Source organism: Somniosus microcephalus, chromosome 1 (genome assembly GCF_052327205.1).
Source record: "Somniosus microcephalus isolate GS21.2 chromosome 1, FLI_Smic_1.0, whole genome shotgun sequence".
Classification (NCBI taxonomy): Eukaryota; Metazoa; Chordata; class Chondrichthyes; order Squaliformes; family Somniosidae; genus Somniosus; species Somniosus microcephalus.
Window position 1 is genome coordinate 214,250,122 of NC_140987.1, and position 72,089 is coordinate 214,322,210.

Sequence of the window (72,089 nt, forward strand, 5' to 3'; positions counted from 1 at the left end):
GCTTATTCTCAACATCTCTTCGTACATTTGGTCTGAGCAAATCCAGATGAGATCTCAACCTTCGGTTAAAGAACATCATGGCCGGGGTCTGGTTGGTGACTGCATGTGTCGCATTTCTGTAGGCTAACAGGAAATTGTCCACCTTATGCTGCAGTGGAATGTCGTCATCGCACATGGCCCTTACTGCTTTTTTAAAGGTTTGTACAAACCTCTCAGCCAATCCATTTGTGGCTGGATGATACGGGGCGGATGTGTAATGCCTTACCCCATTCCTTTCCATAAATCTTCGAAACTCTTCGGACACAAACTGTGGTCCGTTATCAGAGCAAATCTGCTCTGGCAAGCCGTTCCTGGCAAATATGGTCCATAGGACTGCAATAGTTTTCTCCGTGGTGGTGGAGGACATTTTGATCACCTCAGGCCATTTCGAGTGCGCATCCACGGCTATTAAAAACATTGAGTCCATGAATGGACCAGCAAAATCAATATGCACCCGTTGCCATGGAGATGAGGGCCATTCCCATGGGTGTAGAGGGGCATGTGGTGGTGCATTTTGGACCTTCTGGCATCCTGAGCAGCTCTTTGTCAGGTCCTCGATTTGTTGATCGATCCCCGGCCACCACACATAAGCCCTTGCAAGGCTTTTCATTTTCACCCCTCCCAGATGGCCTTCGTGAAGCTCATTGAGCACTCTCTCCCTTAACTTGGGTGGAATTACCACTCGGGATCCACACATCAAGGTCCCCTGGCATACTGACAGCTGTTCTCTTCTGGATGAGAATGCTGGCAACAGTGAGTCGCCATGTGTTGGCCATCCCTTCACCGTCAAGTCATATACCGAGACAGTGTCGGGTCATTTCGGGTCTCCTTCTCTATATCAGCGTTAGTTACTGGCAAGCGTTCAATTATAGTTGAATAAAATATTTCGACAGGGTCCACTGCTGGTGCTTCCGCCGCAGTAGGCAGTGGCAGGCGTGATAACACATCAGCGTTTCCATGCTGTTTCATGCCCTTATACTCGATTTCATATTGGTTCGCCCCTAGAAAAAGGGACCATCTTTGTAGCCGTTGCGCAGTCATCACCGGAACGCCCTTCTTTGGATTAAAGATGGAGACAACTGGTTGGTGGTCAGTCAGCAAGGTGAACTTCTGCCCGTGCAGATAGTGGTTGAACTTTTTCACTCCCCATACTAGGCTGAGGGCCTCCCTGTCAATCTGGGCGTAGTTACGCTCGGCTGAGGTTAGTGACCGAGACGCAAAGGCTACTGGCCTCTCCAAGCCGTCCGGGAATTTGTGCGACAGCACCGCTCCAATGCCATAGGGTGATGCATCACACGCCAACCGAATTGGTAGTGCTGGGTTGAAATGAGCCAACACCTCTTTTGATGTGATCAATTCTTTGCACTTCTGGAAAGCTCGTTTACATTCGTCATTCCACTTCCATGGTACCCCCGTTTGCAGTAGGGTGTTCAGTGGGTGTAGTACTGTAGACAAATTCGGCAAGAACTTATGGTACAGGTAGACTATCCTTTATCCGAAAACCTCGGGACCAGCCGTGTTTCGGTTTTAGGAAAATTTCGGATTTCGGAAGGTGCGCGAAAACACTTCGGTTTTCAGAGGTAATTCGGTTTTCGGGAGTGCGGATAAAGGATACACTATCCCTTATCCGAAAATAACGACTATAAATACTGTAGTTACAGGGATAAATACTGTAGTACAGTTTATTTGTAAGGAAAACATTCAGTAAAACTTCAAACATGTACAGGTACAAACTAAGCTAAATACCTGTACATAAACATGCAATAAAGGTACATTACATCTGGCTTGAGGATCTTGGAGAAGATGGTACATCAGTGTTGTCATCATTGTCATCAGGTTGGAGTTGGACATCTGAAGATGGGCCAGGAACAGGATTCTCAAGTGATGAAGCAGCATTACATCTGGCTTGAGGATCTTGGAGAAGAGGGTACATCAGTGTTGCCATCATTGTCATCAGGTTGGAGTTGGACATCTGAAGATGGGCCAGGAACAGGATTCTCAAGTGATGAAGCATGACTACGACAGACGGCCTTTTTAAAGACTTCTTCCAGTGTCATCTGTCTCATTAACATTGGTTTCTGTCTAGGCAGTCTCTCTTTAATTGAGTAAACTTGCATAATCTCTTGCTCACTGATAAATGCACGTTTTTCAAGGCCAGCAATTAACTGATCACACATTGTCACCATATCGTCTATGGGGATTTTTTCACCTGTGTTCACAATGTCATCATCATCATCATCACTACTGTCCTCATGCTTGTCTTTATTTAACACCATTTCAGCAATTTCCCCATCACTCAATGAATTCACAACAGGTGCATCATTGTCAATGTTCAGCACTTCTTCGATGTCAGCTTCCTCTAACGTATTTACACTTTTGGATGATAAACCTTTGGCGTAAGTGAGGAGGTTTGATATCATCATCTTCTCCTGACTGACAGGAAATCCTTCAAACTCGTCATCTGCAGGTCCATCTTCATGAAACATCGTTGAAGGCCAAAGTCTGTGCCAAGCATTTGTTAATGTTGGTTTGTCAACATCGTTCCAAGCATTAGCAACTGCATAAATGGCATCCTTAACATTGAATTCTTTCAGGAAGCTTTGGATTCCTTCGCCTCTGTTGATTGCATCAAGCATAGAGTTCAAAAAAACGTCTTTATACTTGCTCTTCATGGAGCGTAAAATTCCTTGGTCACAAGGCTGTATTAAAGATGTCACATTAGGGGGAAAGTTAATGCCGAAAACATAACTTTTCACAAGAAGTTCAGGAGGGGGATGTGCGGAGCAGTTGTCCAGGAACAATAAAATTTTGCAGTTTTCTTCCAGTCCAACTTGCCTGCAATGACCTCGTGTCGCTGGTACGAAGTGGTTATTGAACCAGTGAGAAAATATTCCTCTGGTTACCCATGCTTTCCTGCTCGCATAATAATGCACAGGTAAATTGCATACACCTTTCAAACATCTCGGATGTTGACTTTTTCCAATCACTACCAACTTTAACTTGTGTGTGCCTGCAGCATTGGCACACCCAAGAACAGTCAACCTGTCCTTAGCATCCTTAAAACCTGCTGGTGCACTCTCATCAGCCGTTGCTAATGTTTTTCTAGGAACGTAGCGCCAGAACAGAGCTGTTTCATCAGCATTGTAAATTTGTTCAGGACCGAGGTTTTCATCCGATATTATTTTTGCAAACTCATCTATGTAATTTTCAGCTGCTTCATGATCAGCAGAAGCTTTTTCACCACAGATTTTCAGACATCTTATACCATGACGCTTCTTAAATTTATGCAGCCAACCTTCTGAATATTCACACTCAACTTCAATGTTCAGTTCTTCATGGTATATTCTAGCTTGCTTCATGACCATCAAACCAGTCAGTGGCACACGTTCACCTCTGCGTTGTCGAATCCACTCAATCAGCACATGGTCAAGATCTTCATTTTTTGCCCTATGCAATGTTTTCCTAATTTTCATTAGTTTATGGTCATCACTGTCAGTGTAAAATTTCAACAACTTGTCTTTCTGTTTCTTTAAGTCATATACGGTGGTACTTCCCACACCATATTCTTCAGTAAGATGTCGCACAGACACACCACGATCAAGCTTCTGCAATAACTCCACTTTCTGCGATATCGATAATGAGTGATGCTTCCTTCTCTGCTTCTCACTGTTACCCATTGGGGTATCTGCAGCTCTTTTTAGCATTTTCACAAATTGTTAAAAGCCAGCAAATATCTAAGAGAGCTGCAAATATCTAAGAGAGCAGCAAATATCTAAGAGAGCAGCAAATAGCAGCAAATATCTAAGAGAGCAGCAAATAGCAGCAAATATCTAAGAGAGCAGCAAATATCACACAGAGCAGCATAACACCTGCGTGGGTCAAGCATCGGCAGCGTCGGGTCATGCTTTGCGCCACTTTCGGCTTTCAGAGGTTTTCTGGTTTCGGATGTGCAGATAAAGGCTGGTACACTATCTCTTATCCGAAATGGGGTGGGGTTCGGCGGGGGGGTCGGTCAGGGGTCGGGTTCGGCCGGGGGGGGTCGGGGGTGGGGGTCGACGGGGGTCGTGGTCGTGCGCATTTCGGTTTTCAGAAGTCATGCTTTGCTCCACTTTCGGCTTTCAGAGGTTTTCTGGTTTCGGATGTGCGGATAAAGGCTGGTACACTTACGCTGAGCGATTTCGGTTTTCAGAAGTGCGGAAAAATGCTACACTATCCCTTATCCGGCTAGGCCTGTAAGTTGTGCGCCACTCTGGTCATGTCGTGCGCACGACTTACGCTGACCGAAAAAACCTTCGGTTTTTAGAGGGTTTCGGTTTTCGGAAGTCCGGATAAAGGGTAGTCTACCTGTCGTAGTTCACCAGCCCGAGGAACGACCTCAGTTGTGACACATTTTCCGGTGCTGGAGCCTTGACTACTGCCTCAATCTTTTCAGGGGACTTATGTAACCCCTCTTCATCAATAACGTGGCCACAATACGAGATCTGCTTCTGGAAAAACTCGCATTTTTGGCGATTAGCTCGGAGCCCATATTCCTTAAATCTAGTGAGCACCTGCTCCAGGTTGGCGAGGTGATCACTGTCATTTTCGCCCGTGACCAGGATGTCGTCCAAATAACACTGGGTCCCTGGAATCCCTTGCAGGACTTGATCCATTGCCCTTTGCCAAATACCCGAACACCAGCCGGTTGTATTGGTAGAGACCTTTATGAGTGTTGATCGTGAGGTACTGTTTCGAGGCTTCTTCTACCTCCATTTGCAGGTACGCCTGGGCCAGATCAATCTTAGTGAAGCGTTTCCCTCCAGATAGCGAGGCGAAAATATCTTCAATCCGCGGAAGCGGATATTGTACAGTGTGAAGGACTGGGTTCACCTTAAAGTCCCCACAGATGCGAACCTTCTTTGGTTCCCCAGGCGTATTACTCAATGACCTCTTCATTACAGGAACGATGGGTGTAGCCCACTCACTCCAGTCCACTTTGGACAGTACTCCTGAACGTTCCAAACCTTCCAGCTCTGCTTCGACGGCTGGGCGGATCGCATAAGGTACCGGTCTGGCCTTAAAAAACTTTGGGCTTGCATTTTCCTCTATTTTGATCGTCGCTGTTATGTCTTTTCGTGTTCCGAGTCCCTCCTGGAACACTTCTTGTGCGTCAGTTAGCATTTTTGACAGTCGTCCAGGTGTGACGTCATCATCCTTTTTGGCATCTACAGTCAGTGCTTGTATGGAATGCCAATCTAGCTGTATCTTCCGGATCCATTCACATCCTAGCAGTGGTGGTCCTCCATCTGGCAATACATATAGGTCCATTTTTGGTGTTTCCTTGCCGTTATATATAACGTTCACCCTTATTTTTCCTTTGGGGTAGACTTTTTGCCACGTGTACATCTTCAAGACAATCTCTGTATCTCTCAAGGGTATATGTGAGAATAGCCGCTTGTAGTCCCTTCGGTTTATGACTGTTAGGGCTGATCCTGTGTCCAATTCCATTTTCACTTGGACTCCGGCTATCTTGAGCGTGACCCAGATAGTTTGGTGATCCTCCGTTTTATCACATTATGTAGTTTCAGACAACCCAGCTCCTTGCTTCCAGAGTCTATATCACTTTTCTGTTCGTCTGCACTACTCTCCGTCACTTTATGTACCTTCTTGTACTTCTCCTGTGGGGATTTCTTGCTGCTGGTTTTCTTTTCCGACCTGCAGACTCTTGCTATGTGTCCTACTTTTCCACACTGTCTGCACACTTGGTCCTTGAACCAGCAATCCTTATGGTCGTGTGTTGTTCTGCCGCAGCGATAGCACTTCACTGTTCCGTATGACATTTCATTTGTGCCATATTCTTGCGGTCTCCGTTGTATCTCTGCCGCGCCCCGTGCTGCTGCTTCGTGTGATACTGCCATGCTGAAAGCCTTGTCCAGCGTAAGATCCTTTTCTGATAGAAGCCGTTTCTGGGTTCCTTCACTTTGAAGCCCTCACACAAACTTGTCCCTTAAAGTATCTGCTAGTCCCGTTCCAAACTGGCAGTGCTTCGATAGCTTGCGCAGTTCCGTTAAAAACTCAGCATTACTTTCATCTTTATGCTGGTTTCTTTTGTGAAACTTAAATCTTTCCGCTATCAGCAGCGGTGTGGGGTCTAAGTGGTCCTGTAGGATTGACACTATGTTTTCAAAATCCTTTTCTGCTGGCTTCTCTGGGGTTACTAGGTTTCGCAGTAAGCCATACGTTTTTGCACCCATTGAATTCAACAATACCAGCGCTTTCCTCTCATCTGGCACTTCATTCGCCTTGCAGTACACTTCTATGCGTTCGACATATGTCGTCCAATCTTCGACTTCATTGTCGAACGCTGTGACACTGCCACTCTTCGGCATCCCTGGGTGTGGTTAGACTGGCTCAAAATGGCGTCTCCCGCGCTCTCCCTTCTTCTCCACTGCGGCTCAAAATGGCGTCTCCCACACTTTCCTTTCTTCCCCGCTGACGCTGCTCGGCCCTTGAACACCGGCTGCGCTCTGCGCGTTTTCCTGCGCGCCTCTCTCTCTCGTTGATGCCGCTCGTTCCCGAACACCGGCTGCGCCCTGTGCACGCTACCCTCTCTCTTCTCCCGTCGACGCTGCTCGGTCCTGAACACCGGCTGCGCCCTGTGCGCTCTACCCTCTCTCTTCTCCCGTCGACGCTGCTCGGCCTTTTTCTGTGCCGTCGGTCGGCTCTAGCCGCCGCTGTCCAGGAAGGGTCTGCGCCGTACCTGTTGCCAGCCCGTTTCGCTGGATCACCGTGACTGGAGAACCAAGCCCAGCTCTCAACAGCCTCCCCTGCGATGCTCAAGTCTCCGCTGGATGGTCGACGCCCGTGCTTCTGGACTCGGCCTTCTTCTTTCACTGTTCTCCAGGAGCGAATCCCTGGGAGGTGATGCAGAGTTGCAGGTAGGTTTGAATCTTCTCGTCGCCAATGTTAGATCCGTGTATCTTGATGTTGTGTGTCCTTCAATAATTAGGCAAGAGACTGCAGGGAACAATCAAAAGGTGTTTACTGGATGAGGGTTACTCTAAAACTAACTGTACAGATCCCTACTCAGGGTTTATATACAGGTGTGGTCACTGCCGGTACTACAGTATACAGGAGCTGTAAAACGTAGTTCTCCCCTTAAAGGTACATATACTACAGTAAATCTGTTGGATTCTCTGCCCCAGAGAGCTGTGGAGGCTGGGTCATTAAATACATTTAAAGTGGAGATAGACAAATTTTTGCAAGATAAGGGAGTGAAGGGTTATGGGGAGCGGGCTGGGAAGTGGCTTTGAGCCCAAGATCAGCCATGATCTTATTGAATGGCGGAGCAGGCTCGAGGGGCCAAGTGACCCATTCCTGCTCCTATTTCTTATGTTCTTATGTAGGTGAACCAGGAAGCAATGTTTAAGTGACACCAAGGTTAGATTTTAAGAAAGGCTGTATGAGGAAAGGTAGATTGAGCAGGTAAGGAGTTCCAGTTTTGAGGTCTTGGAAAAGAATATTTCTGAATGAAAGAAACTGCGCTGAGTCTTGATTTCAACACAACAAGGCTTTACAATGTAGGAAAAGTATATAAGGCAACTTATTTGCTATTTACACAATGGAACATAAAGATAGTGGTTACTGTCCATAGCGAACGTTAAATCCATTTAAGTTATTTACTGGATTCAAGGATGTATCTATTTAATTTTAGATAGAATATATTAGACACAAAGAAATCAGCTGTATATAAATCATTTAGATCAATAGTTAATATTCTTGGGTTGGCAGGACTGTCGTATGAGGAGAGATTGGGTCGACTAGGCCTGTATTCACTAGAGTTTAGAAGAATGAGAGGGGATCTCATTGAAATATATAAAATTCTGACCGGGCTAGACAGACTGGATGCAGGGAGGATGTTTCCCCTGGCTGGGGGATCTAGAACGAGGGGTCACAGTCTCAGGATATGGGGTAGGACATTTAGGACTGCGATGAGGAGAAATTTCTTCACTCAGAGGGTGGTGAACCTGTGGAATTTTCTACCACAGAAGGCTGTGGAGGCCAAGTCACTGAATATATTTAAGAAAGAGATAGATAGATTTCTAGCTACAAAAGGCATCAAGAGGTATGGGGAGAGATCGGGAATATGGTATTGAGATTGAGGATCAGCCATGATCATACTGAATGGCGGAGCAGGCTCGAAGGGCCGAATGGCCTACTCCTGCTCCTATTTTTCTATGTTTCCAGAATAGAAATACATAGAACCTTATAGCACAGAAACAGGCTATTCGTCCCAACTGGTCTGTGCAGGTGTTAATGCTCCAGGAGCCTCCTCCCACCCTACTTCATTGAACAATATTAACATATTCTTCTACAAAAGCAAAATACTGCAGATGCTGGAAATCTGAAATAAAGCCAGAAAATGCTGGAAATACTCAGCAGGTCAGGCAGCATCTGTGGAGAGAGAAACAGAGTTAACGTTTCAGGTCGATGACCCTTCGTCAGAACTGAGTATTCTTCTATCCCTTTCTCCCTCGTGTGTTTATCTAGTTTCCCCTTAAATGCATCTGTGCTATTCACCTCAACTACTCCTTGTGGTAGCATTAGATTAATTGGTATCATATTGATTAAAGAGAACTACAACTTTTCAAACATCTATACATCATATAGTCGGTAAATAATGATTATTTAAAAACTATAATTCATTGAGATATTTACCTACTTGTAGAGATGATTAGATTCATGGATATTACATCCATCAGTTATTTCGCACACGCGCGCCCATTTAACCGGCCGGTACCCGGAACTGTCGGCTTGTTGCTGTGCGCGGCTGCGGATGTGTTTGTTTGTGACACTGGGAGCTGGCGCTTGGAGTGAGTTTAAATCCGCCCATGGCGAATCGGTTAAACGGAATCAGCGAGCGGAGGAGAGATTGGGGCTCGGGGTGTGTGGGGGTTAGGGGTGTGTTGGGGGTTAGAGATCTGTGGGGTTAGGGGTGTGTGGGGGTTAGAGATCTGTGGGGTTAGGGGTGTGTGGGGTTAGAGATCTGTGGGGTTAGGGGTGTGTGGTGGTTAGATCTGTGGGGTTAGGGGTGTGGTGGGGTTAGAGATCTGTGGGGTTAGGGGTGTGTGGGGGTTAGAGATCTGTGGGGTTAGGGGTGTTGTGGGGTTAGGGGTGTGTGGGGTTAGAGAGCTATGGGGTTAGGGGTGTGGGGTTAGAGAGCTGTGGGGTTAGAGAGCTATGGGGCTAGGGGTGTGTGGGGTTAGAGAGCTGTGGGGTTAGGGGTGTGGGGGTTAGAGAGCTGTGGGGTTGGGGTGTGGGGGGGGGGTTAGAGATCTGGGGTTAGGGGTGTGTGGGGTTTAGAGATCTGTGGGGTTAGGGGTGTGTGGGGGTTAGAGATCTGTGGGGTTAGGGGTGTGTGGGGGTCAGAGATCTGTGGGGTTAGGGGTGTGTGGGGGTTAGAGATCTGTGGGGTTAGGGGTGTGTGGGGGTCAGAGATCTGTGGGGTTAGGGGTGTGTGGGGGTCAGAGATCTGTGGGGTTAGGGGTGTGTGGGGGTTAGAGATCTGTGGGGTTAGGGGTGTGTGGGGGTTAGAGATCTGTGGGGTTAGGGGTGTGTGGGGTTAGAGAGCTATGGGGTTAGGGGTGTGTGGGGTTAGAGAGCTGTGGGGTTAGGGGTGTGAGGTTAGAGAGCTATGGGGCTAGGGGTGTGTGGGGTTAGAGATCTGGGGTTAGGGGTGTGTGGGGGTTAGAGATCTGTGAGGTTAGGGGTTAAGGGTGTGTGGGGGTTAGAGATCTGTGGTGTTAGGGGTGTGTTGGGGGTTAGAGATCTGTGGGGTTAGGGGTGTGTTGGGGGTTAGAGATCTGTGGGGTTAGGGGTGTGTGGGGTTAGAGATCTGGGGTTAGGGGTGTGGGGTTAGAGAGCTGTGGGGTTAGGGGTGTGTGGGGGTTAGAGAGCTGTGGGGTTAGGGGTGTGTGGGGGTTCGAGATCTGTGGGGTTAGAGGTTAGGGGTGTGGGAGTTAGAGATATGTGGGGTTAGGGGTGTGTTGGGGGTTAGAGCTCTGGGGTTAGGGGTGTGTGGGGTTAGAGATCTGGGGTTAGGGGTGTGTGGGGGTTAGAGATCTGTGGGGTTAGGGGTGTGTGGGGGTTAGAGATCTGTGGGGTTAGGGTTGTGTGGGGTTAGAGATCTGTGGGGTTAGGGGTGTGTGGTGGTTAGATCTGTGGGGTTAGTGGTGTGGTGGGGTTAGGGGTGTGTGGGGTTAGAGAGCTATGGGGTTAGGGGTGTGGGGTTAGAGAGCTGTGGGGTTAGGGGTGTGGGGTGGGGTTAGAGATCTGGGGTTAGGGGTGTGGGGGTTAGAGATCTGTGGGGTTAGGGGTGTGTGGGGGTTAGAGATCTGTGGGGTTAGGGGTGTGTGGGGGTCAGAGATCTGTGGGGTTAGGGGTGTGTGGGGGTCAGAGATCTGTGGGGTTAGGGGTGTGTGGGGGTTAGAGAGCTGTGGGGTTAGGGGTGTGGGGGGGTTAGAGATCTGGGGTTAGGGGTGTGTGGGTTTTAGAGATCTGTGGGGTTAGGGGTGTGGGGTTAGAGAGCTGTGGGGTTGGGTGTGTGGGGTTAGGGGTGTGTGGGGTTAGAGATCTGTGGGGTTAGTGATCTGGGGTTAGGGGTGTGGTGGTTAAAAATGTGGGGGGTTAGAGATCTGTGGGGTTAGGGTTGTGGGGGTTAGGGGTGTGTGGGGGCTAGCGGTGTGTGGGGGCTAGGGGTGTGTGGGGGCTGGGTGTGGGGGGGCTAGGGGTGTGGGGGCTAGGGGTGTGTGGGTTAGGGGCGTGTGGGTTAGGGGTGTGTGGGGGTTAGGGGTTTGTGGGGGCTAGGGGTGTGGGGGTTAGGGGGGTGGGGGGGGTGGGGTGTGGGGGCTAGGGGTGTGTGGGGGCTAGGGGGGTGTGGGGGGCTAGGGGTGTGTGGGGGCTAGGGGTGTGTGGGGGCTAGGGGTGTGGGGGGTGTGGGGGTTAGGGTGTATGGGGACTAAGGGGGTGTGGGGTTAGGGGTGTGGGGCTCGAGGTTTGTGGTGTTAGGGTGTGTGTGTGTGGGGCTAGGGGGTGTGGGGCTAGGAGCAAGGACTGTGGGATTAAGGGCAGGGGCTATGGGGCTAGAGAACTGTGGGGTTAGGGATTAGTGGGGTTAAGGTTAGGGGCTGTGAGGTTAGGAGTAGAGGTTGTGGATCTTGGGGGCTGTGTTGCATTGGGGTAATTTCAGAGAGGTTGGAGTGGACATGTCAACTCTTATTCATTTGCAGTGAACAGCATATGACCAATTTGGTGCATAACCACATCTGCTTTTATTTCTCGCGTTGCCAAATTTCCGCACCAATTTTGTCTCCTCGTCTTCTGTACTGAAACATAGAAAAATAGGAGCAGGAGTAGGCCATTCGGCCCTTCGAGCCTGCTCCACCATTCAGTATGATCATGGCTGATCCTCAATCTCAATACCATATTCCCGCTCTCTCCCCATACCCATTGATGCCTTTTGTGTCTAGAAATCTATCTATCTCCTTCTTAAATATATTCAGTGACTTGGCCTCCACAGCCTTCTGTGGTAGAGAATTCCACAAGTTCACCACCCTCTGAGTGAAGAAATTTCTCCTCATCTCAGTCCTAAATGTCCCACCCTGTATCCGGAGACTGTGACCCCTCGTTCTAGACCCCCCAGCCAGGGGAAACATTCTCCCTGCATCCAGTCTGTCTAGCCTGGTCAGAATTTTATACGTTTCAATGAGATCCCCTCTCATTCTTCTAATCTCTAGTGAATATAGGCCTAGTCGACCGAATCTCTCCTCATACGACAGTCCTGCCATCCCAGGAATCAGTCTGGTGAACCTTCGCTGCACTCCCTCTGTGGCAAGTATATCCTTTCTTCGGTAAGGAGACCAAAACTGCACACACTACTCCAGGTGTGGTCTCACCTGCCCTGTACAACTGTTGTAAGACATCCTTGCTCTTGTACTCAAATCCTCTTGCAATGACGGCCAACATACCATTTGCCTTCTTAACTGCTTGCTGCACCTGCATGTTTGCTTTCAGTGACTGGTGTACAAGGACACCTAGGTCCCTTTGTACATCAGCATTTCCCAATCTATCACCATTTAAATAATACTCTTACCTTTCTGTTTTTCCTACCGAAGTGGATAACTTCACATTTATCCACGTTATAATGCATCTGCCATGTATTTGCCCAGTCACTCAACTTGTCTAAATCGCCTTGAAGCCTCTTTGCATCCTCCTCACAACTCACAATCCCACCTAGTTTCGTGTCGTCAGCAAACTTGGAAATATTACATTTGGTTCACTCATCCAAAATCATTGATATATATTGTGAATAGTTGGGGCCCAAGCACTGATCCCTGCGGTACCCCACTAGTCACCGCCTGCCACCTCAAAAAAGACCCATTTATTCCTACTCTCTGTTTCCTGTCTGTTAACCAATTTTCAATCCATGCCAGTATATTATCCCCAATCCCATTTGTTTTAATTTTGCACACTAACCTCTTATGTGGGACTTTATCAAAGGCCCTCTGAAAATCCAAATGCACCACATCCACTAGTTCTCCCTTATCTATTCTACTAGTTACATCCTCAAAAAAAACTCCAGTAGGTTTGTCAAACACGATTTCCCTTTCATAAATCCATGTTGACTTTGTCTAATCCTGTTGATATTTTCTAAGTGTCCTGTTATCACATCCTTTATAATAGACTCTAGCATTTTCCCCACTACTGATGTTAGTCTGTAGTTCCCTGTTTTCTCTCCCTCCTTTTTTAAATATAGTGGGGTTACATTTGCCACCCTCCAATCTGCAGGAACTGTTCCATAATCTATAGAATTTTGGAAGATGGCAACCAATACATCCACTATTTCCATGGCTACCTCTTTTAGTACTCTGGAATGCAGATTATCAGGCCCTGGGGATTTATCAGCTTTCAGTCCCATTAATTTCTCCAGCATTATTTTTTTACTAATACTAATTTCCTTTAATTCCTCCTTCTCACTAGACCCTTGGTTCCCTAGCATTTCTGGGAAGTTAGTAGTGTCCTCTTCCGTGAAGACAGAACCAAAGTATTTGTTTAATTGCTCTGCCATTTCCTTGTTCCCCATTATAAATTCTCCCATTTCTGACTGTAAGGGACCTACATTTGTCTTCACTAATCTTTTTCTTTTTACATACTTGTAGAAGCTTTTACAATCCGCTTTTATGTTCCTTGCAGGTTTACTCTCATACTCTATTTTTCCCCTCTTAATCAATCTCTTGGTCCTTTTTTGCTGAATTCTAAATTGCTCCCAATCCTCAGGCTTGCTGGCAACTTTATATGACTCCTCTTTGGATCTAATACTATCCTTAATTTCTTTTGTTAGCCATGGTAAGCCGCTTTTCCTTTTGTGTTTTTGCGCCAGAAAGGAATGTATAACGGTTGCAATTCATGCATTCGTTCCTTAAATGTTAGCCATTGCCTATCCACCATCATGCCTTTTAATGAAGCTCCCCAATCTATCATAGCTAACTTACTCCTCATACCTTCGTAGTTTCCTTTGTTTAGATTTTGTTTTGTTTTGGATTGGACTTCTTCACTTTCCATTTTAATGAAGAATTCTATCATGTTATGGTCACTCTTCCCTAAAGGACCCCGCACAACAAGATTATTAATTAACCCCTTCTCATTGCACAATACCCAATCTAGGATAGCCTGTTCCCTAGTTGGCTCCTCAACATACTGGTCTAAAAAACCATCTTGTACACACTCCAGGAATTCATCCTCCACAGTATTATTGCTAATTTGGTTTGGCCAGTCTATATGTAGATTAAAGTCACCCATGATTGCTGTAGTATCCTTGTTACATGCATCTCTAATTTCCTGTTTGATGCCATCCCCTACATTACCACTACTGTTTGGAGGCCTATAGACAACTCCCACCAATGTTTTCTGCCCCTTGGTGCTTCTTAGCTCCACCCAGACTGATTCTACATCTTGATTTTCTGAGCCAATATTGCTCTGATTTCATCCTTTACTAACAACACCACCCCACCTCCTTTTCCTTTTTGCCTGTCCTTCCTAAATATCGAATATCCTTGGATATTCAGCTCCCAGCCTTGGTCACCCTGCAGCCATATCTCCGTAATCGCAATTATATCGTATGCGTATGGGGGTTCCATTTATGTACAGAATCCCCATAAGCATAATAGGAATCCCCTTAAAAAACACACTTTCACAGCACTTAAATAAAAATAAATCATCACATGTTCAAAATTAATTAAAATACAATTTAATTAAACATTTAAAACAAAAATTTAATTTTTTGAAAAATAAATTTAAACATTTTTAAAGGGCCAAAAATAACAAATGAAGTTTAAAGGTTTTTGAATGTTTAAATCATTAAAAAAATATATTATTTTAATATTTATTTAAACCCTTATGCTGGTAAAAGAAGGTCCTAAGGGTTTCTTGGGCATTCGCTGGGCAGTAATTGGGCACATAGCCCAGCTCTCCGCCAGCCAATGTCCATTCCCTGTGGATTCGTACGATCTGTGAAGCTGAAACTTGACAGATTGCAAGTTCCGGGTTTTCACGCATGCGGAAACCCGGAACTTGCGGGGCACTGTGGGTACGCAGTCATAGGCCTCGGAAAATCCGGCCCTATATTTTTTGAGTGGCTGTATGGGAAATGGAAGTGCACTTTTGAGGCCTGGTGGGGTAGAGGGAGCATGATGGTTATTATTTTTGGACAATACAGAAAAAATGCAATGTTTAGCAATCATTTTATCATTTTTATTTTAAAGGTAACTATTACCAAACAAACACCCCCCCAAAAATGTATGATGAACCAGAAAAAACCAAACGGTGGGAAGGAGGCTATGAACGGACTTGGTATGTGTTCTAGTTTTATTTAAGGTTGAGAATTTCCGTGCTATTTTGAATATTGCCACGTGTTCTTTCTTCCCCACCTTAGCAGGCAGACAGGGGTTCAATTTAATGTCTCATCTGAAAGATGGCACCTTTAACAACAACATTTATATAGCACATTTAAAACATCCCAAGCGCTTTACAGGAGCATTATCAACAAAATTTGACACCGAGCCACACAAATAGATATTGGGGCAGGTGACCAAAAGCTTGCACTACAACAGTGACTACACTCTGTCATCGACAGTGCTATCAAGTGGCACTTACTCACCAATAACCTGCTCACTGATGCCCAGTTTGGGTTCCACCAAGACCACTCGGCTCCCGACCTCATTACAGCCTTGGTCCAAACACGGACAAAGGAGCTGAATTCCAGAGGTGAGGTGAGAGTGACTGCCCTTGACATCAAGGCAGCATTTGACCGAGTCTGGCATCAAGGCGCCCGAGTAAAACTGAAGTCAATGGGAATCGGGGAAAATGCTCCACTGGCTGGAGTCATACCTAGCACAAAGGAAGATGGTTGTGGTGGTTGAAGGTCAACCATCACAGCCCCAGGACATCGCTGCAGGAGTTCCTCAGGGCAGTGTCCTAGGTTCCAACCATCTTCAGCTGCTTCATCAATGACCTTCCCTCCAACATAAGGTCAGAAATGGGGATGTTTGCTGATGACTGCACAGTGTTCAGCGCCATTCACAAATCCACAGATAATGAAGCAGTCCATGCCCGCTGGACGACGTTCAGGCTTGGGCTGATAAGTGGCAGGTAACATTCGCGCCACAGAAGTGCCAGGCAATGACTATCTCCAACAAGCGAGAGTCTAACCACCTCCCCTTGACATTCAATGGCATTACCATCGCCGAATCCCCCACCATCAACATCCTGGGGGCCACCATTAACCAGAAACCTAACTGGACCAGCCACATAGATACTGTGGCAACAAGAGCAGGTCAGAGGCTAGGTATTCTGCGGCGAGTGTCTCACCTCCTGACTCCCCAAAGCCTTTCCACCATCTACAAGGCACAAGTAAAGAGTGTGATGGAATACTCTCCACTTGCCTGGATGAGTGCAGCACCAACAACACTCAAGAAGCTCGACACCATCCAGGACAAAGCAGCCCGCTTGATTGGCACCCCATCCACCACCTTAAACATTCACTCCCTCCACCACCGACGTACCATGGCTGCAGTGTGTACCATCTACAAGATGCACTGCAGCACCTCGCCAAGGCTTCTTCGGCAGCACCTCCCAAAAAACCCGCGACCGCTTCCACCTAGAAGGACAAGGGCAGCAAGCGCACGGGAACACCACCACCTCCAAGTCACACACCATCCTGACTTAGAAGTATATCGCTGATCCTTCGTTGTAAAAATCCTGGAATTCCCTACCTAACAGCACTGTGGGAATACCATCACCACATGGACTGCAGCGGTTCAAGAAGGCGGCTCACCACCACCTTCTCGAGGGCAATTAGGGATGGGCAATAAATGCTGGCCTTGCCAGCGACGCCCAGATCCCATAAACGAATTAAAAAAACACTCCAAAAGTACTTAATTGGCTGTAAAGCGCTTTGAGAAATCCGGTGGTCGTGAAAGGCGCTATATGAATGCAAGTCTTTTCTTTCTTTTAAAGCTTGGTCAAAGAGATAGGTTTTAAGGAGCGTCTTAAAGGAGGATAGAGAGGCGGAGAGGTTTAGGGAGGGAATTCCAGAGCTGAGGGCCTCGGCAGCTAAATCATGGCCGCCAGTGGTGGAGTGATTTAAAATTGGGGATGCGTATGAGGCCAGAATTGGAGGAGCGCTGATATCTCCGGGTTGTAGGGCTGGAGGAGGTTACAGAAATAGGGAGGGGCGAGGCCACGGAGCGATTTGAAAACAAGAATGAGAATTTTTAAATCAAGGCGTTGCTTAACCGGGAGCCAATGTAGGCCAGCGAGCACAGAGGTGATGGGTGAATGGGACTTGGTGAGTTAGGATACGGGCAGCAGAGTTTTGGATGAGTTTATGGAGGGTGGAAGAGGGGAGGCTGGCCAGGTGTGTGTTGGAATAGCCAAGTCTAGAGGTAACAAAGGCATGGATGAGAGTTTCAGCAGCAGATGAGCTGAGGCAGGGGTAGAGTTGGGTGATGTTAAGGCTCATTTCTGTGTCAAATACGACATCAAGGTTGCGAACAGTCTGGTTCAGCCTCAGACAGTTGCCAGTGAGAGGGATGGAGTCAGTGGCTAGGGAACGGAGTTAGTGGCGGGGACCGAAGACAATGGCTTCGGTCTTCCCAATATTTAGTTGGAGGAAATTTCTGCTCATCCAGCACTGGATTTCTGACAAGCATTTTGACAAATCGGTGACAGTGGAGGAGTCGAGAGAGGTGGTGGTAAGGTCGAGCTGGGTGTCGTCAGCGTACATATGGAAACTAACGTGTTTTTGGATGATGTCGCTGAGGGTCAGCATGTAGATGAGAAATAGGAGGAGGCCAAGGATAGATGCTTGAGGGACACCAGAGGTAACAGTGCAGGAGCGGGAAGAGAAGTAATTGCAGGTGATTCTCTGGCTACGACTGAATAGATAAGAATGGAACCAGGCGAGTGCAGTCCCACCCAGCTGGACAACGGAGGAGAGGTTTTGGAGGAGGATGGTGTGGTTAACTGCAGACAGGTCAAGAAGGACAAGGAGGGATAGTTTACCACAGTCACAAAGGATGTCATTTGTAACTTTGATAAGAGCCGTTTCGGTACTGTGGCTGGGGCAGAAACCTGATTGGAGGGATTCAAACATGGGGTTCCGGGAAAGATGGGCACAGATTTGGGAGGCGACAGCACACCAAGGACTTTGGAGAGGAAAAAACGCTACTCCCTCAGTATTGTACTGTCAGCATGTATTCTATAAATGAGTCTATAGCGGGACATATTTACACAACCTTCTGACTCAGAAGCAAGAGTGCTACCAACTGAAAAAATTAATAACATTCAACTTATGACATTTACAGTATTTGCTTTATCAGTTAGGTAATCTTTCAACACCTCATTTTAAATCATTATAGCCAGCTTAGATGATCCTAAATACAGCATTTGAATGCCCTATGTAACAAAGTAAAGCTTTATCTTTGCTTAGAATGTTTTGATTCAATATTAGAAATTCCTCCCAACCGCCTGTTACTTTTATTTGCAGGGAAGTCCTCAAAGAAGATGAGTCAGGTTCTCTTAAAGCTACTGTTGATGATCTTCTCTTCAAAGAAAAAAGAAAAAGGTAACATAGAGTCCAAGTTAATATATTTTTATTCATTGAGCTACAATAGCATGAGAATGCATTTTGTGTACTGTGAAATTGAGGGTAGCCCATCTGCTTGACTTCAACAAGACTTTAAATTAACACCACTATAGTGAATGGGACAAGTAAATGTTGTAACAAATCAATGATGATGACAATGTGACCAGCCCAGTAGACCAGTGAATGTATTTCAATTCTAACAACAAAGTACTGAAAAAAGTTGGTGGAACTCAAAGTGGAAAGGCTTTGATGGAATGTATCAGGGCAGTTCAAGAGGAAACAGAAGAGGCTTTGACCACAATCTTTCAAATATTGTAAGCTATGGAAGTTCTGCTAAAAGTAACTATAGACCAATCAGTCTCATGGGTACTCTCCTAGAGGCCATAATATGGGCTAAAATTAATACTCACCTAGGAAGATGTGGATTAATTAAGGACAGCCAACATGGATTTGTAAAAGTTAATTCATGTCTGGAAAATATAAGAGATTTTTTTAGGAAATAATGGAGTGTATTAAGAGGGAAATGCAGTAAATATTATTTATATGGATTTCCAAAAGGCATTTGATAAGACACTGCATAGGAGGCTTATAGAGAAAATTAAGCCAAATGTTATTAGAGAGTGGCAGCATGGATAGGAAATTGGTTAAAGGACAGAAAACACAGAGTGGTTAATGGAGGGGTGTAAACAGGGTCAGTATTGGGCCCATTACTCTTCTCAATATATGTAAGTGATCTGGATTTGGGTATGTGGGAGATGGTATCAAACACAGGGAATGTTGTTAACTGTGAACAGAATTGTCAGTGACTTCAGGGGGACGTGGAAAGGTTAGTAGATTGGGGAAATAGATGTTAAATTAACTTTAGTACAGAAAAAGTGAGATGAATAGGGAGGGGACGTATGCACTAAATGGTAAAACTTTAAAAGAACTAGAGGAACAGAGAGAGTTGGGATTCAGATAACAAATGTTTTAATGTGGCAGGGGATTTTGATAACGCTGTGGGGGGTAAAAAGCATAGAGGATCCTAGATTTTTTAATTGGAGTTGAGAGTACAAAAGCAAATGGGTAATGCTAAACCTATAAAAAATCATTGGTTAGGCTGCAGTTAGTATATTGTGTCCAGTTTTGGATACCTTACTTTAGGAAATAAGTCAAGGTCATGGAGAGTTGCAGGAGAGTACCACTAAGACGAAATGAGATATTTGATGTGATCACTTTTTTTTCAAATTTTCTCCCCATCACTTGTGAAGGTAGTGACTTGTGATGGGGTATCATTCACGGGTGCCAAAAGCACTTTGGTACCTTGCTCGAGTGGAATCAAGTGCACATTCACTGTATTACAATCCTCTAGCTCAGGGACATTGAAACCAATTATAATGCCTGACCATCAGCCTGGCTAAGACCTGCTAACTCAGCACAGACCAGTTACCAAACCTGGGACCTTCCTGGTCTGTGAGGAACCATAGAAATCTATAGCACAAAAGCCAGCCATTCAGTTCATCATATTGCTGGCTCTTTGCTGGAGTAATTCAAAACAAATCAAAAGAACATAAGAAATAGGAGCGGGAGTAGGCCATTTGGCCCTTCGAGCCTGCTCCACCATTCAATAAGATCATGGCTGATCTTCTACCTCATCTCCACTTTCCTGCACTATCCCCATATCCCATGATTCCCTTAATATCCAAAAATCTATCGATCTCAGCCTTGAATATACTCAATGACTGAGCCTCCACAGCCCACTGGGGTAGAGAATTCCAAAGATTCACCACCTCTGAGTGAAGAAATTTCTCCTCATCTCAGTCCTAAATGGCCGACCCCTTATTCTGAGATTATGACCCCTGGTTCTAGACTCCCCAGCCAGGGGAAACATCCTCCCTGCATCTACCCTGTCAAGCCCTGTAAGAATTTTGTATGTTTCAATGAGATCACCTCTCATTCTTCTAAACTTTAGAGAATATAGGCCTAGTCTACTCAATCTCTCCTCATAGGACAATCCCCCCATCCCAGAAACTAGTCTGGTGAACCTTCATTGCACTCTCTCTATGGCAAGTATATCCTTCCTTAGGTAAGGAGACCAAAACTGTACACAATACTCCAGGTGTGGTCTCAACAGGGCCCTATAATAATTGCAGTAAGATGTCTTTACTCTTATACTCAAATCCTCTTGTAATAAAGGCCAAAATACCATTTGCTTTCCTAATTGCTTGCTGTACCTGCATGTTAACTTTCAGTGATTCGTGTACAACGACACCCAGGTCCCTCTGAACACCAACATTTCCCAATCTCCCACCATTTAAAAAATACTCTGCTTTTCTATTTTTCCTGCCAAAGTGGATAACTTCACATTTCTCCACATTATATTCCATTTGCCATGTTCTTGCCCACTCACTTAGCTTATCTATATCCCCTTGAAGCCTCTTTGCATCCTTCTCACAACTTCCATTCCCACCTAGCTTTGTATCATCAGCAAACTTGGATATGTTACATTTGGTCCCCTCATCCAAATCATTGATGTAGATTGTGAATAGCTGAGGCTCAAGCACTGATCCTTGTGGTACCCCACTAGTTACAGCCCGCCAACCCGAAAATTACCTGTTTATTCCTACTCTCTGTTTTCGCTCTGTTAACCAATCCTCAATCCCTGCTAGTATATTACCCCCAATCCCATGAGCCCTAATTTTGTTTAATAACCTCTTGTGTGGCACCTTATCTATTCTAGTTACAACCTCACCATCACCTTGCTCTCTCACTATAGCCCTGTATCTTTATCTGCTTCAAATTTCCATGTTTCCCTCAAAAGATGTAATGACCTCTGCATCAACTCTCTGTGGCAAAGTATTTGTGCTCCAATAACCCTCTGTAAAAAAAATCTTCTAATCTCTCTCCTTACTCTGTTGGTGACAATTTTAAATTGGGATGAGATGCTTTAATTATGAGAAGAAAATGAGGTTCTTTTCATTGGAACAAAGAAGGTTAATAGGAGATCTGGTAGAATTGTTCAAAATTATGAAAGGTTTTGATAGTGATTAGAGAAAAAGCTATTTCCTTTGGTTGCTGAGTCCAAAACTAGAGGACATGAAATTAAGTTAATCAAAAAACAAAGGGAGAAGTCAGGAGAATTTTTGTGCAGAGGGTTGTTAGAACATGGATTGGCCGACCAGAAACAGTGGTGGAAGCAGAATTTATAATAGCTTTTAAAAAGGTGTTAGAGAAATATTTGAAAAAGAAAAAAATTAAAAGAATCTGGAGAAATTCCCATGCCCTATGTGGATGGCTCTTTCCGAGTTTGACATGCACAATGGCGTCATTCGGTGCTGTGAACTTCTAAGCTCCCAAGATCCCCCTCCTCACTGATTCTCCAACCAGAGGAACTAGTCTTTTTCTGTTCACCCTACCTATTAAACCCTTCATTTAAAATGGGTCTATTAGTCAGTGTGGCACTCGAGGAGCCTGACTTCACTTTGGTGTAGTTTCCCTTCAAATAATTCTGCTGCTGCTTTCTTCCCTGTAGAGTCTTTGAGCAGCGTGGACAAGTTAGACTTGGAATGGTAAGTGTTTTATGTGTGATCTCTAACTTGTTGCAGACATCAAAAAACAATGATTAACTAGATTGTCCTTTTTTTTCTCAAAAATTGAAGTTTATTAAACTAGATGTAGTTTGTGTATTGTACAAATGTTAAGGTATTCTGCAGGGTGGTCTCCCTTATTACCTTGATTTTCCGATTTATAGATGCGGCATTTGTATGTGATAATAGACATGTCAAGATCAATGGAAGATCAAGATTTGAAACCGAACCGACATACCTCAACATTAAAGGTAAAATAAAAGAGTTATGTTTGCCAGCTTGCCGGACTTCTGAATTTTTAAATCTGTATATCATATTAGTCACTTCTTATTATAATAACACCCTGGAGGATCTCCCAACATAGTAACTTTTAATTTAAGTATGAAAGGTTCTCTGATTTGTAATTGAAAATACATGTTACAAAGAATACTACTTTTGACCTTTCTATTTGCCTGACTCTTCCTACACTCACCACCAACCCCCCCCTTTTTGTATTATTTATCCTGTTGAATTAATTGGATTATTGATTTGTTTTACCATGTTTCCATTTTAGCAATGGGAAAGATTTTGTTAGGCTAAGAATAGGGGGAAGAGACTAAGTTAATGGCCTTGATTTTCTGCTTCCACGCTGGCCACCCCACAGATGTCCGTTCATTATACTGAATGAGAGGAAAATTGCAGGCTGGCCAGTGCAGAAGTGGAATTTGTGTAGTAGTTGGAAACAAGTAAATGTTTGCCAGACATAGTGTGTGTCTTTTTTGGGGGCGGGGTGGGGGGGTGGGGGGCGGAAGGAATGGAATCATAATTAAAGGCATTGCAATTTCCGCTTTTCAAAAACTTTCTTAATTTCCTCACTCGTGCTGGGGTATAATTCCATGGTTGTTGGTAGCCAGTGTTTGAGGTCAGACCATGAGAGTAAGCAGGATTGTTGGGGTGTAAGGAGGGCATTGCAGCTGAGCTCGAATTGTCTGGTTCTGCTGACATTTTCCAACACGGGTAATTGTTTAGCGATGAGGAATAAAAACTCTGGATAATTAACTCTCCTTCCTCCCACCAAACCCGTTATGCTGGATCAGCTGTAGCACCTCCAGCACTGTCTTGCCCGAGATCAATTAACTCAGCATAGACTTGGGGCCAAACCTGGGATCGCCTGTTTTGTATGGCCGAGTACTACATCAGAGAGTGCATTTATTTACTAGGGGATCTGCAGTTTCTTCTTTCCTGAAATTCTTTGCTCGGATGTGAAAGAAAGGAGGTGAAATACAGACATCTCACCCTTCTGGAGCTAAGAGGCCAGAATTGTGGAGGGCTGAATTTAGAGTGCATCTTCAAGTGTTAGCCTCACTGTTTCCTAGTTCCTTCCCTGCTTTTCTGCAGGTATTAACTCCTGCTCAGGTATAGTTCTACAAGACGAGGGTAAGTACCCCCTGGTACCTTGCTCAATTGGCCATTTGTAGGGGGGAGTGTTGTCAAGCTATTTCACAATAGAAGAGCATCACAACTGAGCCTGGTCCTGGCTTCATCTGACAATCTACACAAATGCACTGGATAAAACAGACTAGGAAAGGAACTGGAGATTTCTGGTCTGTACAGCTCTGGTACATACCATTAAGGGAGCTTGGCCTAGTTAAATTGTGCCATTTGGTGTGGAATCAGCCCATTTAAATCTAGAGCCAAAGTCCAGATGTCCTTCCCTGTCAGCATACCAGTGTGGATACCTCCATCAGAAGCTTGCAGCAAGGCTGTGTAACACTGCTGTTGACGGATATTACTTTTTTTCAGCCTGCATTTTGTGCATAGTTTGCTTTATATTACAGTTTAGCAAGCAAACAACTTCTTAAATCAGTGCTTTTTTTTCCTTTTTTGCAGTTACTGGAATACTTTGTAGAAGAATATTTTGACCAAAATCCTATTAGTCAGGTATGAACACAAGAATTTGTGGGTCAGGACGAGTCTACTCTTTCTAGTTTCTCTCCTATCTCCCCTCATTCCCTCTCCAAGCTCATCTTGTTCATGCAACCCAACTCCTGCTTCCTTGACCCTATTCAAACTAAAATGCTGAGCACCCAACTTCCTTTCCTGGTCCCCATGCTAGCTGATATTGTAACTGGTTCCTTCTCCTCACGTACTGTCCCCTCTCCCTTTCAAAACTGCCGTCATCACATTCCTCCTCAAAAAATCCACACTCCAGCCCATCTATCCTTGCAAACTACTGCTCAACTCCAACCTGCCTTTCCTTTTCAAAGTCCTTGAATGTATTGTTGCCTCCCAAATTTGTGCTCATCTTTCCTGCAACAGTAGGCCATTCAGCCCCTCAAGCCCATGCTATTAGCTCATGGCTGACTGTACCTGAACTCCATTTACCTGCCTTTGCTCCATATCCCTCGATAACCTTGTGTAACAAAAATCTATCAATCTCGGTCTTGAAAATAGTAATTGACCAATATTCACAGCCTTTTGAGGGAGAGAGTTCAAGATTTCCAGTACCCTTTGTGTGAATAAGTACTTCCTAATTTCACTCCTAAAATGCCTGGTTCTAATTTTAATAAGAACATAAGAACATAAGAAATAGGAGCAGGAGTAGGCCAATCGGCCCCTCGAGCCTGCTCCGCCATTCAATAAGATCATGGCTGATCTGATCCTAACCGCCAATCCACTATCACAGAACCATCTCCTGAATCTAACAGAATTAGACACACGAAATAGGAGCAGGATCAGGCTACACGGCCCCTGGGCCCGCTCCGCTACCCACAGGGCCATGACCGATCCGAACCTAGACTCCTGTCCAAATTCCTGCCCGCTCCCCGTAACCCTTAATTCCCTTTACTTCTAGGAAACTGTCTATTTCTGTTTTAAATTTATGTAATGATGTAGCTTCTACAGCTTTTTGGGGCAGCATATTCCATGGACCTACCACCCTCTGAGTGAAGTAGTTCCTCCTCATCTCAGTTTTGAAAGAGCAGCCCCTTATTCTAAGACTATGTCCCCTAGTTCTAGTTTCACCCATCATCGGGAACATCTTCCCCGCATCCACCCGATCCAACCCCTTCACAATCTTATATGTTTCAATAAGATCGCCTCTCATTCTTCTGAACTCCAGTGAGTAGAGTCCCAATCTACTCAACCTCTCCTCATATGTCCATCCCCTCATCCCCGGGATTAACCGAGTGAACCTTCTTTGTACTGACTCGAGAGCAAGTATGTCCTTTCTTAAGTATGGACACCAAAACTGTACGCAGTATTCCAGGTGCAGTCTCACCAATACCTTGTACAACTGAAGCAATACCTCCCTATTTTTATATTCTATCCCCCTAGCAATGAAAGCCAACATTCCATTGGCCTTCTTAATCACTTGCTGCACCTGCATACTAACCTTTTGAGTTTCGTGCACCAGGACCCCCAGATCTCTTTGTACTTCAGTACTTTCCAGTTTCTTGCCTTTAAGATAATAACTTGCTCTACGATTTTTCCTGCCAAAGTGCATAACCTCACACTTTCAAGTATTGTATTCCATCTGCCAAATCTCTGCCCACTTACTTAGCCTGTCGATGTCCCCTTGCAGGTTTTTTATGTCCTCCTCACTCACTACTTTCCCTCCCATCTTAGTATCATCTGCAAACTTTGATATGTTACACTCGGTCCCCTCCTCCAAATCGTTAATATAGATTGTAAAGAGTTGGGGACCCAGCACTGACCCCTGCGGAACACCACTAGTTACTGATTGCCAGTCTGAGAATGAACCATTTATCCCAACTCTCTGCCTTCTGTTAGATAGCCAATCCTCTATCCATGCCAGAATATTACCCCCAATCCCGTGATTTTTTATCTTAAGCAATAATCTTTTGTGTGGCACCTTGTCAAATGCCTTTTGGAAGTCTAAATACACTACGTCCACTGGTTGCCCTTTATTCACCCTATACGTTACTTCCTCAAAGAACTCCAGCAAATTTGTCAAACATGACTTCCCCTTCATAAAACCATGCTGACTTTGTCCTATTAAATTGTGATTATCCAAATGTCCTGTTACTGTCTCCTTAATAATGGACTCCAAAATTTTACCTACCACAGATGTTAGGCTAACTGGTCTATAGTTTCCAGCCTTCTGTCTACTGCCCTTTTTAAACAAGGGTGTTACATTAGCAGTTTTCCAGTCTGCCGGGACCTTTGCTGAGTCCAGGGAGTTTTGGAAAATTATTACCAATGCATCCACAATCCCTACCGCCACTTCCCTCAAGACCCTAGGATGTAAGCCATCAGGTCCAGTTGATTTATCCGCCTTGAGTCCCATTATTTTACCGAGTACCACTTCCTTAGTGATTTTGATCGTGTTTAGCTCCTTCCCCCCCTTTAGCCCCCTGTTTGTCCAGTGTTGGGATATTCTTAGTGTCTTCTACTGTAAAGACTGATGTAAAATATTCATTCAGTGTTTTTGCCATCTCCATATTTCCCACCATTAATTTCCCGGTCTCATCCTCTAAGGGACCAACATTTACTTTAGCCACCCTTTTTCTTTTTACATAGAAACATAGAAACATAGAAGATAGGAGCAGGAGTAGGCCATTCGGCCCTTCGAGCCTGCTCCGCCATTCAACGAGATCATGGCTGATCTCTATATAACTTTTATATAACTATAAAAACTCTTACTATCTGTTTTTATATTTTTTGCTAATTTACTTTCATAATCTTATCTTCCCTTAATCAATCTTTTTGTTATTTTTTGCTGTCTTTTAAAGTTTTCCCAATCCTCTATCCTCCCACTAGATTTGGCTACCTTATATGCCCTTGTTTTTAGTCGAATACTATCCTTAATTTCTTTACTTAGCCACGGATGGCTGTCTTTTCTTTTACACCCTTTTCTTCTCAGTGGAATATATATTTTTTGGAAGTTGTAAAATAACTCCTTAAATGTACACCACTGATCATGTATCATCTTACCCTTTAATCTATTTTCCCAATCCACTCTACTCAATTTCGCTCTCATACCTTCATAGTCTCCTTTATTCAAGCTTAGCACGCTTGTTTGAGATCCAACCTTCTCACCCTCTAATTGAATATGGAATTCAACCATGTTATGGTCACTCATTCCAAGGGGATCCTTTACTAGGACATTTTTAATTAATCCTGTCTCGTTACACAGGACCAGATCTAAGGTTGCTTGCCCCCTGGTCGGTTCAGTTACATACTGCTCAAGAAACCTATCCCTAATACACTCAATGAACTCATCCTCAAGGCAGCCCTGCCCAATTTGATTTGTCCAATTAATATGATAGTTAAAATCCCCCATAATTATAGATGTTCCCTTATTACAAGCCTCAACTATTTCCTGATTGATACTCCGTCCAACAGAGTTGCCACTGTTCGGAGGCCTATAGACTACGCCCACTAGTGTTTTTTTCCTCTTATTATTCCTTACCTCCACCCAAACTGTTTCATTATCCTGATCTTTTGACCCAATATCATTTCTCTGTATTACAGTGATTCCTTCCTTTATTAACATAGCCACCCCACCTCCCCTTCCTTCCTGCCTGTCCTTCCTGATCGTTAAATAACCTGGTATGTTTAATTCCCAGGCATTGTCACCCTGCAGCCATGTTTCTGCAATGGCCACAAGATCATACCCATATGTAGTTATTTGTGCCATTAACTCGTCTATTTTGTTACGAATGCTACGTGCATTCAGATAGAGAACTTTCAAATATGTTTTGTGACACTTAGTTCCTGCTTTTGCCCTTTTTATTACTTTACCTTTTACTCCATACTTCTGCCCCTTCCTGACACGCTCTGGTTTTTAATTTCCCCACTGCTACCTAAGTCTATGACCTTCTCTGTTGTCATTTTTATTATTTGCTCTCTAGGAACCTTCCCCCCCCCCCCCCCACTAGTTAGTTTAAAGCCCTCTCTACAGCCCTAGTTATATGATCCGCCAGGACTCTAGTCCCAGCACTGGCCAAGTGAAGCCCGTCCCAACGGAACAGCTCCCTCCTGCCCCAGTACTGGTGCCAGTGCCCCAGGAAGCAAAACCCATTTCTCCCACACCAATCTTTTTAAGTTTGTGCCCCCTTGTTCTGGATTCCCCCAGCAGAGGAAATAGTTTTGCTGTATCTACCCTATTGAATTCCTTTACCATTTTAAAGACTTTGATTAGATCACTCCTCAACCTTCTGAACTCAAGGGAATACAACCCAAGTTTATGCAATCTGACCTAATTTAACCCTTTTAACCCTGGTATAATTCTGGTGAATCTGCACATCAAGCCAATGTGTTTAGTTCATGTGACAAATTCTGTACCCTTGCCACTGATTCTATCCCCTCCCTTGCCACTGTCTCAGGCTGAACCAGTCTGTTTGCAATCTTGGTTTCCTCTCCATCAATTCCAATGTTCTCATGGTCAGCCCCCCATCTTCTATTCTGCATAAGCGTCAGCTCATCCAAAACTCTGCTGCCTGCACCAAGTTACACTCGCCCATCACCCCATGTTCACTGACTTACATTGGCTCCCGGACCCTGAATGCCTTAAAATTAAAACTTTCATCCTCCTGTTTAAATCCCTTCACGGGCTCGCGCATATCTATTTTTGTAACCCCCAGCCTTACAACCCTCCGAGCACTCTGCATTCCTCCAAGTCTGGCCTCTTGTGCATTACCCATTCCCTTTGCCCTACCATTGCCAGCCATGTCTTCAGCTGTCGAGAGAGACCCTATGCTCTGGAATTCCTTCCCTAAATCTCTGTCTCTCCACCTCCCTCTCCTTTTGGGATCCTCCTTAAAACCCACCTATTTGACCAAGGTTTTCGTTACCCCATCTCATATCTCCTTTGGCTTGGTGCCCATTTTTATGATTGCATTCCTGTGAAGCACCTTGGGTTTATTTTTCTATGTTAAAGACGCTATATAAATGCAATTGTGTTCCAATTAATTGACCTATGTCGGTGCTGACTCTAAATTTTGGATATCAATTCTAATCCCAGTTTTCTGCTTTTTCCCTGTACTCATTAATATTTTTCTTCAGGTGGTTATCTAATTCCCTCTTAATTGTGATGATTGACTCCGCTTCAATAGGCACTTGTAGTAACACATTCCATAATTTAATAACCTTTAGTGTGGAAAAAAAAAACTTTTTTTCCTTTATGCTAATTGTGCTAATTTAATTGTATAACCTCTATTACCGATGCACTAACCAATGGAAATAATCTTTCACTATATACCCTTTCAAACCCTTTCAAAATTTTGAATGAGTCGGTTTAACCTTGGTTCATTCTCGCCTCGAAGTCAGAAGATCGTGGGTTCAAGGCCCACTCTTGAGAGTTAAGCACATATCTAGACTGACACTTCAGTGCAGTATTGAGGGAGTGTTGCACTGTCGGAGGTCTTTTGGTGAGACTTTAAACGGAGTTTCTGTCGGCTCTCTCAGGTGTACGTAAAAGACCCCAAGGCACTACTCCAAGAGCAGTAGGGGATTGCTACTGGTATCTTGGGCAATATTTATCCCTCAACCCACATCACTAAAAACAGATTATTTGGTCATTTATCTCATTGCTGTTTGTGGGACCTTGCTGTGCATAAATTGGCTGCTGCATTTCCCTACATTACAACAGTGACTACACTTCAAAAGTACTTCGTCGGCTGTGAAATGCTTTTGGGATGTCCTGAAGTCACGAAAGGCAATATGTAAACGCAAGTTTTTTATTTCTATTAGATCTCCTTGATCCTCTTGGCTCCAGTGAATGCAGTCCTAGTTTTTCATGGCTCTCATCATAACTATATTCTCTTATTCCTGTTCCCATCCTAATGAATGTACATTGGACCATTACTGTAATTTTCTATTGTGGGTTCTAACAGACTGGATGCAGGGAGGATGTTTCCCCTGGCTGGGTGGTCTAGAACGAGGGGTCACAGTCTCAGGATACGGGGTAGGACATTTAGGACTGAGATGAGGAGAAATTTCTTCACTCAGAGGGTGGTGAACCTGTGGAATTCTCTACCATAGAACGCTGTGGAGGCTAAGTCACTGAATATATTTAAAAAGGAGATAGATTTCTAGACACAAGGCATCAAGGGGTATGGGGAGAGAGCAGGAATATGGTATTGAGATAGAGGATCAGCCATGATCATATTGAATGGTGGAGCAGGCTCGAAGGGCCGAATGGCCCACTCCTGCTCCTATTTTTCTATGTTTCTATGAAACACAATTTATGTAATCATAGGTATCACTCTTAATTTCATTTCAAGTTATGAATCAGACTGAGTTAGTTAAATCAACCTCATTAGTGGAATTAATTGTATTGCAGGGAGTCATTAAGTATTTTCTCCTTATGCCAGACATTATGGGTCCCTGCAGTGGTTTATTCCCCATGAGCCTTTGGACAAGGTACTTGATGTTTCATTTAAATGTGAGGCACAGTCCAAGCTTGATAACCAGACCTTATGTGGATTAAGTACTCCAGTAATTTTTTCATGGCAACAAAATATTGCCCATTACTAATTGCAATATTTTGTTTTTATTTTTAGATTGGTATCATTACTACAAAAAACAAAAGGGCAGAAAAACTTACTGAACTTGCAGGTAATGCAGTTTATTCTGTAGCATAGCATTCAGTAGCAAATAGTTGCCAAATTAGGCTAAGAAACTTACTGAGGAGTGTAAGGAGCTGGAACCTAGATCTCCCTGTTCTACTCGAGTACATTTCCATATCCCTGTCTCCTTTGTGAATACAACTTGAAACATCTCTCTTGAATATTATTAATGGATTGCGTAGCGTTCAAGTGAACTCATAACTGTACATTGAGTTTCAGAAAGATCTATAAATATACAATTCAGTCATCCCTGTTTGGTGAATCCGTGATTCTTAAAGTATGATGTTTTCCAATAACTAGATGGAGGCTGTAAATTAACAATCAACAGGTGTTTACTGGAGGAGTGTAGTCGAAAGACTAACAGTACAGAGGCATGCTCAAGGCTTATATACAGGTGTGGTCACTGCCGGTACTACAGTATACAGGAGCTGTAAAAGTAGTTCTCTCTTAAAGGTACATACACTACAATTCCTCCCCTTTTAGATTAACAGTACCCATAACATTCAAATAACAGTTAACACTTTAACATGCACATTAAACTGAAATAGTCCATTTATAGATTCAGTCTTTGGGGCGGCTTCCTGATCCTTTCTGGATAGCGCCTTTCCTGAGGTTCTTCTTGGTGCGGAGGCGATTCTGGCCCCCTTTCGTCGGTTAGTTCATCAGGTTCCGCTGCTACTGTTTCTGAGGTAGATGCTACCGGTATGTCGGGTTCATCCCCAGGTACGCGAGACATGGGGTTGACTCGTTCCTGTGACGATAGGATCTGGTCGACGTGGCATCTCACAATGTTCTCCCCGACATCCACTGTGTACATTAATGGCCCTTGCCGTGTGCATATCGTTCCGGGTTGCCATTTCTCTGTTCGGTAGTCGCGGGCCAAGACTGGTTGTCCTACATTGAAGCTCCTTGTCGGCTTTTCATTGATGTGCTGGAATTGCTTATCCTCAACATTTCTTCGCACATTTGGTCTGAGCAAATCCAGACGAGATCTCAACCTTCGGTTAAAGAACATCATGGCCGGGGTCTGGTTGGTAACTGCATGTGTCGCATTTCTGTAGGCTAACAGGAAATTGTCCACCTTATGCTGTAGTGGAATTTCATCATCGCATATGGCCCTTATCGCCTTTTTAAAGGTTTGTACGAACCTCTCAGCCAATCCATTTGTGGCTGGATGATATGGGGCGGATGTGTAATGCCGTACCCCATTCCTTCTCATAAATTTCCGAAACTCTTCGGACACAAACTGTGGTCCGTTATCAGAGCAAATCTGCTCTGGCAAGCCGTTCCTGGCAAATATGGTCCGTAGGACTGCAATCGTTTTCTCTGTAGTGGTTGAGGACATTTTGATCACCTCAGGCCATTTCGAGTGTGCATCCACTGCTATTAAGAACATTGAGTCCATGAATGGACCAGCAAAATCAATATGCACCCGTTGCCATGGAGAGGAGGGCCACTCCCATGTGTGTAGAGGGGCATGTGGTGGTGCATTTTGGACCTTCTGGCATCCTGAGCAGCTCTTTGTTAGGTCCTCGATTTGTTGATCGATCCCCGGCCACCACACATAAGCCCTAGCAAGGCTTTTCATTTTCACCCCTCCCAGATGGCCTTCGTGAAGCTCATTGAGCACTCTCTCCCTTAACTTGGGTGGAATTACCACTCGGGATCCACACATCACTGTCCCCTGGCATACTGACAGCTGTTCTCTTCTTGATGAGAATGCTGGCAACAGTGAGTCGCCATGTGTTGGCCATCCCCTCACCATCAATTCATATACCCGAGACAGTGTCGGATCATTGCGGGTCTCCTTCTCTATATCCGCGTTAGTTACTGGCAATCGTTCAATTATCGACGAATAAAATATTTCGATAGGGTCCACTGCTGGTGCTTCCTCCACAGTAGGCAGTGGCAGGCGAGATAGCCCATCAGCGTTTCCATGCTGTTTCGTGCCCTTATACTCTATTTCATATTGGTTCGCCCCTAGAAAAAGGGACCATCTTTGTAGCCGTTGTGCAGTCATCACCGGAACGCCCTTCTTTGGATTAAAGATGGAGACAAGTGGTTGGTGGTCAGTCAGCAAGGTGAACTTCTGCCCATGCAGATAGTGGTTGAATTTTTTTACTCCCCATACTAGGCTTTGGGCCTCCTTGTCGATCTGGGCGTAGTTGCGCTCGGCTGAGGTTAGTGACCGAGACGCAAAGGCTACTGGCCTCTATTTGTGCGACAGCACCGCTCCAATACCATAGGGTGATGCATCACATGCCAACCGAATTGGTAGTGCTGGGTTGAAATGGGCCAACACCTCTTTTGATGTGTTCAATTCTTTGCACTTCTGGAAAGCTCGTTTACATTCGTCATTCCACTTCCATGGTACCCCCGTTTGCAGTAGGGTGTTCAGTGGGTGTAATACTGTAGACAAATTTGGTAAGAACTTATGGTAGTAGTTCACCAGCCCGAGGAATGACCTCAGTTGTGACACATTTTCCGGTGCTGGAGCCTTGACTACTGCCTCAATCTTTTCAGGGGACTTATGTAACCCCTCTTCATCAATAACGTGGCCACAATACGAGATCTGCTTCTGGAAAAACTCGCACTTGTGGCGATTAGCTTGTAGCCCATATTCCTTTAATCTAGTGAGCACCTGCTCCAGGTTGGCGAGGTGATCACTGTCATTTTCGCCCGTGACCAGGATGTCGTCCAAATAACACTGGGTCCCTGGAATCCCTTGCAGGACTTGATCCATTGCCCTTTGCCAAATAGCCGGAGCCGATGCTACCCCGAACACCAGCCGGTTGTATTGGTAGAGACCTTTATGAGTGTTGATTGTGAGGTATTGTTTCGAGGCTTCTTCTACCTCCATTTGCAAGTACGCCTGGGCCAGATCAATTTTGGTGAAGCGTTTACCTCCAGATAGCGAGGCGAAAATATCCTCAATCCGTGGAAGTGGATATTGTACCGTGTGAAGGACTGGGTTCACTGTCACCTTAAAATCCCCACAGGTGCGGACCTTCTTTGGTTCCCCAGGCGTATTACTCAACGACCTCTTCATTACAGGAATGATGGGTGTAGCCCACTCGCTCCAGTCTACTTTGGACAGTACTCCTGAACGTTCCAACCCTTCCAGCTCTGCTTCGATGGCTGGTCGGATCGCATAAGGCACCAGTCTGGCCTTAAAAAAAAAAAAAAAAAAAAAAAAAAAAAAAAAAACTTTGGGCTTGCATTTTCCTCTATTTTAATCGTCGCTGTTATGCCTTTTAGTGTTCCGAGTCCCTCCTGGAACACTTCTTGTGCGTCAGTTAGCATTTTTGACAGTCGTCCAGGTGTGACGTCGTCATCCTTTTTGGCCTCAACCTTCAGTGCCTGTATGGAATACCAATCTAATTGTATCTTCCGGATCCATTCACGTCCTAGTAGTGGTGGTCCTCCATCTGGCAATACATATAGGTCCATTTTGGGTATTTCCTGGCCTTTGTATATCACATTCACCCTTATTTTTCCTTTGGGGTAGACTTTTTGCCCCGTGTACGTCTTCAAGACAATCTCTGTAGCTTTCAAGGGTATATGTGAAAATAGCCGCTTGTAGTCCCTTTGGTTTATGACTGTTAGGGCTGATCCTGTGTCCAATTCCATTTTCACTTGGACTCCGTCTATCTTGAGCGTGACCCAGATAGTCTGGTGATCCTCCATTTTGATTACCTTATGTAGTTTCAGATAACCCAGCTCCTTGCTTCCGGAGTCTGTATCACTTTTCTGTTCGTCTGGACTACTGTCCATCACCTTATGTACCTTTTTGTACTTCTCCTGTGGAGATTTCTTGCTGCTGGTTTTCTTCCCTGACCTGCAGACTCTTGCTATGTGTCCTGCTTTTCCACACTGTCTGCACACTTGGTCCTTGAACCAACAATCCTTCTGGTCGTGTGTTGTTCTGCCGCAGCGATAACACTTCCCTGCTCCATATGACATTTCATTGGTGCCATATTCTTGCGGTCTCCGTTGTATCTCTGCAGCGCCCCGTGCGGCTGCTTCATGTGATACTGCCATGCTGAAAGCCTTGTCCAGCGTAAGATCCTTTTCTGATAGAAGCCGTTTCTGGGTTCCTTCACTTTGAAGCCCACACACAAACTTGTCCCTTAACGTATCTGCAAGTCCCACTCCAAACTGGCAGTGTTTCGATAGCTTGCGCAGTTCCGTTAAGTACTCAGCATTGCTTTCGTCTTTGTGTTGGTTCCTTTTATGGAACTTAAATTGTTCTGCTATCAGCAGCGGTGTGGGGTTTAAGTGGTCCTGTAGGATTTCCACTATGCTTTCGAAATTCTTATCCACTGGCTTCTCTGGGGTTATTAGGTTTCGCAGTAAGCCATAAGTTTTTGCACCCATGGAATTCAACAAAACCAGTGCTTTCCTAGCATCTGGCACTTCATTCGCCTTGCAGTTCACCTCAGTGCGTTCCACATATGTCGCCCAATCTTCGACTTCATTGTCGAACACAGTGATACTGCCACTCTTCGGCATCCCTGGGTGTGATTAAACTGTCTAAAATGGCGTCTCCCGCGCTCTCCCTTCTTCTCCGCTGGCACAAAATGGCGTCTCCCGCACTTTCCTTTCTTCCCGCGATCGCCCTTCTTCTCCGCTGCGGCTTCTAAAATGGCGTCTCCCGCGCTCTCCCTTCTTCTCAATGGCGTCTCCCGCGCTTCCTTTCTTTCCCCCGCGGACGCTGTTCAGCCCTTGAGCCCTGGCTGTGCTCTGCGCGTTCTCCTGTGCGCCTCTCTCGTTGCCACCGCTCGGTCCTGAACCCGGCTGCTGCTTTACCCTCTCTCTCTTTTTGTTTTCCGTCGACGCCGCTCGGTTTTCAACCCCCGGCTGCGCCCTGTGCGCTTCACCCTCTCTCTTACCCCGTCGACGCTGCTCGGCCTTTTCTGTGCCGTCGGTCGGCTCCAGCCGCCGCTGTCCGGGAAGGGTCTGCGCTGTACCTGTTGCCAGTCTGTTGCTGGATCGTCGTGGCTGGAGAACCAAGCCCAGCTCTCAACAGCCTCCCCTGCGATGTTCACTCTCTGCTGGATGACTGGGCGGTTGCTCGTGGTCGACGCCCGTGCTTCTGGCCTCGACTTTCTTCCACCGTCCTCCCGGAGCGAATCCTTGAAAGGAAATGCAGAGTTGCAGGTAGATTCGAATCGACCTTGTCGCCACTGTTGAATCAGTGATTCTTAAAGTATGATGTTTTCCATTAACTAGACGGAGGCTGTAAATTAACAATCAACAGGTGTTTACTGGAGGAGGGTAGTCTAAAGACTAACAGTACAGAGGCATGCTCAAGGCTTATATACAGGTGTGGTCACTGCCGGTACTACAGTATACAGGAGCTGTAAAAGTAGTGCTCTCTTAAAGGTACATACACTACACTGTTGATATTCCCAGACTCATTTTGCTTCCAACTGTCTCTTTAAATTTGATTGATAAAGTGTAGCGCATTTGTGTACAGTCAAAGTTATTAGGACAAATTAGATAAAGTGGTATCGAAACCTTTGTTATTCCATACACAGTTGACACCTGTTTTATTTTTTTAAATCGAGCAGGTTATCTTCCAGGGGCTTCTTCCATCATCTTCCTGTTTTGACCCAGAAGAAATTTGCTTTAAGTCCAGTGTATCTTTTTGGACCAAGTGGATCCACTAATATGAGAAGCTAATGATAACAATTAGTATCAAATGCAGTATACAGATTCCAGTACAGTGTCCGCTGTGGCTCAGTTTGTAGCACACTCGCCTCTGAATCAGAAGGTTGTGGGTTCAAGTCCCACTCCAGGGACTTGAGCACATAAAGCTAGGCTGACACGCCAGTGCAGTGCTGAGGGAGTGCGGCACTGTCGGAGGTGCTGTCTTTCGGATGAGACGTTAAACCGAGGCCCCATCTGCTTTCTCAGGTGGACGTAAAAGATCCCATGGCACTATTTTGAAGAAGAGCAGGGGAGTTATCCCCGGTGTCCCTCAACCAACATAACAAAAACAGATTATCTGGCCATTACCACATTGTGCAAATTGGCTGCCGCGTTCCCCACATTACAGCAGTGACTCCACTTCAAAAGTACTTTGAGACTGTAAAGCGCTTTGAGATGTCCGGTGGTCGTGAAAGGCGCTATATAAATGCAAGTGTTTCTTGTATAACTTAATTTCTTTCAGGCATACGGGTTTTCCAATTAAGACCTACCATGTGAGGTAGACATCCTTTATTCCTCATTTTTTTACCCTACCCAATTTACTCCCCTTATTTTTTTGAAGGCACTTGACTTATTCTATGGTTGGTTCAGTGGAAACCAGTAATCCTCTGATACCTCTCCCAGGTGGGTTTTCTTTTTGTGTGAGCCCAGATAGTAAGCGCTGCTAAACTGTTTGACTGCAGGAGCACTAAAGCATTCTCACCTGACACCCATATCATCATCACACTTTTCAGCAGTGGGTCACTAGATGACAATCAGGAACAGGAACCCTGGCTCATTTATTTCCCCCCCTCCCTCCCTAGCACTGAGGCCAATTGTAATTTCCAAATTAAGACTGGTTTTGTCATTGTTTGTGTGTTAGGAAATCCAAAGAAGCATAAAGAAGCTTTAAAGAAAGCCGTAGGTGCGCCATGCAGTGGAGAGCCTTCACTTTACAATTCACTCACCTTGGCCATGGAGACTCTGAAGTAAGTATTTTCAGATCTTTTTAAAACAAATTTTACCTTTCCACTACCACCGCCACCCCCCCCCCCCCACCTCATTTCTCTGTTTTGTTCAAGTTTGCATGCTGCTCTTTCACCTGAGAGAATTTGAGCTGTATTTTTACTCAAACTGGAATTTGTTTAGATTTTGCACTAGATTAGAATAGATGACATAACCTCAGTTTTGATTTTTCTCCCCAAAAGGCACATGCCAGGACACACCAGTCGTGAAGTACTTGTCATTTTTAGCAGTCTTACAACATGTGACCCATCTAACATTTATGACCTTATTAAGGTAAATGGTTCATGTATTTTCTTCATAAGTGGTGAAAGTAACCCATGTGCAGCTGGCCTGGTGGTGCACTGGTTTGTGTGTGTTTTTTTTATTCGTTCCTGGGATGTGGGCGTCGCTGACAAGGCCAGCATTTATTGCCCATCCCTAGTTGCCCTTGAGAAGGTGGTGGTGAGCCACCTTCTTGAACCGCTGCAGTCCATGTGGTGAAAGTACTCCCATACTGCTGTTAGGGAGGGAGTTCCAGGATTTTGACCCAGCAACGATGAAGGAACAGTGATATATTTCCAAGTCGGGATGGTGTGTGACTTGGAGGGGAACTTGGGGGTGATGGTGTTCCCATGCACCTGCTGCTCTTAACCTTCTAGGTGGTAGAGGTCGCAGGTTTGGGAGGTGCTGTTGAAGAAGTCGTGGCGAGTTGCTGCAGTGCATCTTGTAGATGGTACACATTGCAGTCAAAGTGCGCCAGTGGTGGAGGGAGTGAATATTTAAGGTGGTGGATGGGGTGCCAACCAAGCGGGCTCCTTTGTCCTGGATGGTGTCGAGCTTCTTGAGTGTTGTTGGAGCTGCACTCATCCAGGCAAGTGGAGAGTATTCCATCACACTCCTGACTTGTGCCTTGTAGATGAGGAGTCAGGAGGGGGGAGACACATGCTGCAGAATACCCAGCCTCCGACCTGCTCTTGTAGCCACAGTATTTATGTGGCTGGTCCAGTTAAGCTTCTGGTCAATGGTGACTCCCCCCCAGGATATTGTTGTTTTGGAGATTCGGCGATGGTAATACCGTTGAATGTCAAGCGGTGGTGGTTAGACTCTTGTTGGAGATAGTCATTTCCTGGCACTTGTGCGGCACGAATGTTACTTGCCACTTATCAGCCCAAGCCTGAATGTCATCCAGGTCTTGCATGCGGGCATGGACTGCTTCATTATCTGAGGAGTTGCGAATGGAACTGGACATTGTGCAATCATCAGCAAACATCCCCACTTCTGACCTTATGATGGAGGGAAGGTCACTGTGTGCGTGTGCGCGTACTAGTAATTATGCCTTGGAATTACAGAACGTGGGTTCCTGCTTTAGAAAGGGCAGGGGAATGGGACTGTGAATAGCCCTTTTACAGAGCTGGCACAGGCGCAACTGTAAAATTTCTCTCATTCTATGGTTTCTTCAACAAGTGGAATTCCCAAGAGACCTGGTTGTCTGTGCTGAGTTACTGATCTCAGCTGGGGTGATGGAAGAGGTGCTACATTTGGCTTTAGTGCCATGGATCAGGGAGGAGAAAATTGAGCAGGGTTTCCACTCCTGATTGCTATCTGGCCTACCTCTGCTGGAAGTTGCACATGTGGATGGCAAGGGAGAACAGTGTTGGCTCAACGGTGATGTTCACTGTGGTTGAATAATCTGCTGACGCCTGTTGCCTTCACACGTGAAGAAGGGCCACTATGGTGAGGTACTGGAGGGTGGTTAGTAACTCAGCAGAAAGTCAAGGCCTTCAGGAGAAGAAAGAAAAAGAATTTGCAGTAAAATGGAGAAGGAAAAATATTGTAATGCGAGACATAATTGTACTAAAATTTGTTAAATGTTGATTGCAGTGTTTTAAGATTTTTGTTACAGTAATGCTAATCCATCATGTTTTACTTCATGAAGTGCTTGAAGACCGCTAAAATCAGAGTGTCTGTGATTGGTCTATCGGCGGAAGTTCGAGTTTGCACTGTTCTCACTCGTGAGACTGGCGGTAGGTAATCTGAACTAACCAACTCATCTTGTCAGAGTTAGAAAAGAAAATGAAAAATATTTTTTAATGTGCTTGCTTTAAATCCCATCCAAGGTCTCAGTGGTTAAGACAATGGGGTCGATTTTCCTGAAGCTGTCGGGAAGAAGGCAGGACTACAATTTTCGGGTTTTAGACCCGCCTACTTCGACGTCCGGCCAATCCGCGTGATTTTCCCTTGATTGACCTTGTTGAGCCCGCCCAGCAGGCCAATTAAGGGCCACCCGGCAACAGGTGACATCACAGACTGCAATTTCATCTGTCAAGAGTTCTTGACAGATGAAATATCAGTGTTTCACGGCTGTTTGAAGCTGTGAAACACTGACAGTCTGAGTTCTAACCTGAGTCCTTCTGCACAGACTCAGTTAGAACTCTCAGCAGCACTCAAAGCTGTAGGCTGTCACTTTTCACAGATCGCAGCCATTCAGCTTTAAGTGCCGGCTGAGTGATTGGCTCCCGACAGCTACAGGAAGAAAGGCTGTTAATGTAAGTACAGGTAAGTAAAAGTTCTTTACACACTTTAGACACACCAAACACACTTACCTTTGCACTCAAGCACCCATCACTCACCTGAGCACCGACATCGCGACCCCTCCAACTCCTTCAACCCGACGGCCCGCCTGCTCTAACCTGGCGTGGTTTGGAGCCGTCGGGAATCCCACACGAAGCCCCTCAAAATAGGGATTAGACTAAAAACTGCCTGTTAACTACCTGTTAACAGGCAGTTAATTGGCACTAATCCCTTCCCGCCTGGTTTCGGCGGGTCCCAGTGCGGGGCGGGTACCCGCTGCCCCTGAAACTTGCATGGGGCGGGGTTTTGGGTGGGATGGTGTCAGGACCCCCAAATTCGGGATTTCCCCCCCCGCCCCCACTCGCCTGAAACCCCGCCTGACGGCTCCAGGAAAATCGTCCCCAATGAGTGGCTGAACCATATAGAGGAAGAAATTCCCAGATTTAATCTTTAGTCTGGGCTGAGTTACCTAATCGCAGCCAGGGCAGTAGGAAGGGCACTACAATTGATTTCCATGCTCTTGATTTAAGGAGATGAAATTTGGGATGGGTTCCTGCTTCTCGTTGCAATCCAGAATCCTCTGTTGAAAATGTGTGTGTGAATTTTGGGTAGGTGGAGAATTGGGCTCAGCTACGATGCCCCACATGCTCAAATAGTCTGCCAAAACTCACTGTCTGGGCTCGGGTATGAATAACGCCACTTGGGCAGGGTACCGTAAGGTGACTGATACCTGTGTTATATATCCCAGCAAAAATTCAATGCTTTTAGAGAGGGGAAGGGAAACATTGGTGGAAAAATAATAATGTGTTTGTTTTATTAATTGTCTCTATATGTGGGGGAGAAGTTAGTTATGCTGCATTTAGTCTGTCACTTGCCATGAATGAATGAATGGTTTTAACTTTATTTTACCACATACCAAAAATGACTTCTTGGGAGTGGAATCTTGTTGAAAATTAGTTTATGTAATGATTTTTACTTCCATGCGAAAGGAAGGAAATTACTCATTTTTCTAATATTCTGGTTTACTTTTGTGACTGCTTAACTTTAAATATTTAAGTACTTAACATACCCATCACTGAGCATCTGGCTATCTTAAAACTATTAAGTCAGTTTTGCACTATAAATGCTTTTTTCATCTGTTTAGTCATATATATTTTCTTCCCCATACCCAACCAGATCAGTAGACTGATAATATCATTGTGATACTTCTCATTGTGGAATTCTTCGATATCTGGAGTCAGTGTTGCCATTGTTAAATTAATTTATCAAACCTGAGATACAGCAGCCTACACATGTACTATGTAAATGCTGGGTCATGATTTCACACCTGCAACCCAATTCCAGCCATGTCACTATGGCTGGAATTGCCAAGCAGAGGTTGGGTGAGAGATTGAAGTCAATCTTGTGAACCTTTTGCTGGCTAATTCTTAGTGGCATTGACAAAATCATGGGAACAGGTCATCTGTCCTTTTGGTAGCACTTCGTGCCTAAAGAGACCAGGAAAGCAAAGAAGCAGGAGGGAGTTTCTCCCTCAAATTAAAAATGAAACAATCTAGTTTAAGAAATATTAACATCTTAAAATTATTTCTGTGGTCCCTTCCTAGGTATGTACCACGTTATTTTAGATGAGAGCCATTTTAAAGATCTACTTAATTATCATGTTAGTCCTCCACCTGCCAACTCCAATTCAGAGTGTTCTCTCATTCGTATGGGTAAGTACATTCTTAGTCAATTTAGTATGTAATATTCTTTGTATCTTTGAACATGCATGTTGTTTTTCCATGTGATAACTGTAAAAGTTATTTTCTCAATTTAATTCTGACTATTTTAGAGCAGTGTTAGATCAAGGAGTGCAGTATTCGCTGAATGGACAAATGTTTTTCATCATTAACACTTTAACACTAATGCAAAGTTTATTGTGTAAAAGAAGAAAGATTTGCATTTATATAGCGCCTTTCACGACCTCAGGCCATCCCAAAGCGCTTTACAGCCAATGAAGTACTTGTGAAGTGCAGTCACTGTTGTAATGTAGGAGACATGGCAGCCAACTTGCGCACAGCAAGCTCCCACAATCAGCAATGTGATAATGACCAGATAATCTGTTTTAGTGATGTTGATTGAGGGATAAACATTGGCCATCACACTGGGGATAACTCCCCTGCTCTTCTTTGAAATAGTGCCCTGGGATCTTTTACATCCACCTGAGAGAGCAGAGGGGGCCCTCAGTTTAACATCTCATCCGACAGTGCTGCACTCCCTCAGTAATGCACTGGAGTGTCAGCCTAGATTTCTGTGCTCAAGTCTCTGGAGTGGGACTTGAACCCCCAACTTTCTGACTCAGAGGTGAAGGTGCTTCCAACTGAGCCACGGCTGACATTGTGAGGTCATGGAAGGCAGTAGCAGACAGCATCTTGGCACACTGCTGAAGTTTCATTCTGTGAGAGGAAAAACATTCTGAGGATAGTTGTTGTCTGCTGTAGAGGCTTGAGAACAAATTGTTTTCAAGTCCTTTTGTTCTAGGAATAGTGAGTCGTGACAGGAAAACATAGAGGGGCAGCAAGTAGTGTACCCGAAGGATGGGAGATGAATGGCACTGTGGTTCTCAATGTTTACAGGGTAATTAAGTTACTTCAGATGCATGTTTCTCATGGATCTTGGATAATTTTACTCCCTAACTCTATTGAAAGCTTTTCTCTCTCCCTTTTTCCTGTTTTCTCTTGAAAACATTGACATCTTCCTAGTGTACAATTCAGCAGGCAGGTACCCTCTGATACCTCACCCAAGTGGCAGTTATTCACATGAGTCGAGAAAGTAAATATTGGCAGGGAATTAAACCATGTGGGGCACCATAGCCAAGTATGATTCTGCCCTCACCTGATGTCCACACATGCACACTTCCAGCAGGGGTCATTGGATAACGGTCAGAAGTGGAAGCTCTTCTCAATTTTACTCCCTAGCCCAGGGATGATGAAGCCAATTATAGTGCCCCCATTATCACCCCAGCTAAATTAGCTAAATCAACTAAGATCAGGCATCAAACCTGAGCCCTTTATAGTCTGCGTGCCTCAGCTATTCACTAGATAAACAATCTGAACAAAAGGAGGCGTTCCCAGATAATCAAGTTAGTGAAACATAACCCAGCAGAAGGCCCAAATGTTTGTCTAGCTGAAACCTGTCATTCCTAAGTGAAATCTATTTACAACTTCAGCAGTCCTGATATCCTGTGCAAGTTCATTAACAACACAATTCCCTGGATTCAGGCTGTGGAAAAAGTAAATGTTATGGGAAAGTGGATGGGATGTAATATCTGAATAGTGCTATCGGATGTTGGTCCACACACCCAGTGTGTGCCTAAGCAACTGCCTTGTACTGTCACCAGGTTTTGACTTGGGGAGAGAGAACCTATATTTTTTCAGCACTGACAATGCTCCCTATTTGCTTTTTCATTTAATTTTGCAGATATTCCATCAAGGTGCATCTCATTTACATTGGTATCAGCATTAATGATTAGGCAGGTTTCTTGATAAAAGGTGTTTAGCTTTGTAACATTGTTTATTGTGTTAAGAAATGAAATGTTTTTGATATGAAATAGAAATACTCATTATTTTCTTTTATTGTAAGGTTTCCCCCAGCATACAATGGTATCCTTATCAGATCAGGATGCAAAACCATGTTTCAGCATGGCGTAAGTATGATAAATGATGGGCAGCAGTATGAAACAATATTTGAATTTATATTTAATACATACTATTAGTTGGTAGTTAGCTTACCAAAGTCAATCCAGTTGTGCAGAAAGTTAAGACTTTTTTTACAATAAAAGAAATTGATGCTGCAGATGTAACTGTATAATGGTGTTTTAGGAAGTAGAACGTTCTATTTTGAGGATTTTGTTTACCAATTGGCTCAGATTAATTTTCTATAATTGATGCCCATATTAGTTATAGTTGCTCTTGTTTTATTTTTTTTTTTTAAAAGGGCATATATTTTGCGCAAGTTTCCTCCCTTTTTCAGTCATTTTATTTCCTACTTTGCCTACTTGGCCTAGCAACTCTGCAGCTGAGGCACTGGGCAAACTACTCTCAAGATGTTGCTAATGCCCCCTGAAACCAGATGTTAGGGACCACCAGGTCAAATTTTCTCACGCCTTCCCCTTTCTGGGAGATGCTGCTGCCTCCTCTTGGTGCCTCTCTTCCCCAGTGGTTTAGATTGGGAACTGAGCAGGGTGGAACTTGAATCTGTACCCATCCTTTCTCTGTGCTGGTATTGGTATGTTTCTTTTAAGGTTTTTAAAATTTACAAAACTTTATGCTGTAAACTGAGTACAATTATATTACTAGTTATTTTAATTTAAATTTTCTGTATTAACTTGTGTTTTCAGGCATTTAGATAGCAGTAGTGGGCCAGTTTTAACACTTGATGGATATTATTGTCCCCAGTGCAGAGCTAAATATGCTGAACTGCCCGTGGAATGCAAAGTCTGTGGTGAGTACTTGCACTTACAAACTTAGAGTCATGGTTGAAAAGATCCATTTTTAGGAGACATTTGAAGGCAGAGAGGTAAATAGCAAGGTAATGTGGTTTTGGGAGAGAATTGTGGACAGCAGTGGCTTTGCTTTAGATTGTGGAGCAGAGGGAATGGGCAACAGTCAGTAATCTGGAGTCAAAGGTGCAGAAGGTGGAGGTAGAAACTAAGGCTGAAGTAGAAAACTCAGATAGAGGGGTAGAGTGGAGAGATGGTGCTTGGTGTTGTGAGTATACATGCAGAAGCAAATCCAGTGCTAGTGGATGATATTGAGGTGGTATTAAGTAAATGGCGAATAGGAAAGGACTAAGCATAGAACTCTGTGGCACTCTGGAGGTGACCATGTTGGGATGGGAAGAGAAACTGTTTGTCTGAGATTATGCATTAACTGCGCTGGGCCAGACAGGAATGAAAACTTGCGGAAAGCAGTGCCATGGAGATGGATACTGGAGGAGTGCCAGAAGAGAAATGTGGTCAATGTTGACAAAGGTGTCTGAGAAGTTGAGGAGGGACAGTGAGTCATGGTCAAGTGCTGTTGTGATTTTGATAAGGTTGGTCTTGGTGCTGAGGGTAGGTTTGGATAGTGGATTGGAGGGATTTGAACAGGGAGCAATGAATAAAGAATCACAATACAAAGCACCAAATTCATGGACTATGCATAAAAGCCCTAAGCTAAGTTACAAACTAACTGTTTCAGTTTGGCATTACCTTTTGAATTTGCCTGGTATTTTGTGGGCCAGATAGCCAGGGTTCATGGGCTGCAGTTTGGGCACCTTTGCAATAATTCACAGATTGGACATAGATTACAGAAAAGTCAGTTCTATATTCATCTGTATCCTATTATATTCTAGGAGGTATCCAGTGCAGATGACTACCCCAGTGCATCTGTAAATGTATCCTGATGTATAATAATACTATATATTGTTTGCTTTTTTTTGGAGCTGTGTGTGCTTATATGTTACCTTATCTTTTTTGTACAATGATATTTTGAAAACAAATTGAAGTTTGCACATAAATGATGGGGGGGGGATTGTTTTTGAACATTTGTTTACCATTATTAATAATCTTTCTATACTTAAGCTGGTGTTGGTCTGTACAAATGACACGTTAAGAGTGCCTGATGGCAGCACCCTATCCATAACTTAACTGGATGTTGTTTCCCGTTTACATTAGGTCTTACATTAGTGTCTGCACCTCACTTGGCGAGGTCTTACCACCATTTGTTCCCATTGGATGCATTCAAAGAGACTTCCTTGGAGGAGATTCAAGGAGAAAGGTATGTAAAGGACACTGCACAGGTGAAAAAAGATCAGAATGTTTTGGTTCAATAAAAACTGAAAAGTGGTCCTTGTAATATTGTTTCCCTCTTCAGATCAGTCCTCATTTACCAGAGAAAATGTTCTTGAAAGGATTTTTATTTAACTACAGTAATAGGCTAATAGTGCCAGGGTGACTTTGTTGATAGCTCAGCTCAGTAGTGCTCTCACCTCTGAGTTAGAGGGTTGTGGGGTCAATCCCCATTGGAGATTTGAGTACATAGTCCAGGCTGACACTTCAATGTATTACTGAGGGACTGCTGCATTGTCAGAAGTGCCTGTCTTTAATGAGGCGTTAAACTGAGGCCCTGTCTTCCTGTTAAGGTAAACGTAGAAGATCCCATGGCACTATTCAAAGAAGCGCAGGGTGCTGGTGCCTGAGCGAACATTAATCCCTCAAACAATGCACCAAAAACACGTTATTTAGTCATTCATTTGTTGTTTGTTTGTGGACAAACTGGCTTTGTGCAAAATAGCTGCCATATAAAAGTAGTCCATTGGTTGTAAAGCTCATTGGGACAACCTAGGGACATGATGAGGCGAGGCGGCTATAAAAGGAGCAGCGAGGCGAGGCCCGACCACAGCGGCTGGACCTGGGAGAGGAGCAGCGAGGCGAGACGGCTATAAAAGGAGCAGCGAGGCGAGGCCCGACCACAGCGGCTGGACCTGGGAGTGGAGCAGCGAGGCGAGGCGGCTATAAAAGGAGCAGCGAGGTGAGGCGGCTATAAAAGGAGCAGCGAGGCGTACCAACTCAGCAGCGGGGGAGAGAGGTAAAAAGTAATCAAGGTGTGACGTCACCAGGAATTGGGTAAGTGACTGGTTGGTGAGTATTTCTCTCTTTTTTAAACTTTAACTCTGGTTTATAGTTTCTAAGGTCTCTCTGGTGTAGTGGGGACTGTTGGTAAACCATTTAACTGTAGTGTAATTAGTGAGATTGATTGATTTAATTTAAATTCAATTAATTAAAGGGTAAGTCATGGCAGGACAGCCCGGCCACGTGGTATGCTCCTCCTGCGATATGTGGGAACTCAGGGACACTTCCTGTGTCCCTGACAACTACATGTGCAGGAAGTGCATCCAGCTGCAGCTACTGACAGACCGCATTGCGGCACTGGAGCTGTGATTGGATGCATACTGGAGCGTTCGCGATGCTCAGGACATCGTGAATAGCACATTTACAGAGTTGGACACACCGCAGGTAGAGGTTGGACAGGAAGAAAGGGAATGGGTGACCAACAGGCAGAGTACTAGGCGCAGGCAGGTAGTGCAGGGGTCCCCTGTGGCCATCCCCCTCTCAAACAGATACACCACTTTGAGTACTGTTGGGGGGGGTGACTTATCGGAGGAAGGCAGCAGCAGCCAACTTCCTGGCACCAGGGGTGGCTCTGCTGCACAGAACGGGAGGAAAAAGAGGGGTAGAGCTATAGTGATAGGGGATTCTATTGTAAGGGGAATAGATAGGCGTTTCTGCGGCCGCAAACGAGACTCCAGGATGCTGTGTTGCTGGAACCGATGTCCTAGGAGGAGTGTTTGCTAGTGCTCTGGGGGAGGGTTTAAACTAAAATGGCAGGGGGTTGGGAACCTGAGCAGGGAGACAGAGGAAAGGGAAACAAGGATAAAAGCAAAAGATAGGAGGGAGAAAAGCAAAAGTGGCAGTCAGAGAAATCAACGGTTTAAATCAAACGTGGCCACAGTAAATAATAATTTTAATAGGCCTAAGAGCGTTAAAAAAACAAGCCTGAAGGCTTTGTGTCTTAATGCGAGGAGCATTCGTAATAAGGTGGATGAATTGGCTGCGCAAATAGAGGTAAACAAATATGATTTGGTTGGGATTATGGAAACGTGGCTCAAGGATGGCCAAGACTGGGAACTCAACATCCAGGCGTATTCGATATTCAGGAAAGATAGGCAAAAAGGAAAGGGAGGTGGGGTAGCATTACTGGTTAAAGAAGGGATTAACACAATTGTAATGAAGGATATTAGCTCTGATGATGTGGAATCTGTATGGGTAGAATTGAGAAATACTAAGGGGAAGAAAACGTTAGTGGGAGTGGTATATAGACCTCCAAACAGTAATGCGGAGGTTGGGGATGGCATTAAAAGGGAAATTAAAGAAGCGTGCAATAAGGGCACAGCAGTCATCATGGGTGACTTTAATCTACATATAGATTGGGCTAACCAAATTAGGAACAATACTGTGGAGGAGGAATTCCTGGAGTGTTTACGGGATGGTTTCCTGGACCAATATGTCGAGGAACCAACCAGAGATCAGGCCATCTTAGACTGGGTATTATGTAACGAGAAAGGATTAATTAGCAATCTTGTTGTACGAGACCCCCTGGGTTGGAGCGATCATAATATGATCGAATTCTTCATTAAGATGGAGAATGAAGTAGTTGATTCAGAGACTAGGGTCCTCAATTTAAATAAAGGAAACTATGATGGTCTGAGGAGCGAGTTGGGTAGGATTGATTGGGGAATGTCACTCAAAGGGTTGACGGTGGATAGGCAATGGCAAACATTCAAAGACCGAATGGATGAACTACAGAATTTGTTCATCCCAGTTTGGCATAAAAATAAAACAAAAAAGGTGACTCAACCGTGGCTAACAAGGGAAATTAGGGATAGCATAAGATCCAAGGAGAGGACATCTAAATTGGCCAGAAAAAGCAATAATCCTGAGGATTGGGAGCAGTTTAGGATTCAACAAAGGAGGACAAAGGGATTAATTAAGAAAGGGAAAATAGAATATGAAAGTAAGCTTGCAGGGAACATAAAAACTGACTGTAAAAGCTTTTACAGATATGTGAAGAGAAAAAGATTGGTAAAGTCAAGCGTAGGTCCCTTGCAGTCAGAATCGGGGGAATTTATAATGGGGAACAAAGAAATGGCAGACCAACTAAATACATATTTTGGTTCTGTCTTCACAAAGGAGGACACAAATAACCTCCCAGAGATGTCGGGGAACATAGGGTCGGATGAAAGGGTGGAACTGAAAGAAATCAGTATTTGTAGGGAAATGGTGTTAGGAAAATGGATGGGACTGAAGGCCGATAAATCCCCAGGGCCTGATAATCTACATCCCAGGGTACTTAAGGAAGTGGCCCTAGAAATAGTAGATGCATTGCTGGTCATCTTCCAGAACTCGATAGACTCTGGAACAGTACCCATGGATTGGAAGGTAGCTAATGTTACCCCTCTATTCAAAAAAGGTGGTAGAGAAAAAGCGGGGAATTATAGACTGGTAAGCCTGACATCGGTAGTGGGGAAAATGCTAGAGTCCATTATAAAAGATGTAATAGCAGAGCACTTGGAAAGCAGTGACCGGATCAGACAAAGTCAACATGGATTTACAAAAGGTAAATCATGCATGACTAATCTACTGGAATTTTTTGAGGCTGTAACTGGTAAAATAGATAAGGGAGAACCAGTGGATGTGGTGTATTTGGACTTTCAGAAGGCTTTCGATAAGGTCCCGCATAAGAGATTAGCGTGCAAAATTAAGGCACATGGGATTGGGGGCAAGGTATTGATTTGGATAGAGAACTGGTTGGCGGACAGAAAGCAAAGAGTTGGAATAAACAGGTTGTTTTCCGAGTGGCAGGCAGTGACTCGTGGGGTACCGCAAGGATCGGTCCTAGGACCCCAGCTGTTCACAATATATATTAATGACCTGGACGAGGGAATTGGATGTAATATCTCCAAATTTGCAGACGACACAAAGCTGGGTGGGAGGGTATGCTGTGAGGAGGATGTCGCGAAACTCCAGTACGATTTGGACAGGTTGGGTGATTGGGCAGAAACATGGCAAATGCACTATAATGTGGATAAATGTGAGGTTATCCACTTTGGTGGCAAAAACAGGAAGGCAGATTATTATTTGAATGGCAATAGATTGGGAGAAGGGGAAGTGCAAAGAGACCTGGGTGTTCGTGTGCACCAGTCGCTGAAGGTAAGCATGCAGGTGCAGCAGGCGGTTAAGAAGGCAAATGGTATGTTGGCCTTTGTAGCAAGAGGGTTCGAGTACAGGAACAAGGATGTCTTGCTGCAGTTGTACAGGGCCTTGGTGAGACCGCACCTTGAGTATTGTGTGCAGTTTTCGTCACCTTATCTGAGGAAGGACGTTCTTGCCATGGAAGGAGTGCAGCGAAGATTCACCAGGCTGATACCTGGGATGGCAGGAATGACATATGAGGAGAGATTGTGTCGATTGGGCTTATACTCACTGGAGTTTAGAAGATTGAGAGGGGATCTCATCGAAACCTATAAAATTCTGTCAGGCCTGGACAGACTAGATGCAGGAAGGATGTTTCTGATGGCCGGGGAGTCCAGAACCAGGGGTTATAGTCTAAGGATAAGGGGTAAGCCATTTTGGACTGAAATGAGGAGGAATTTCTTCACCCAGAGAGTGGTGAACCTGTGGAATTCTCTGCCACAGAGGGCGGTGGAGGCCAGGTCATTAAATCTATTCAAGAAGGAGTTGGATATATTTCTTAAGGCTAAACAGATCAAGGGATATGGGGAGAAGGCAGGGACAGGGTACTGAATTTGGATGATCAGCCATGATCTCATTGAATGGTGGAGCAGGCTCGAAGGGCCGAATGGCCTACTCCTGCTCCTATCTTCTATGTTTCTATGATTTCTTAACGGCGTGCAGCAGACTTCACTTTGCATGCAACAGCACTGTAAAATCTTAATAAAATAACTGAAATCAGACTAAAAAGTGTCACATTTTCAGATATCAGAATCAAATAAGTTTTGTTTTTCTCTTTCTGTGGTCTCTGCAGACCATACTTCACAGAACTACCACATCATTACATCTGTTATTACCCACACAACTTTAAAAGTTGTGTATTCTGTAGTGTGCAAATTTGTGATTGTTTTTACATCCTCTAGGTTAGTAATAAATGAACTAATGTGTATTTAAAAAATGGAATTTTGTTCCACTAATGGCTGAGAAAGTTTATCCAGTAAGTGACTGAGCCATGCAGACAAAGAAGGTCCCAGTTACGATCTTTGGTTTGTGCAGAGTTAGCACCATAATTAACCTCCGTGCCCTTGGCTTAGGGAGGAGGAAACAAACCAGAGTTCCTGCATAACAACAGAAAATGCTGGAAAAACTCAGCAGGCCAGGCAACATCCATGGAGAGAAATTAGAGTCGACGTTTCGGGTCGAAACCCTTTTTCAAAACTGGAAAGGAAATGAAATAGATCGAAGGCAGGGCTGCGAGAGAACAAAAGAAGTAAAGAGACATTAAGAGGTATTCAAAACCAGACGAGATAGTAATCGGACAAGTGGAGACAAAAGACGGCTCAGATTAGGTGTGAAGTGTACTGGCAGAATGAGAGACAACTGCCATGTGGGAGAGAGGAAAAAAGGAAAGGGGGGGGCGGGAAAACCCAAAACAAAGGGGTGGAAAAAAAAAAGTAAAAATGTAATAGGGGCCGAGGTTATGATCTGAAATTGTTGAACTCGATATTGAGTCCGGAAGGCTGCAAAGTGCCTAATCGGAAGATGAGATGCTGTTCCTCGAGTTTACGTTGAGCTTCCGTGGAACAATGCATCCGTTGAGCTTCCGTGGAACAATTTATCCTTCGACTCATCCGACCTCTTCAACAGAGTTCCTGCATCTGAGTGCTATTTAGTGACCTCTGCTGGAAGAGTGCATGTAGGCACTGGGGGCATAGGCTCGGCTGTGATATTTTACATGCTTTAATAGCTTGCCAACACTTGCTATTGAGACTTGCACATGACAAATGGCATTTGGGAGAGGAATCTGAAGGTACTTGGTGCCTGTGGAACCATACCCCAGCAAGGAGTCTACGACTTCAGGAGAGAAATAGAAGGAAGCAAAAATGCTAGAAGAAAGAGTAAGTTATATTTTTGTCCTCTATTTATTCAGGTATTGTCAAGGTTGCCAGGGGGAGTTGAAAGATCCGAATGTAAGTATTATCTATGGAAGACGTCTGTAAAAACAGATCCTTAACATTCTTATTGCAGTATCACATCCTGGCAGATGTTGGATGGTGTCAATGTTGCAGCCACATATAATATAATATTAGAGCTGAAGAAATTATGAAATATAATCAATATATTGGACTACCTGGGTGAATTGGTAGTTTATTTAAAACAAATTCAGATTCTCCATCAGTGGACCTACTTAAAATTAAAATGAACTGAATTCCAATCAAAATTAAGGAGAATGTTACACTTAAGGAGATTAATAAGTGCTGTAAATCCTTAAGTCCAGTCCAGTTCTGAACTTTTTATTTAATTTTGAATATCTGGATACTAGTCCCCACTTGTCATTGTGACAGTCTGCCGAAGATAGACCTACCAAATAAGTCACTTGGCTATAATAGTAGCAAAATACTGCGGATGCTGGAAATCTGAAATAACAACAGAAAATGCTGGAAATACTTAGGTGTTTTCCAGCTGGCTGACCGACTGACACGGTAGGTCTTCAGTAGGCTGCTTTCACACTACAAAACATTGACATTTCTCTTGTGCAAGAAAAAAATCATTAAATATATTTACAGTGTTTATAGGGAAGTACTTCAAACACTACTTGTTGTATCAAACCATATAGACCACGGATTCATTCCCTGGTCAGTGTTTAGTTAGCTAATCTCAGCCAGGGCAGCAGCTGACTGCTACAATTACTTTTAGCACCACTGGTTGGTTGGGGGCTGGGGTGTGCAACATCAACTAAGCATCCTGCTTCTGACCATTGTCTAGTATTCCCTGCTGGAAATGTGTTTGTGTTTAATGGCAGGAGAGGGCTCAGGTGTGATGCCCTTGACCGTTCTGTAGGCTGCTGCCAAACGCGTGGTTCTCCTGTGATGTTACATTAAGTCAAATGATACACATTTGAACAGAGTACTTCCCGGTGGGAAATTGGAGAACAAACTGCCCTCACACCCTTGTAGCTGGCTCAATAATGGTACTGACAGACTTAACAGAATTTTCTGCCACCCCCTTCACCTTCCAGATGAGATGGGGTATATGGTATTGAGGAGGAAAATAAATTAGCCAATGTGCTTTCATGGCTTTAAGATTACTGTTTGATTCTTTCATTGATTTCTTGCAGGTATACATCTGCAATGTATGCCAGAACATCTACTGTGTGGAGTGTGATATTTTTATTCACGATACCTTACATTGTTGTCCTGGATGTATTCACAGCCAATCCAATCCTCAATGACTGTCAAAGAAAATATTAGATTAATGAGTAACCAACTATATTTTAACTTTTATTGAAGAAATATCATCTGCATCCATAGCTAAGAGCCTCATTCACTGAAATATACTTTGCTCATACAACACCTAACCTGGTAAATGTGATTCTGACCTGAAACTTTTACAACTATAGCTTTTGTTAAAATAAGTAGTTTTGCAGTACTGTCAATTACATAAGTTTCATTTAAATCCAATTTCAAGCATACTTGAACAGTGACTGAGTAAGTCTTGGTCACGCTGATGTTGACATGAACTACCTACTTGTTAAGCTTCTTTGTTTTCAGTTTTTACTGATTCTTCATTCATAATTTTACAAATTTTAGTTTCTGATTAGTTTTTTCTGAAATTCACCTGAAAATTGACAGACCTGGGATTTACCTTGATGGCTCAGTTGGTAAATGCTTTGCACAGTGTTCTTCTGGACCAAATGACCAAGAATCTCTACTGTGGTGAATTAGCTAACTTTAGCTGGAGTTGCAGTAAGGGTGCTACAAGTGGCTTCTGTGTTCCCAGGGAATAAGAAAATCAGCCAATCTTCCTGTCCAATGAGCTTTGCTTGAAATTGCATGTACTATATGTGGACAGGACTGGAATTCACTTTCATGCCCCATAATCAAATAGCTAATCAGCACTTGCTGTCGAGGCTTGTACATGAATGGCCATTTGGGCGAGATCTGGGGTCTGCTAGCATCCATGGAGCCCAGCCTGAGTCAGCAGCTTCATGAGAGTGTGAAGGGGAGAAAGAAATGTTGATGAATTTAGCGAAACCTACATTTTTGTATGCTCCTCTCAGCTGCATTATTCTCCACTGCGCCATTAAATAGTAAACAATATGTACTTACAGTGTTACTTTTTTCTAATTTATTTTTAAAATGAGGACGATAATCCACTGAAATAGATGCATGAAAGTTTTCGTTGAATTTTCCCTCATAAGTTTCACTTAGAAAATGGAACATGAATGTTTCTCTCCTTATTTTCACTTGAATTTTTTTTTAAATTTACTTTCTTTCTCTGCTGCAGCAACCATGGAGGGCATTATAGCCAAACTCAATGCTGTTCTCTTTGACTGACAAACAAGTAAATATATTAGGAATCACCTGAATAGCAATCGGAATGGAAATCCTGGTTGATTTCCTCCCGCCCCAGGCCTGATGCTGGAAGACCAATTGTAGCACTTCTAGCTGAGATTAACTAACTTGGCACAGATTGATAATTGAATCTGGGAACTTCTGTTCTTTGTGACTTAGTGCTATATTGGGCAATACCTTTATCCACAAGAGAATCAGGACTTTGTTTTTTGAAATCTAAAATAAAAAATTTCTGGGGAAATTTAAACAAAATAAAAGTTGAAAACAAAGAACCTACCTATAGAAAATTAATATTGTATAAATACATGTGTTTATTTGAGAAAAATAGATTTCAATTACCATTTTTATACAAGTGGTTTTTTTTTACTAATAAATATAAAAGCTATGGTTTAAATATGGTTTTGGCACTGGTTAGCTTTTTTCTTCTAGCACTTATGAGTTTACACTCTGTCTATTTCAAATCCACTCATCATTCCAGAGATTATGAAGAATACTGTATTTACAATGCTTTTTGTTTTGTCACACATTGTACTTCAAGCAGTCTTACTGTAGTACTGACATTTTCAAAATGTTAATGACTGGTGCTACCTACTAAGTTGGTATATGTAGCAAACTCCATTTGCGTATACTGTTCCTTTATCTTGGGGAAGGGGAAGTGCATTTAAGTTTGAATAAGCAATATGTTATTGAAACTGACAGGGAGGGGAAAATGTAATTTACTTATCAAGATTGCTTTTGTGAACAAAATGTAAATGTTTGCCAAAATGCATTATTGCTGCTCATAATGTTTTGAAATATCTGTTATCCACTGATGCAAATCCAGTTTGGGCTCATGCAGAAAAGGTGGGTGTTTTTGGACAGGAATTTTTGAAATTAATATTTTACATTCCAACAGATTCAATGCACTTGTATGGACACAGATCTTTCATTTTTTGTGGGTGGACCATTGAAGTCTGATCTGTATAAACAATGAACCTTTACCAAGATTGGTATGGCTTTCGAATGCCAAATTTATAATTATATAGGTTTGATTGTGTTGTATCTGAAGTGCACCTCCACATGAGTTGATTTGTTGGAAGTTTATCCCATCTTTTTGAAGCGTTTAATATTTATTAGAAAGGAGTCAATGGCCCAGAAATTCGGGTCGGGGGCTTCCCGCGGGTGCAAGCCCCCGACCTGCACTTACCTTGCGCGCCGGCCGTTGAGCTGTGGGCCCCCGTGGAATTGTGATCCTGGGCCTCCTCCAACTGCCGGCGCGCAGTGCTTGCGTAACCCAGGGGCGCAGTTAGTTCGATGCATCCCCAGGGATCACGTGGGCCATGGAGAGCCAATGGTAGCAGGGAATTTTTCATTCATAAGTTTGACAGGGACCTGTCAAACCTATAAATACAGGAAACTTTCGTTTAACCGGAGGTTAAATGTCCGGAAAGCTCTATCTACCGGCAAAATTCAGGAACCGTTTCCTATAAGTTTTTTTTACTTCTCGTTGCTTTTTTTTCCAGTCAGGCTCTGCAAGGTCTAGCTGAAGCTGTTGCTTAGCTACAGAGACGCTTTTAAGCTGCGGCCGACTATTTTGAAGCTGTTGCTAAGCAACAGGGTTTGTTGATTCACACGGAGCTCAAAAGCTCCGTATGTTTTAACATTGGCGCTGGTTTCTACGGCAGTTTTGATGGTACGGCACCAGCTCGGTCCCGTCAGTGCCGGATACCAGAAAGTTTCCTGTACTACAAGCCCCAAAACATCACTAAATCTTCAAATAAATTTTTTTAAAATCACATTTTTAAAATAAACTATAAATGACATGAAATAACTATTTTAAACAATAATTTAAATTTTTGAAAAAATTAAATACATTTTCTAACGGGGCTAAAAATAAACTTACCTTTCTTTAAAGTAATAAAAAATAATAAACCTGTGGAAAAAATGTTTTAATTTTAATTAATTCACCACTTACCTTGTAAAAAGCAGGCCTTGCGACTGCTTTTTACATGTCTAACTTCTGGAGACTTACCCTCCCGGGAAAACCTGCAAAAAACCGTAAGTTCGATGCACACGCGCAGCCTCTCCTGCACACGCGTTCAACTTCTGAACCCCTTTCAGGGGAACGGAAGTGCCGGTTTCCCGCGCATGCGCAGTGCATGCAAGAAACCGGCACTTCCACTGGGCTTACGGGTGAATACCCCGTGCGTACTCACCCGTGGAGACCCGAATTTCTGGGCCATTGTGTTTCCTAATGCCAGTGAATACTGTTTATTTTATTTTAAAGAGATGAGTGTAGTAATGCTACTAGCTATTACAGTTATTGGGCAAGTCTGGTGCTCTCTAAATTGTGACCAAAATGAATGGTGTTTCCCTAAACCATCCCAAGTTTTGTAAAACTAATGTATTCAAGACAATTTTTATTTTTATTATGTGACAATTATTAAAAAACACCCGCTGTTCATTTTGCTTATCTTTCTAAAATAAATGACTATTTATAATATCATTTGTGCTGTTTTTCTTGGTCTGCAATGGACTATCAAAGTCTAAAATGTTTAACTGTTAAATATCTTTACTGTAAAGAGCTAGCTATTGTAAGAATGGATAGTAATGAAATAATGTAGCTAAAGAAATTCCACATTTCTATTTGCAGCTTCATAAGTAATCAACCCCATAAGGCAAATGTTTATGAAAGTTTTACTTTTCCTGAGGTTTTTAAAAAAAAAAAAATATTTCCACCGTCTAATTTTCTTGTGTCCTCTCCTGAAGATGTAGTCATGCTTTCCAGCACCTTGCCTAAGTGGCCATTCGTCATGTATGGGTCCAGACAGTGAAGGATGGCAGGCTGTTAATTCATGGAGGCATCACAGCAATCCTGTCCTCATCCAATGTCTATATGTGCACCCTTTCCAGCAGGAGGCACTGGATAGCAATCTAGAATGGGAACCCTAGTTGAAATATTTTTCTCTTCCTAAATTGATGGATGCTAAGGGTAATTCTAGCATCCCTTCTGACTGAGATCTGCTAACTTGGCACAGACCAGAGGTAGAACCAGGTGCTTTCCTGTTTGTATTGCTCAGTCCCACACATGCCAACTGAACTATTGGAGGAGCTTTGTCATGGTTATGTTACTGGACTAGTAATCCAGAAACCTGGACTAATAATCCAGCAAAACAGGAGTTTCCATCCCGCCATGGCAGTTTGAGAATTTGAATTCAGCTTACCATCGCTCTTTGTTCCAGAGTTATTTTATCAGTTAAAATGACCATGAATCTGTCAAATTGTCATAAAAACACAACCAGTTCCCTGATGCCCTTTAGAAAAGGAAACCTGCCATCTTTACTGCATCTGGCCTATACGTGACTCCACTCCCACATCAACGTGATTGACTCTTAACTGTCCTCTGAATGGCCTAGTAAGCCACTCAGTTGTATCATATTTGTTACTTAAGAATAAAAGCGGACGGACCACTTGGCTGCATCGTATTAGGACACAACAAATGCCATGGACATTTTTTTACGTACAGACGGATCCTCAGTTTAAAGTCTCACCAAAAGGCCGTGACAGTGCAACACTCTTATTACTGCAGTGAAGTGTCAGCCTAAATTATATGCTCTTTTCTCTGAAGTGGGGCCTGAACCCACAGTTAAGCAGCCTCCTTTCTCCTCTGGTTCACAACAACGCGTTTGGAGTAAGCACGAGACTTCATAGTGGAGAATACGGAACAGACTTTATTGATAATACGGTAAAGGTGATGAGTTGTGAGGAGGATGCAAAGAGGCTTCAAGGCGATTTAGACAAGTTGAGTGAGTGGGCAAATAAATGTGAAGTTATCCACTTTGGTAGGAAAAACAGAAAGGTAGAGTATTATTTAAATGGTGATAGATTGGGAAATGCTGATGTACAAAGGGACCTGGGTGTCCTTGTACACCAGTCACTGAAAGCAAACATGCAGGTGCAGCAGGCAGTTAGGAAGGCAAATGGTATGTTGACCTTCATTGCAAGGATGTCTTACTACAGTTATACAGGGCCTTGGTGAGCCCATACCTGGAGTACTGTGTGCAGTTTTGGTCTCCTTACCTAAGAAAGGATATACTTGCCGTAGAAGGAGTGCAGCGAAGGTTCACCAGACTGATTCCTGGGATGGCAGGACTGTCGTATGAGGAGAGATTGGGTCGACTAGGCCTGTATTCACTGGAGTTTAGAAGAATGAGAGGGGATCTCATTGAAACGTATAAAATTCTGACAGGGCGAGACAGACTGGATGCAGGGAGGATGTTTCCCCTGACTGGGGGGTCTAGAACGAGGGGTCACAGTCTCAGGATACGGGGCAGGACATTTAGGACTGAGATGAGGAGAAATTTCTTCACTCAGAGGGTGGTGAACCTGTGGAATTCTCTACCACAGAAGGCTGTGGAGGCCAAGTCACTGAATATATTTAAAAAGGAGATAGATAGATTTCTAGACACAAAAGGCATCTAGGGGTATGGGGAGAGAGCGGGAATATGGTATTGAGATAGAGGATCAGCCATGATCATATTGAATGGCGGAGCAGGCTTGAAGGACCGAATGGCCTACTACTGCTCCTATTTTTCTATGTTCTATGTTTCTAAGTCTTAACTTTATACAAAGAGTGAATTTACTGGTTTCTGTCTCTTTCGAGTACACTCTGACAAACTGTTGAAAACCATGCTCCTTTATACACCATAATATATTTTGACATCAAAGGAAAATGTCAAAATGACATATATATTTCCCAAATCCACTGAAAACAGTTTACAATTGTTTACCTCAGAACCATTTCCCCACCACAAAACTTAACAATTGGTCAAAGATGCTAGAACATGTTATCTGTATCTAATGGATACCTACTTCCTATGTTTATTACCCTAAAACTAAACATTAACTATTCATGGGTGATGTCATTACTAACACTTATTCCCTTGCAGAGAAAACAAGCAATGCCTTCTCCTCACTTCAATATCATCCTGTTTATATCTTGGAAAGCCTGACAATGCATTCCTTTTACAAAACTTCCAGAAAAACCTGTTGCTTTAAGATACAAAGTAGTTCGACTGTTAAACTTTTAACTTTCACGATGTCCAACACCCTGACTCAGAAACAAGAGTGAGCTCAGGCTGACAGGTGACAAGCAAGCAGAACTGAGTGTGGGATAGAAATACAAGCAGCATAATTTTGGATGAGCTGTAATTCATTAAAGGGTGGAGAATAGGAAGCTGGCCAGGAGAGTATTGGACTAGTCAAGACTGGAAGTGACCAAGAAATGTATGACGGTTTCAGCAGTGGATGGGCTGAGGTAGTGATGTTACGGAGGCGGTCATCATGTGGACATGTGTAAATTGATCCCATCTTTGTGGGTGTTTTTGCTAACAAAAGATGGCTGTAGATGAAGTGTAAATGGCAATGGCAGAATGAAAGACAGCTGCCATCGCCATTTACACTTCATCTAGAGCCATCTTTTGTTTCTTACCTTGTCCCATTACCATCTCCTTTTGCCTTGCACCATCATCCCTTTTGTCTCTTAATCTCTCCTGTCTTCCATCCTATCACAGACCTTTCCTTTTGTTCTTTCCTCCCCTCCCCTCCCCCCTTTCCCTGCCCCTACACTTGCTTAAAAACCTGTTCCATCTCCAGCTTTTTCCAGTTCTGACGAAGGGTCATCGACCTGAAACGTCAGGCAGCATCTGTTTCTCTCTCCACAGATGCTGCCTGACCTGCTGAGTATTTCCAGCATTTTCTGTTTTTATTTCAAATTTCCAGCATCTGCAGTATTTTGCTTTTCTATTAGTAGAGATGCTGTGGCTTTAATGGGATAGGTAAGAACGGAAGCAAGTGAGAGCAGTGCGTTTGTGCTGGAAAATAAAGAGGCACTGGAAGAGGATGGTGCAGTCGACTGGAAGGCTATAAAGAAGAATTGCATTTATAGAGCACATTTCATGACCACCGGACGTCCCAAAGTGCTTTAGTCAATTAAGTACTTTTGAACTGCAGTCACTGTTGTAGGAAATGCAGCAGGCAAATTGTGCAAAGCAAGCTCCCACAAACACCAATGTGAAAATGACCAGATAATCTGTTTTAGTGATGGTAATTGAGGGATAAATATCAGACAGGACACCGGTTGAGGAGGGATAATGCACTAGTTACCATCACAGGCAATGTCTTTTCTGACTTTGGTTATGGCCATTCAAGTGGGAGGGATGGAAGCTACATTGGAGTGATTCAGGAGTTGCGGAGGGGTGACAATAGAGCAGTGAGTGGTTTTTGCAGAAGCGAGTGAGGCCTGGTAAAGCTTAAGGAGATTAAGCCAAATCCTGTGATGAATGGCTAAGCCAGTTGTGCGCCAGGTATGCTCACGTTTGCGCCCCTTATACTTGACGAAGCAAAGATTGGGGGAATGAAGGGGAAGGTTTTGCTGGGAACAAGGGCATTGAAGATGGAGGTGAGGGATAAGTTGAGCAAATCAACAACTGTAAGGAGTCAACATGGCGCCCGAGACGGTCCGGCGCTAGCGCGCTCTCCCTGCTTCGGGCGGCCCGCTCTCACCACACGCTCCCGCAACCGGAGCGAGGTGTTCGGCGAGTCGGGCGGAGGCAGCGCAGCGCATCAGGACGCAGCAGCAGCCACGTCGACCCGCTAGGGCACATCGGCCAGCTGCTCCTCAGCGGGAAGGCATTCCTCAGAGGAGGGGAGCCGAGCATGGCGGCCAGAGGCCGGACCGGAAGCGGGAGAAGCAGGCCCGGGCCGTCGGACCGTGGAGCCGGCGACGGTGAGGTGGAGGCCGCGGCAACCGGAGGATGTGTTCGGTGAGTCAGGTGGCGGCAGCGCATCGGGACGCAGCAGCAGCCACGACAACTCGCAGTCCGACTGGGAGGAGGGGAGCCGGGAATGGTGGCCAGAGGGTGAGCGGGAGAAGCAGGCCACCACACGTGGAGCCGAGTCGGCAACAGTGAGGAGGACGAGGAGACAGAGCGGCTGAGGGACATCGTGCTCCCACTGCCACCGGATGCCAAAGAATTGACTTTCTGAACACGGCACTGTAAAAATAGCTGACGTGTCCCTACGGGGAGTAAGCATTCCATTGTACTAGTACATGTTACATTGTTATAGTATCACATCGTTAAATGGAACTACTTTGGTATGGAACTACTTTGGTATGGTGTAGTTATATTGCTATGTGGCACACTGTGCACGGGCAGTGCACAGTGCAGCGTCGGACATCTTGTAACACTCCGCACCATGCGGCAGCACTGTAACAAAAGCAAGAATACAGCTAAGTAAAAAGCACTAACTAAATGAACTAAAAGTGTCTGTAATATATATAGTATAAGAACACAAGGAGACACAACATGGTGGCAGCGGTATAAGTGAGTACAAATTCTGCTATACGAACTACGAATAAGACGAAAAGTGATCTTATGAGCTGATTGTGAGTGCCGGTGATTGAAAGTGAAACTAAAATGACGGCTGCCGCTGCACTGTCTGTGCAAATGCAACCCCTCATGAACTGGGAAGCCGACGATATAGTAGAAGCATTCCGCAAGTTCAAACAGAAATGTGTGCTTACATTCAAAAGCTTCCTGAAGGGCGCTACCAACGAGGAAAAGGTTAGTTACATTCTGTTGTGGACAGGAGAAAAAGGCCTAGATTTGTATAATAGCTGGAGTTTGAAGAGGAAAAGGAAAACCCAGCGACAATTTTTGATAAATTCAGCAACCATCTAGAGCCTAAATCCAATCACCATATACACAGATACAAATTCCAGAGTCTAAGACAGGAACCCGGTGAAACAGCTGACAATTTCCTGACAAGGCTGAGAAATGAAGCCAGCAAGTGTAAATTTAAGGAAATGGAGGAAAGGCTTGTGGACCAGCTAATATGGGGGTCAGCGCATGTAGAGGTACAAAAAGCCCTGATAGGAAAAGAAAAGCTCGGAATAACGGAGGCTATAGATACTGCGAGAGCTTATGAAGCCATGAAGCAGCAAATGAAAACGCTGATTTCTCAAACGGCTGACATGCGGACGGCTTCTGAGATGGACAACAGAGTGGATGCAGTGAGAGAAAAGTACAACACACAAAGACATGCACATGACAATGGGGGAAACGTGCAGAAATTGTGGAAGACTGCACGATTACACAGACAAGAGGAAATGTCCAGCATATGGAACAAGCTGCAATGCATGTGGCAAACTAAACCACTGGGAAACGAGGTGTAGAACAAAGAAAGGAGGAACATACATCAAAAACAAAGGCGGACAGCAGAACCAGAGAAAGAAACACAATATCCATGCCATGGATGAGCAGGATGATGATGATCACAATGCACTAAACATCGAAACCATAAAGATACAGCTTCACGAGATGTCCAGAGCGGAAAATACTCCGAGGAGAGAATTGCACACCATCATACAAATCAAAAAAAAGGTCAAAGGTCGGCCCATAACCATCAACTTAAAGTTGAAGCTGGACACGGGCTCAGAGCAACATTCTCCCATTGAGACTGTACCAGCAGATCTTTCCCGAAAACCTAAGAGAAGATGGCTACCCGAAAAGCGGTTGTTTAAAGGCAAGTAATGTCACGCTGACAGCATACGGGGGAGTGAGATTAAACAACTCGGAATAACCTTTATCAAAGGGACACATAAAAGAAAGAACATCAACTGCATGTTCTATGTCACCGACACTGAGGGGCCAGCGATCCTGGGATTAAACAGCTGCGAGAAGTTGAGATTGATCTCAGTGCATCACTGAAGATAGACAGCAACACCCCACTGGAGAACCGCCCACAAATCAAGAGTAAAAAAGACTTGATAGACATGTATCCGGAATGTTTTGATGATACAGTGGGATGTTTCGGAGATTTCCAATACCACATCACCATCGATCCAGAGGTAAAGCCCGTTATCCATGCTCCACGAAAAGTACCCATCGAGCTAAAGACAAAGCTTGAAAGAGAGCTAAAGGAGATGGAAGAAAAGGGAGTGATCGTAAAGGTCACTGAACCCACAGACTGGGTAAACTCAATTGTGGTACGAGAAAAGCCAAACGGGCATCTCAGAATATGTTTGGACCCCAAAGATCTAAACCAGGCAATAAAGAGGGACCACTATCCCACCCCAACGCTAGAGGAGATTACGCCATCACTGGCAGGAGCCAAGGTTTTCTCAAAACTAGATGCCAGAAATGGATATTGGAACGTGAAGTTGGATGAGGAATCAACAACACTGACAACATTCAACACACCATTTGGGCATTACAAATTCCTGCGGCTACCATTCGGGCTAAAGGTCAGTCAAGATATCTTTCAACAGAAAATAGACGAGACATACAGAGGCTGTGAAGGAGCTATAGGAATAGCTGATGATATTCAGATCTATGGAGCAGATGAAAGAGACCATGACATGCACCTACATGAGGCCATGGAGAGTACCAGGAAGGCTGACATCAAGTTAAATGCAGATAAGTGCATAGTTAAAGTCAAGGAATGCCAATTCTTCGGTATGATTTATACACCAGAGGGAGTCAAGCCAAATCCAGAGAAGATTGCGACGATTGCTGAAATGAAACCACCCAAAGACAAGAAAGAGCTGAGGAGTTACCTCAGCTTGGTCCAATACATGAGTTCTTTCATCCCACACATGTCGGAACATACAACAAATCTCAGAGAGCTATTGAAAGAAGACACCGAATACCAGTGGTCTGAATCACACGAAAGGAATTTCAAACAACTTAAAGAACTGTTGTGCAAAGAAACAAGTCTGTCATATTATGACAGAAGAAAACCAGTCACTCTGCAAGTAGACGCTTCTACCAGAGGACTAGGGGCAGCTCTGGTGCAGGAAGGAAAGCCGATAGCTTTCGCATCAAAGGCCTTGACGTCAGCCGAGACGAGATACGCCAACATAGAAAGAGAACTATTAGCAGTAGAGTACGGATGCGAGAAATTCCATACATACCTATATGGCAGGCGATTTACAATAGAGAGTGACCACTGTCCACTAGAACAGATCTATAAGAAGAATCTGTGCAAAGCGCCTGTAAGACTGCAAAGACTACTTCTAAGGATCCAAAGTTATGACTTCACGCTTAAATATAAGCCAGGAAAGGAAATGGTGCTAGCAGATGCGTTGTCTCGATTGTCACCATATGAGAAACACAAGGTGGAGGGCCTAACAGTAAAAATCCACCACCTAGTGAATGTTACCGCTACAAAGCTCAGTCAAATCAGAGATGAGATGAGCAAAGATGAGGAGTTGCAACTACTCACACAACAAGTAATACAGGGGTGGCTGGAGAGAATCCAGCAGGTACAGGCGACAATTCGTCAATACTGGACGATTAAAGATGATATTGCAGTAGAAGACGGTATTCTCCTTGCTGGATCGAGGATCATCGTGCCAAAGACGATGCAGACACAACTTCTCCATCTCATACATGAAGGCCACATGGGAATGGAGAAATGCAAGCTGAGAGCCAGATCAGCTGTATACTGGATAGGCATGTACAAAAATATCGAACAGATGGTCTATGCATGTGGTATATGCCAGAAATACAGAAATGTACAACAGAAAGAGGAGATACCTAGTGAAATACCGTCAAGACCATGGCACACTGTTGGGGCAGATCTCTTCATGTGCAATCAAGAATGGTATCTCATAGTGGCAGATTACTATTCCAAGTTTCCGTTTGTGAGAAGGATGAAAGACTTGAGAGCCACAACTACCACCAGGATTGCAAAGAGCTTGTTTACTGAACAAAGAATCCCGGAAAAGGTAATCTGTGACAATGGAACCCAGTTCACATCGAGTGAATTCAGAGCTCTGGCAGAAAAGTATGGGTTCAAAATAGTAACCTCATCCCCACATTTCCCAAGGGGACACGGGTTCATCGAAAGACAGATGCAGACTGGCAAGAGAACTCTCATCAAAAGTAGTGAGATGGGGGAAGACCAAGACCTTGCCCTCCTATCACTCAGATCAACACCACTGAAAGCAGACATGAAATCACCTGCGGAATTGCTGAATGGGAGGAAGTTTAAGACTAAGACTACACTACCAGCAAAAATACATCCTCCCCAGGACCAGGAGGACTTCAGACAAAAGCTGGCAGAAGCACAAATCGTAGGAAGCAAACATTACGATAAACATGCAAAGACGCTACCAGAATTGCTGAATGGATAATCAGTGTATGTGCAAGACCCGATGTTGAAAACCTGGAATCCAGCCAAGGTCATTGGAAAAGCTGATACTCCAAGATCCTACTTCGTAGAGACTGAACCTGGTAACCAATACAGACGGAACAGACTCCACATCAGACCTTCACCTGAACTGGATAAGCAGCAGACAACATCAGCAACATTGACAACACCAGCTACCACAAGCAGTACAACACCAGAAACAAGCGCTACAAATCAAACAACCACGAGCATGCACACTCCAACTCTAAAGGCGACAGCAACAACAACAACGAGAGCGGAACACACCAAAACACCGCAGAGAGGAATGATCACCACCAAATCCACAAGATGGAGGGACAACATCCAACCACCTGAGCGATATCGCGAATAAAAACTCACGATTCTTTGTAGTTGAAATAATAGTTTAGATATATTTGTTAATTTAAATTGTTATTTCATGTTTTAGTTTTTTGAGAAAGAGGGATTGTTATAGTATCACATCGTTAAATGGAACTACTTTGGTATGGAACTACTTTAGTATGGTGTAGTTATATTGCTATGTGGCACACTGTGCATAGTGCAGCATCGGACATCTTGTATCACTCTGCACCATGCGGCAGCACTGTAACAAAAGCAAGAATACAGCTAAGTAAAAAGCACCATCTAAATGAATTAAAAGTGTCTGTAATATATATATAGTAATAAGGACACAAGGAGACACAACAGTACATATGCCAAATAAAATAAAATTGAATTGAAATGTACCATGGAGGGATTGGAGGACAAAGGTCTGGCAGTTGGGAGTTAGAATGCAGTAGTAAGGGACTTGAAGGAGCGTTACTACCACCTTCCGTGTTGGGCAAAGCCTGCAACAGCAGACAGGTTTCACAGAACAATAATTAACACTGGCAGAATCAGGGCCCTGGGGGACTGCTGAGACATCCCAATGAGCACTACTTTGGTCGCCATATGATGATGCCAGAAACTCCCATGGCCTATTAAAAGCGCTGCTCGACAGGATGGGTCGCTGTCTGATGACGCTGTGAGCCGCCCGGTTCAAAGGGCGATTGTACGGTGCGGTGCCCAGAATGGCGGAGGAGAAGGTGGGAGAGACCGTGTTCAGGCGGGGCTGTGGACAGGTAATGGCGGCCTCCGTGTACAGCGGCTCCGGGTGGACGCTGGGTCACCGATGTAAAATGACAACTGGGGCCGGAGCTGGAGACGGATCTCCGGGCCCCAGCTCCGGCCCCCGCAGCCTGCGCTCCAACAGTTCTCGACGGTCGCTTCAACCGGCGGTTCATTCTGTCCTTTTCCTTCTTTCAGAGCGACGACTCGGACATCTGGGATGACACGGCGCTCATCAAGGCCTACGACAAGGCGGTGACCTCGTTCAAAGTAAGGGCGCTTCGTACACTCAGAGCAGCGACGCCGGGAGTTGTTTAGGATCACAAGTTCTCTCTGATTCAGTTCTAAAGTGTTATCTCCGTACAATTTAATCAAAATTACAATGCAGTTAAAGGGAAACAAATAATGGCTTGTAACTGTAATTTTTGAGTTGAAGATTGGAAGGTATTTTTGAGTAACAGACTGTAGGTTAAGTTCTTTTGGCAGCGAGTTTATAGTGAAAGAGTTTGTGTGCATATAGCGCCTTTCAGATCCTCATTTGAAGTGTAGTCACTTTTTTGTAGGCAAATGTGACAGCTGATTTGCGCACAGTGAGGACTCGCACACACCAGGAAGATGAATGACTAGTTGATCTGTTTTTGGTTGAGTGAATGACAAGGAAGGACTCTTAAGAGCCCCCCATCAAAACAAGTGCCAAGGGATCCCTGCCTGGGCAGGCAGATGGGAGGAAGCTGAAGCTTTGGCATATGATTCAAGTTTTAAAGTCCCAAAGGCAATGATATGACAGGAAATCAAGATGGAATAATTGGAGGACATGATTTATAAACCAATAGTGGAAAACAGTTACTGAACTTTGAAGCAATGACTGCACATTTCATGGGATGCAAATAATGGTTTCTTGTTGCTTAAGATATGTCAGTTTATGGACTATGTTGTGCAGTAAATTGACTGATCTTAAAAAAACAAGGGGATTGGATTTGTTTATGATCCCGTGTAGAGAGATCTGGTTTGAGCTAGAACAGCTTTTTAAAAATAAAATTTGGGACTTGGAGGGTGATTCCCTGAATGAAATGGCCTATATTTTTAGCCTTTGCCAGTATTCTCCTATTCTCTTACTAAAAGTATTGATGCATGCTCTGTGTTTTGTGGGCATAAAGGGCTAACACAGCTGAGGCAGAACCTATCTTCACCTGACTTCTACATATGTATGCATTTCTAGCAAAAATCATTGGGTAATAATCAGGAGCAGGAACTCTGGATTATTTTCTCAGACTGGCAATCAGTAACTAGTGGTGTTCCGCAGGGGTCAGTGCTGGGTCCCCAACTCTTTACAATCTATATTAACGATTTGGAGGAGGGGACCGAGTGTAACATATCAAAGTTTGCAGATGATACTAAGATGGCGGGAAAGTAGTGAGTGAGGAGGACATAAAAAACCTTCAAGGGGACATAGACAGGCTAAGTAAGTGGGCAGAGATTTGGCAGATGGAATACAATACTGGAAAGTGTGAGGTTATGCACTTTGGCAGGAAAAATCGTAGAGCAAGTTATTATCTTAATGGCAAGAAACTGGAAAGTACTGAAGTACAAAGGGATCTGGGGGTCCTGGTGCACGAAACTCAAAAGGTTAGTATGCAGGTGCAGCAAGTGATTAAGAAGGCCAATGGAATGTTGGCTTTCATTGCTAGGGGGATAGAATATAAAAATAGGGAGGTATTGCTTCAGTTGTACAAGGTATTGGTGAGACTGCACCTGGAATACTGCGTACAGTTTTGGTGTCCATACTTAAGAAAGGACATACTTGCTCTCGAGTCAGTACAAAGAAGGTTCACTCGGTTAATCCCGGGGATGAGGGGATGGACATATGAGGAGAGGTTGAGTAGATTGGGACTCTACTCACTGGAGTTCAGAAGAATGAGAGGCGATCTTATTGAAACATATAAGATTGTGAAGGGGTTGGATCGGGTGGATGCGGGGAAGATGTTCCCGATGATGGGTGAAACTAGAACTAGGGGACATAGTCTTAGAATAAGGGGCTGCTCTTTCAAAACTGAGATGAGGAGGAACTACTTCACTCAGAGGGTGGTAGGTCCATGGAATATGCTGCCCCATAAAGCTGTAGAAGCTATATCATTACATAAATTTAAAACAGAAATAGACAGTTTCCTAGAAGTAAAGGGAATTAAGGGTTATGGGGAGCGGGCAGGAATTTGGACATGAGTCTAGGTTCGGATCGGTCATGGCCCTGTGGGTAGCGGAGCGGGCCCAGGGGCCGTGTAGCCTGATCCTGCTCCTATTTCGTGTGTCTAATTCTGTTAGATGCAGGAGATGGTTCTGTGATAGTGGATTGGCAGTTAGGATCAGATCAGCCATGATCTTATTGAATGGCGGAGCAAGCTCGAGGGGCCGATTGGCCTACTGCTCCTATTTCTTATGTTCTTATGTTCTTCCTAATGTAGCCATGTTGAGACTAATTGTTGTTCCACCACTGTCACCTTTTGATCAACTTGCTCAGCACATCTATCTACTTACCTCACCACCACCTCTCTCTACCCCTCCACTGCCTCTAAATTGTCAGACTGCTTGTCTGACATCCAGTACCGGATGAGCAGAAATTTCCTCCAACTAAATATTGGGAAGACCGTTGTCTTTGATCCCCACCACAAATTCTGTTCCCTAGCCATTGACTACATCCCTGTCAACTGTCTGTCTGAGTTTGAACCAGACTGTTTGCAACCTTGGTGTCATATTTGACCCCGAGATGAGCTTCTGACCACATATCCGTGCCATCACCTAAGACTGTCTATTTTCACTTCCGTAACATCGCCCGACTCTGCTTCTGCCTCAGCTCATCTGCTGCTGAATCCCTCATTCATGCCTTGGTTACCTCCTAGACGTGACTATTTCAACGCACTCCTGGCCAACCTCCCACGTTCTACCCTCCGTAAACTTGACGTCATCCAAAACTCTGATGCTCGTGTCCTAACTGACACAAAGTCCCGCTCACCCACTGTGCTCGCTGACTTACATTGGCTCCCCGGTTCAGCAATGCCTTGATTTTATTTAAAAAAAAAATTCTCATCCTTGTTTTCAAATCCCTCCATGGCCTGCCGCCCCCCCCCCCATTTCTAATCTCCAGCTCCACAACCCTCAGATATGTGCACTCCTCGAATTCTGCCCTCTTGAGCATCCTTGATTTTAATTGCACCATCTTTGGTGCCCGTGCCTTCAGTTGCCAAGGCTCTAAGCTCTGAAATTGCCTCCCTAATTCTCTCTGCCTCTCTACTTCTGTTTCCTCCTTTTAAGACACTCCTTAAAACCTATCTCTTTGACCAAGCTTTTGGTCCTCTGCCCTAATATCTCCTTATGTGGCTCGGTGTCAAATTTTGTTTTCTAATGCTCCTGTGAGGCGCCTTGGGATGTTTTACCAAGTTAAAGGTGCTATATAAATACAAGTTGTTGTTGTTTATAGGTGCATTGTGCTGTTGTACAGGGGTACCAGATTAGACAAGAGGAAGAACCAAATTCTATTACAGTCAATACTTCAATGTATTGTTGGAAAGATCTCAATTATATGCACCTTATTATCACACCCTCAGGACATCCCATAGTGCTTCACATCAATTAATTACTTTTGGAATGTAGTTACTGTTATGTAGGGAAACCTAGCTGTCAACATTTACATTGCCGGGTCCAGTAAACAGTAAATGTGATGACTAAGCAGTCAATCTGTTTTTGGTGGTAATTTAGGGTAGAATGTTGGGTAAGACACCAGAAGAACTCCTTGCTCTTTTTGTTTGAGTAGTGCAGTAGAATCTTAAATAGAAGTCTGTCTGTGTTCAGATGTTTCAGTTAGGGTTGCAAAATTCTGGGAATTTTTAAAAGAGGAAACTTTCCATGGGAATTTTCAGGAATTTATGGGAATTTAGAGTTTTTTTGCACACTGATGGTTTTTGTCTCTGACCCTTATATTATCTTTGTCGTCAAAATAGACATACTGTTCCATACAAATAAAAACAGGCTTTCAAAACTTTATTTAGGTTATAATTTTGAACTTTATTGAACCCCCACAAAAAAGACCCATCTAAAATAAAATAAAAAGAGCGTCAGCTTATTTAGCCTGTAATTTGTCCTTATTTTGTCCCTTTGAGTCTTCTGAGTCTTCTACTCCTCATTGCTCCTCCTGATTCTCTGACTCTGGCTCTGACATATCCATTTCCTCCTCTGTGTCAGTGTCTAGCTGTGTGGTGGACACTTCTGTATCTGGCTCAATAAGTTGTAGGTTCGCCCGGATAGCCACCAGTTTCTCCACTCTCTTGTTAGTCAGCCTGTTGCGCACCTTTGTATGCGTATTCCCAAAAAGTGACCAGTTTCGTTCAGAGGCCGCTGATGAAGGTGGGATTTGGAGTATCACCGATGCAATAGGTGACAGGGCCTCAGATGCACAAAGTCCCTTCCACCAGGTATGTGCACTGATATGCTTGCATGATTCCCATATCCCATCCCCATTCCAAAGACCTTGCTTGGTAGAGAACTTTGCCAGACTTCCCAGAACTTTGCCCACATCCAGATTGAGATGGTGTGAGAGGGTAGAAATCACACTGTAAGCGCTGTTGATCTGTTCTCCAGAAAGTATTGGTCTCCCAACATGCTTTGGGTCCAGCATGTATGCTGCAGCATGAATCGGCTTGACACAAAATTCTTGACGCGTCTGTATGAATTGAACAATTGCCTTCTCCTCTGCTTTGAGCAGCAGGGATGTGGGTAGGGCAATGCTGATTTGTTCTTTTAAATCAGTAAAAAGCCTGAGAACATCTGACAAGACAGCGTCATCTCCTTCAATCTGAGCAATTGCAGATGCTACTGGTGAGAGTAGTTTAAGGCTGCTAACCACTCTCTCCCAAAACACATCATCCAGCAGTATTTTCTTGATGGTGGTTTCCATATCCCCAGACTGGGATATTGCCATTTCTTGCAGCGACTCCTTACCCTCCAGAAGGCTGTTGTACATTATGACAACACCACCCCATCTAGTGTTGTTGGGCAGCTTCAGTGTGGTGTTCTTGTTCTTTGTCATTTGCTTGGAGTTGTAGGTTGCTGCAACTACCTGTTTTCCCCTGACATACTTAACAACTTGCTTGGCTCTCTTGTACAGTGCTTCCATGGTTCTCAAACCCATGATGTCCTTGAGGAGCAGGTTAAGCCCATGAGCTGCGCACCCAATAGACGTAATATGAGTGAAGTTGTTGCATTTGGATAAATGCTGCTGCATCTTTGTGGCATTCTTTACATATGGCTTTCTACAGTGTTTGCACATGTACACAGTCTTTCCATCTTTAATGCCTGGGGTAAAATGCTTCCACACATCCGACGGTAAACGTGGCATTGTTCTATGCAGAGAAATAAAGGGCATTCATCTCTGTGTCGAACTGCGGTCGATCACGATTGCAACAGGGTGAGTACATTTTTGCTGATGCTCCATGTGATCGAAGCATGACCTGTACACACATGACGCTACATCACCAATAGTGTATTATTTTGTATATCTTAAATTGAAGGACAACAGAGTTCAACAAGTAACTGGTTTATTTGGTATAAAGTCTGATTTACTTACTGCATCATCACAACATCAGCAGAAAACAAAATGACTTCCCTCAGGACCCCTAACCTGGATCTTAAAAAAAACTATAGCAGTCTTACAGATGCCTGCAGGCCAATCACAATTCGATATGCAAATATTACAAATAGAGGGAGCTAATCGCCCATCCACTCATCCAACCAATCAGGACACATTTGTTCACAGTCACGCACAAGACTTGTAATTATTAAAACAAGCCAAGTAAGAAGATAAACATATATTGATTAAGAAATTCCTTAATAATTAAGATTCCATCTCTGTTAGTAATTTTAAGAGAGGACCTGTGGGGGAAAAAAAGAAAGAAATACAAAAAAAACAATATTATGCTAGCATGTGCTTTTTTGGGCAAAATTCCCAAG

General features: G+C 44.1%; 2 protein-coding genes across 4 annotated transcripts in view; both read left to right on the top strand.

Moving 5' to 3' along the window:
* The first annotated feature begins 8,781 nt into the window (after window positions 1-8,781).
* Window positions 8,782-56,277, top strand: gtf2h2 (general transcription factor IIH, polypeptide 2). Of its 2 annotated transcripts, none has more exons than XM_085989867.1 (16): window positions 8,782-8,891; window positions 14,838-14,925; window positions 18,122-18,199; window positions 21,732-21,768; window positions 21,951-22,037; window positions 23,656-23,706; window positions 30,294-30,348; window positions 36,934-37,039; window positions 37,259-37,349; window positions 38,992-39,079; window positions 41,231-41,338; window positions 43,248-43,311; window positions 44,005-44,108; window positions 45,322-45,424; window positions 51,368-51,407; window positions 52,556-56,277. In XM_085989867.1, the coding sequence occupies exons 1-16, from the start codon at window positions 8,855-8,857 to the stop codon at window positions 52,667-52,669; spliced, it is 1,251 nt and encodes a 416-aa protein (XP_085845993.1). In that variant the 5' UTR covers window positions 8,782-8,854; the 3' UTR covers window positions 52,670-56,277. The 2 variants fall into 2 exon arrangements, with proteins under 2 accessions (XP_085845993.1, XP_085846002.1); XM_085989876.1 differs by lacking the exon at window positions 8,782-8,891 and adding an exon at window positions 11,179-11,927.
* Window positions 56,278-65,734: 9,457 nt separating this feature from the next.
* smn1 (survival of motor neuron 1, telomeric) overlaps window positions 65,735-72,089 on the top strand; it is a 28,597-nt gene continuing 22,242 nt past the window's right edge. Inside the window, exons 1-2 of one of the 2 annotated variants that reach the window (XM_085989900.1) lie at window positions 65,735-66,106; window positions 66,291-66,362. In XM_085989900.1, coding sequence (XP_085846026.1) covers window positions 66,056-66,106; window positions 66,291-66,362 — 123 coding nt within the window. In that variant the 5' untranslated portion in view covers window positions 65,735-66,055. The remainder of the gene's footprint in view (window positions 66,107-66,290; window positions 66,363-72,089) is intronic. The other variant, XM_085989890.1, reaches the window with a different exon arrangement.

Bases quoted from the DNA above. Each gene is read 5' to 3' on its own strand.
- gtf2h2 (XM_085989867.1), top strand. From the start codon at position 8,855: ATGTGTTTGTTTGTGACACTGGGAGCTGGCGCTTGGA. The intron at 8,892-14,837 runs GTGAGTTTAAAT...TTTATTTTAAAG, and splicing joins ACTGGGAGCTGGCGCTTGGA to GTAACTATTACCAAACAAAC. The intron at 39,080-41,230 runs GTAGGTAATCTG...GTCCCTTCCTAG, and splicing joins TCTCACTCGTGAGACTGGCG to GTATGTACCACGTTATTTTA.